Source organism: Arachis hypogaea, chromosome 3 (genome assembly GCF_003086295.3).
Source record: "Arachis hypogaea cultivar Tifrunner chromosome 3, arahy.Tifrunner.gnm2.J5K5, whole genome shotgun sequence".
Lineage (NCBI taxonomy): Eukaryota > Viridiplantae > Streptophyta > Magnoliopsida > Fabales > Fabaceae > Arachis > Arachis hypogaea.
This window is the reverse complement of record NC_092038.1, coordinates 80398419-80470507: the sequence shown is the minus strand read 5'-3', so window position 1 is coordinate 80470507 and position 72089 is coordinate 80398419. Positions and strand designations below refer to the sequence as shown.

General features: G+C 38.5%; 3 non-coding genes across 3 annotated transcripts; all 3 read left to right on the top strand.

The window, feature by feature from the left end:
- The first annotated feature begins 35749 nt into the window (after positions 1–35749).
- On the top strand, positions 35750–35853 carry LOC112793870 (small nucleolar RNA R71). Its single transcript, XR_003198559.1, has one exon. It is a non-coding gene; the product is annotated as a small nucleolar RNA R71 (small nucleolar RNA).
- Positions 35854–45238: 9385 nt separating this feature from the next.
- Positions 45239–45342, top strand: LOC112793881 (small nucleolar RNA R71). The gene has a single exon (XR_003198570.1). It is a non-coding gene; the product is annotated as a small nucleolar RNA R71 (small nucleolar RNA).
- Positions 45343–65875: 20533 nt separating this feature from the next.
- Positions 65876–65983, top strand: LOC112792845 (small nucleolar RNA R71). Its single transcript, XR_003197567.1, has one exon. It is a non-coding gene; the product is annotated as a small nucleolar RNA R71 (small nucleolar RNA).
- Positions 65984–72089: the final 6106 nt, after the last annotated feature.

The following is a 72089-nucleotide window of genomic DNA, read 5'->3' as shown; positions in this document are numbered from 1 at the left end:
ATCCACCAAGGCGGAGGTTCCTAAAAAGAAGAAAGTACCCAGGGGATGGAGAAACAAAAAAATTCCCACTGAAGACTTCTCCCCAGGAATGATGGTGGTGTTGACTAGCAATCCAGTGTTCACTTATACAGTAAACAGAATCCTCTCTTTGGGGCATATTGAACTACTTTATGAGGACACAAGGGAGAAGATTCACAGTGAGGGGAAAAGAGCTAAGTCCCTATGATCATCCTCCTTAGAGGAGCTGACCGTGAAGCTAGTGACGGTAAAGAAGCGCTTGTCGGGAGGCAACCCGATAATTTCGTATCCTTAGTTAATTTTCAATTGCGTTGATTTTATTATTTATTTGATTTTTATTGAGTTTTACGGTTTTTTTTTTTGTTTTATATATGCTTGATCATGCAGAATTTTTTTAGAATAGGAACCGGACACATAGAAATTTTTTTAACACTCTGGAGAAGGTTAAGTCTGCCAGTTCCACGCTGAACTTGGAATTTTTCTAGTTCAGCGTGGCATGTGCATGTAATTTGGAAGGGAGTCTCTGCCAAGTCTCCAAATTCAGCGTGGCATACGACGTAAAAGTGGGTGAAAGTGCTTGAAGACCGACGCTGAACTTGGAAAACTCCAAGTTCAGCGTGGAGAATGACACAATTAGCGTGCAAGAAGCCAGACCCACGTTAAACTTGGGCTACACCAAATTCAGCGTGGAGAGGGCATATCACATATGAACTTGAAGCACTAAACTTAAACTTTTCCACGTTCAGCGTGGTTTCAGTCCCTATAGCATATAATCCCTTCCAAACCCGTTAATCCCTCACCAACCCCTACCCCTCACCCGTGATCCCCCCTAATTGTATAACATATATAGTTCTATAACATATATATATATATATATATATATATATATATATATATATATACACACATTATCCCCCTCCCCCTTATATATATCCCCCTTATATATATATATATATATATATATATATATATATATATATATAAATAAATAACACAATACATACATATATATATATATATATCTTTTAATTATTTTTACCTCTCTTGTGATTTTTTCATTCTATTTTTTACACTAATATTTGTTTTTACTCCTACGTCTGTCTAAGTAGGATTAACTCTTTATAATCATCATGTGTTTGTGGTGAATGGCTACGATAGATAACCTTAGCTCTCAATTACATGCCAAGATGTTTTCTTGCATTTGAAGTTTCCTTTCCTTGCATTTAATTGCTTTGACCTTTATTGCTTTTCATTTAATTTCTTGCATGTTTACTTTTCACACTCTTGGTTGAGAAATTGGATGTTTGGGTGGAATTGAGTTGTAGATGTCCATTCCGCATTGTGTGGGAATAGTTAATTGATTTGGTTTCCATTGACGCTAGTCTTTCACTAAGTAACTAGTGAGTTAACTAGGACTTATGGATTGAGATCAATTACACTCTTTTGACTAATTCTCAAGGAGGATTGACTAGTTTGGATTGATTCCACACAATTTCCATGTTTGTGGTCCACAACTAGGATATGAATCCCTAAATTCTCCAATTCTTGCCAAGAGTCCTTTTTAGCATTTAATTTCCACTTTCATTGCTTTTACTTGCTTTTACTTTTGCTTTCTTGCATGCTAGTTACTTCATTACTATTTACATTTCTTGCTCTCTTGCTTGCATTCACAATTTCCCATGCTCTCTCTCTTTTAGCCAATGATAGACACTTAATTACAACTCCTAGGGAGAACAACCCGGGACTTAAAACTCCCGGGTATTTTGTATTGAATTTAATATTTGATTGATGTTCAATTGTTGGGTTTGGACTATACTTGCAACGAACAATCTCTAATTTTAGTTTGAAAATCCGAACCCGTGCAATTGGGCGTTGTTAAATTTGGCGCCGTTGTCGGGGAGTTGGAATGGTGTATAGTTTTGGCTATTGTAAATATGTTGATATGTAAATAGCTTATTTTTGGTTGATTGTACATATGTTGCCTACTTTTTTTAACTATTGTGAATATGTTAGTATGTGGAGAGTTTGGAAACCCAAGCATTGTTAGAGCTTCTCAATAAAGTCCAACTTAAGGACTCTAAATGAAAGTGCTAGGTGGAAGACACCCTACCACGGTAACACCTTTCTAACCCTATCTTTGTACATAGTTTCAATTTATTGCATTTTATTTCTTGTAAATAGCTTTGGTTTAGTTCAATTTCAAGCTTAATTTGATTAGATTTTAGTTTAGATAATGTATTTTTGATGAATAATATGTTTTGATGTTGAAAAGCTATTTTGGATTTCAAGTTTGGTGCCTTAGAGCACTAAAATTTTTTTTGGGAAAAACAGAGCATGTGCGTGCGCACACACCTGTGCGTACGCACCCAACCCCAATTTTTGCGTTCTGTGCGCGCGCATCCATCTGTGCGTGTGCACACCAGCTTGCACCCCTTCTGGTGGAAGCATTCGCACGCCTTATGCGTTCGCATCCTCTTCTTTTTGCCTCCTGTGCGTGCGCACGGACCTGTGTGCATACGCACAAACGGCGACATAGCTGGCGATTTTGACGTTTCATTTATCAGAAAAAAAAAACAAAAAAAGTGTTATGTGCGTGCGCACGCATACTTCTTGATCCCCTTTCTGTTCAGAGCACCCGCACACACTTGTGCATCCGCTCACCCTCCATTTCTTTACCCTCTGTGCGTGCGCACGCTTTTGTGCGTACATACACTTCTTGATTCCTCTTATGCCCGGAGTGCTTGCACATAGTGTGAACTCACACACCTTCCCCTTTTCCACATAGTGTGCGTATGCACACATACCTGTGCGTACGCACGCCCCTGTTTTTTCACCATTACACTACTTTTCTTCTGTTCTCTCTAATTTTTCTCTTCTTTCTTTCTCCCACCCCTCTCTTCTCTTGCTTTTGCCCTCTTCTTTACTTGCTCTACTTTGTTTTGTTTGCTTTTAATTTTTCTTTTTGATAATTATATTAGTTTTGCTTTAGTTGCTTATTAATTAAATAAATTGCAAGTGTTTGCTTGATATTTGTTGGGTTGCTTCTTACTTGAATTTTGATTTAATGAATATGTGCACTATGTATCAAGTCTTTGTTAATTGCTTAGATGAATTGTGAGTTTGATGCATGTGTTGTCGCGACCATATTTGTTAGACTATATCCTTGTTTGGTATCTTAATCATGAATTGTGCACTTTTACCTTAGTGAATTGAGTTGAACTACTTAATCATCATGGTTCTTAAAGTGAATATAATCACATAACAAGGTATTTGTTCCTTCTTAATGCTTGGCATTTTTTTGAGTCGACTTGACTTGATTCTTATCAAGACTTGACACTTTTTGTAGCAAGCACTTTATATATGTGATTATTTCATTACTCATAAGGATGAATAAGTAGTCTGTCTTCATCATTGGATTGATTATTGTTAATTGTGCCATTTTATATTAATTTTGAGATTTCACTTGCACAATTTCAATATCCAATCACTCAAACACTCAATTCACTCTAGTTGTGGTTACCTAGGTTGTTTGTATCTTGGTTGTTGCTTATTCATCACTTTCAACCTGATGTGTGAAAAATGATCCAACATAAAACTCACCGGCAAGTGTACCAGGTCACATCAAGTAGTAATTACTCACATGAGTGAGGTCAATCCCACAGGGATTGAAAGATTGAGCAATTTTAGTTAGGTGGTTAGTTTAGTCAAGCAAACAGTTGTTTATTTGAGTGAATTGTGACCAACAGAAGCTAAATTGCATGAAAGTATAGAGGAGAAAGAGAATTGACAGTAAATTAAAGAGTTGAAGAAATAAAAGAACTGAATATTAAAGTGCAAGTAATGTAAATGACTGAATATTAAATTGCAAGAAATGTAAATAGTTGAAGCTTAGATTGCAAGAAATGTAAATTGCATGAATAATAAAGGGGTGTGGGCTGCTGGGATTCAGAATTTAACAACAGAAAGTAAAAAGGATGAATTAAGTGCAGTAGATCTAAACAGAATTGGAAAATTGCAGTGAAGAGCAAAACAGAAAGTAAATTCAACTCAATTGCAATAGCTAGGAAAGAAATTCAAGAGCTCAGAGGCTCAATGAGACTAGAAAATAGGTCTAGATCTCAATTCCTTCCTTGATCCAATAGAGAATAATTTGTAGAAGAAAAGAAAATAAAAGCAGTAAAAGAAACTCAGATTCAATTCTTAGAACAATTGAGAAGAGAGGTAAAGATGATTCTCAAACTTTGAATCATGAAGCTCTTCAATCTCAATTCAAATTCCAAAATAGAAAGCAAAAGTAGCAGAAGAAATGAAAATAAAAATAGAAAGCTAAATCCAATTCCCAAATTTTAGAATTATGCAAAAGAAAACAAAGATTAATTGTAGATCAATGATTGAAACAGAATTCCTTCAATCTCAATCCAAAATTCATAAACAGAAAGTAAGAAATGCAAAAGTAAGAACAATGAGGAGAGAACTCAGCTCCCAATCCCAATTCAAAGCTAAAAATGTAAAAGTGAGCTAAAACTAAAAATCAAAATAAAGGAAGGTTCAAAAATGAAAGTGAAAAAGTAAAAAAGTCCTTTCTAAATCAAACTAAGTCCTATTTATACACTTTCTATTTTTGATCTTCAGAATTTGGAGTGGGCTTCTCAATTTGGTGAAGAATTGGATCTAAAGTGGCAATTGAATTAAAATTGAACCTATGGTAGACCTCTAGGGAACCGCTCGGTTAATTAAACCAACTGAGCGCTCAATTTCTTCTTGTTTTGGGCTCATGTCAAGCTCCAGGGAAGCGTTCAGTTAATTAATCTAACTGAGCGCCCCCTTTGCTTTTGTCCTTCAATTTTGTTGCGTGCCAAAGCCCTCCTTGTGCCAAGCATCAGTGTAGCGCTCAATGAATACACTTAACCCAGCGCTCCTTTGCTTGCAAATGAGGTTCCCAGCTTCGAGCCTTGGCCTTCCCATTTCATGCCCATTCCTTGAAGAGTGCAGCGTTCAGTTAACAAAGGAAACTGAGCGCCCTTTGTGCCTTGAGAGGGACTCCACCTTCGAGCCTTGAGGGAAGAAATTCAGCGCCCAATTTGTTGCACAAGGTGGTAATGTATAGCGCTCAGTGAATGGAGTGAACTGAGCACTCCTTTGTTAGGGAATGAGGCTCACCTTCGAGCCTTGGTGGAAGCATTTGGATGCCCATTTTCCTTTGAAGAGTGGCACTCAGTGAAGTAACATAACTGAGTACCCTTGCCTCCCTTCCTTGTAGCGCCTTTGCCTTGAGTGTGAGCTCCCTTGTTCGAATCCTTGCTGAGCTATTTGAGCTTATTTTCCTTGCCCAAGCCTTGTAGTAGCGCTTCTCTTGTCCCTCAAGTGCAAGGTTCGAAACTTGGTTGCCCCCCTTTCTTGTTATTGCGCCTTGTATTTCTTTGCTGAGCCCCACGATAAAGTTAACTAAGTTAACTGAGCGTTATGCTTTTTCCTTGCTTTCTTGGGTGCTCAGTTAACTAAGTCAACTTAGCGCTTTGCCTCTTGCCTCCTTGGTCATGCTTTCCTTGTTTCTTTCTTTTCTTCACCTACAAGTAATCAAAACAACCAATCAAAGTATCACCAAATTCACAAGGTTTAAAATTCATTCAAAAATCAATTAATTCTAGCTTAAACCTCATGATTTTGTGTCAAATAAAGGGTGGTTGATTGATTCAACAAAACCATGCAAATTCACTCCAAATTACTTACTTACAATGCAAGAAAGTGCATAAAACCTAATGAAACAAGTGAAAAATGCTTGAAAAGCTAGCATAAGATGACTTGTCATCACAACCTAGACCACTTAATTGAGGAACATCCTATTTCTTTTGCTTTTGTGGTTATTGTTTTACCCGATCAATGTGTTGTGTTCTAAATTGTGCGCATATTTAGAATACACGCATTGTCTTTTATCATACCACACAAATATAACTTCTCCTCAATTGTTGTTTATTTGTTTATACAGAGCAGCCGGAGCCCCCGGAGCCCACCCGCTGAAGGTGGAGCTCAAAGCCCTTCATTTGTCAGATTGTGTGCATGCATGAAGGACCGTGCATTATTTAAGAGTGGGGGAGGATCGCTAACTTCAAGGGGGGGTAAAATTTCTTTTCTCAGACACTTGCATTATTTGTTAAGTATTTCATTACATTTTGCTTCGCTTGTTTTGCTTGTATACATCTTAACTTGCCTAGAGTTTTATTTTAGTAAATGTTTGCATGTTGCTTAGTATAGTAAATAAGTTTTGGTGAAACAACAAAGAATTTTCAAGAAATCTCTTTTTGGGCATTCCATTGATTAGATTTTAAAATTATTCTTGAACTTGCTTGAAGTATCTTTTTATGGAACATAGAAAAGAGCTTGAATAAATACCAAGTGAGATTTGAGCTTTGATTGTGTGGTTGCACATTTTCAACCATAATTTTTGTTCTTGTGTGTTAAACTCCTTTTATGATTGTGATCTTAGATTTGCTTTAGTCTATATGTCCTATGTTTGATGTTTTGAATGCATTTAGTATGATTGAGGCCATTTTTGAATTGAACTCACTTAACCCATATGGCCAACCCTTACATCTACCATTGTAAACCACGTTTTTTAGCCTTTAATTCCCCTTTGTTCTAATTTTAAGCACATCATTCCCCTAAGTGCAAAACCATTATGTCCATGATTTGTATCTTTGATTAGCTAGGATTTGAGTGTATCTGTGTTAATCAAGTGTGGGGGAATTTGTGGGAAGACATTGGTAGTAAGTTTACTTTGGGTGTTCATTGAGAATATTTGGAAAATGGGTAAATACTCATGCATCTATTACTTGAAACATATGCATCTCTTCTTGTTGATTAAAGAAAAAAATTTTGGTGTATATACATTGTATAGAAAAAAAACAAGAAAAAGAAAAAAGAAAAAAGAAAAAAATAATAAGAATGTAATAAGAGATGCATATGTGGTTGAATTGAAAAGAAGCATGCATGGGTGAATGTGAGAAAGAGGATAAATGGGTAGTTAGGTTGTTTTGTTATGTGCATAGGTTGATATAGGATTAGGTGGGATACTTGAGCTAATCAAAGATCCAATCTATTAGCACACTTAACCATATTAATCCTACCCTTACCTAAGTCCCATTACAACCCACAAAAGTCCTCATGATATTTACATTCATTCATCAAATATTAGTTGATTGTTAGACGACTTGCAAATCTTTGAGAAACATGATTAAAGGAGGAATTGAGTGATTTACCCTTAACACTTTTGAGCAATTAGAGTGTAAACACAACCGGTGAGGGTTTTAATTGCTCAATACTATGTTTCCATTACTTATCTTGTATCCTCTTGCAAGTTGTTGAACTTAATTTTAAAAATTTCAAATCAAATCTTTGGATATTGATCATATTGCTATATTTGCTTTATTTGGCCCTAAGCTTCTACTTCGAATTGATTGAGATTCTTTTGTTTGTTTTTACGAAACTCAATAAGAATCATAGTGTAGATATATACAGATAGCATTTAGTATAGTTACATGCATGTAGGTAGTTGCATTAATAATTACCCCTTCATTCATCTCCTTTGGTTGGTTTAGCATGAGGACATGCTTGGTTTAAGTGTGGAGGAATTGATGAGTCCATATTTTACGATATATTATGGTTTGATTTGAGTGGATTTCATCACATAAACCCACATTTATTCACCTAAATAGCATGCTTTTGAGATTTCTTCCTAAATTGTGCTTGAAAGCGAAAACATGCTCTTTTGTGCTTAATTTAGTCAATTTTATTCACTTTAATCCCATTTGGTGCCTTGATGTATTTGTTAAGTGATTTCATGTTTCCAAGACAAGTATGGGTTGAAGAAGTGAGGAAAAGAGCATGCGAAAGGGAAGAATTCAAGAAATGAAGGATTTGGAAAGCTGCCAGCCCTGACCTCTCTGTACTAAATTGCTCATAACTTGAGCTACATAAGTCCAAATAAGGCAGTTACAGCGGCATTGGAAAGCTAACGTCCGGGGCTTCAAAATGATATGCAATTTGCTATAATGGATATAAGTTTAAGTGTGCGTACGCACAGGTACTTGTGCGTATGCACAAGTTAGGATTCAGCATGTGTGCGGACGCACACATCTGTGCGTCCGCACAGGTCCCTGCACGTGACCTCATTAATGTCAACTTGCTGGCAGCGATTTCTGGGCCCTCAAAACCCAATCCAACTCATTTTTTGAAGCTATTTAAGGCCAAAGTGAAGAAGAATGAAGGGGGCAATTAGGTTTAGCTTTTCTATGTTTTCCTCTTAGTTTCTAGAGAGAGAAGCTCCCCCCTCTCTCTAGAATTCGGGTTTTATTTGTTAATTTCCTTTTAATTTTAGCACTTTAGTTCCTATCTTAGTGTTGTTCATTTTTGTTTTCATGCTTTCTTGTCTTTATCTTTTTTATCTCTTTTGTTATTTTCTCTTTTATGTCAATTTTCATGTTATGAACATTTTTGTTATTTTAATTCCAATTAATGCAAATTTATGTTTCTATGTCATTTATTGCTTTCTTTAGTTGTTATTGCTATTTTCTTGCTTTAGGAGCTTTAGAATTTATTTTATTATAATTTAATATTATTTTATTTTCATGTACACTAAGTATTTGATAAAATGCTTGGCTTAGTTTTTACATAGTTTTTCTCCACTCTTGGCTTGAAATTGTTGACTTTGGTATCCCTTGAGTCGTTGATGTCCATTCTTGTTTGATGTATTAGAGTAGTTAGTTAATTTATTTTCCCTGGACTCTATGTGACCCCTTAGTATTGACATAGGACTTAGGGATTGAAGTCAACTATACCTACTTGACTTATCTTTGATGTAAGGTTGACTAAGTAGGATTAACTCTTCATAATCATCATGTGTTTCTGATCAATGGCTAGGATAGGTAACTTTATCTCTCAATTACATGCGTTCTTGCATTTGAAGTTTCCTTTCCTTACATTTAATTGCTTTGACCTTTATTGCTTTTTATTTAATTTCTTGCATGTTTACTTTTCACACTCTTGGTTGAGAAATTGAATGTTTGGGTAGAATTGAGTTGTGGATGTCCATTCTGCATTATGTGGGAATAGTTAATTGATTTGGTTTCGATTGACGCTAGTCTTTCACTAAGTAACTAGTGAGTTGACTAGGACTTATGGATTGAGATCAATTACACTCTTTTGACTAATTCTCAAGAAGGATTGACTACTTTGGATTGATTCCACACAATTGCCATGTTTGTGGTCCATAACTAGGATAGGAATCCCTAAATTCCCCAATTCTTGCCAAGAATCCTTTTTAGAATTTAATTTCCATTTTCATTGCTTTTACTTGCTTTGACTTTTGCTTACATGCTAAGTTACTTCATTGCTATTTACATTTCTTGCTCTCTTGCTTGCATTCACAATTCCCCATGCTCTCTTTCTCTCTAGTAGCCAATGATAGACACTTAATTGCAACTCCTAGGGAGAACGACCCGGGACTTAAAACTCCCGGTTATTTTGTATTGAATTTAATATTTGATTGATGTTACATTGTTGAGTTTAGACTATACTTGCAGGGAACTATCTCTAAATTTAGTTTGAAAATCCGAACCCGTGCAATTGGGCATTGTCAGGAGCACAACCTGAAGAATGAAACGGCCACTAGGATAACTGAGGTGGTTGAGTTTTTTCATTCTATATTCCTTCCCGTTCTTCTATATTAGGTTTCTGTTTTCTGCTTATTTTCTTATTGCATGATCAGTTTTTATTTCAATTCCTAGATTTTAGTTTAATTTACTATTTATTTTATTATTTGATTTTTAGTTTGAAGGGATGTCTCATGTATTACTCACTGATGAGACAGAAAATTGATGGTTTAGAATTTCACAATAAGATCTCATTGCAAGTATAGTTTATAAACCAACAAACAATCCTTTCATACAAAAAATTGTTTGTCACAAGTAAAAATCCCTAAAATTAATAACCGAAGTATTCAAACCTCGGGTCGTCTCTCAAAAGAATTACAGGAAAGTGTTCTTGCTATTGGTTTTGAGGTGTATATTTTGGGGTTTCAGATAAGGAACAAGAATAGTAAATGGCAAGAAAGTAAATGAACTCAAATGTAAAAGGCTCTTGGCAAGGTATAAGAACTAGAAATCCTATCCTCATTATCTTCCTTAATTGTGACAACAATTGTTCATTGCTCCCACTTAGTCAACCTCTAACTTTGAAGGAAAGTCAAGTGGATAAATCAATTTGATTCCTCAAGTCCTAGTCAACTCCTAAGGAAAGAATAGCTTTAATGGAATTCAAATCAACTAGCAACTTTCAATTATAATCAACAAAAGAGTTTGACAACTCAAGAGTCACTAATTATTCTACCAAAGCCAAGAGGAGAAAAATCTATACTAACATCTTTCCAAGCATTTTATCAAGCACTTGGAAGGCATAAAAGAAAAGTAAAATCAAATTGCATAAATGTGGGAAAAGTGGATAAAATCCACCCAAATTAAGCACAAAGTATACCGCGAAATAGTGGTGAATCAAATCTCTCCACACTTAAACCATAGCATGTCCTCATGCTTAACCAAGAAGAGAAACAAAGGGTACTATAATTTATTCAATGTAAACTAAAACTATATGCAACTATCTAAATGAATGTAATTACTTGGACAAAATAAATCAATTCCCAAGAAAACCAATATAAGCATTGATGCCAGGGCATTTTGGCCAGTTTCACTGACCTTTCTTTACTGTTTTTAGGGTAGTTTCATGCATTTTCTTAAGAAATAAGCTAGTTTTAGGTGGATATTCACTTACATCTTGATTCAAGCTTACATTGTGCACTTTACATGATTTCATGAGAATTTTGCATGAATTATATGACAAATTGGATGATGCATGACTCATGACTTGGACTAGAACTTTGATGCACTTTGTTGCTTGATTTCAGGACAAAGGAAGCAAAGAACAAACCACGTTAGCAGCCACGTTAGTCTAACTAACGTGACCTCTAACGTGGAATGGGAGCTAGCTTGCAATGTTAATGAGAAAGGTAATCGCCAATAACACCCTCGAAGCCATCATAACCCACATTGAGAGTCACGTTAACGTGAACTCTAACGTGGAAGAAGAAACAAGGCCAACGTTAGTGACACTCTCTTTTGTCACTAACATTGGACCAAGCTCATGAGTGACCACGTTAGTTGCCACGTTAACTCATTTAATGTAGACTCTAACGTTGGAAAGCAAAAGAGATGCCAACGTTAGTGACACTAACCTTTGTCACTAACATTGGCCGAGCCACAATGAGCCACGTTAACTCCCACGTTAACTTAGTTAACGTGGAAGCTAACGTGGAGACAGCAATTGATCGCCAACGTTAGTGACACTTACCTTTGTCACTAACGTTGGGGTGAACCACCAAGAGCCACCATGAGCAACGTTAACTCCCACGTTAACTTAGTTAACGTGGAAGCTAACGTGGATAAAGAGATAATGAGCCAACGTTAGTGACACTCACCTTTGTCACTAACGTTGGAGTTGGCTAGCATTACTACGTTAGAAGCCGCGTTAACCTAGTTAACGTGGACTCTAACGTGGGAAGTAGGGGCACATTGGAACGTTAGTGACAAAGGTAAGTGTCACTAACGTTCTCAAAGGATTGGCATTACTACGTTAGAAGCCACGTTAACCTAGTTAACGTAGACTCTAACGTAAGGAGAAGGGGTGACTCACCATGTTATTGGGAAATGTAAGTCCCAATAACGTATGCGAAGGACCAAGAGGCAACGTTAGTGGTCACATTAGTGCCACTAACGTTGAAGTCAACGTGATCATATTTGGGTTAGGAACGTTAGTGAAAAAGGTGATTGTCACTAACATTCTCGAACCCACACTTTCACTTAACGTTGACACCACTAACGTCCTAAGCCGAAGTCCCTGCCTACTTCACATTTTCGCTCTGCAAGCAAAGCTAAGCCCAATAAAGAGGATAACTTCTTCAAAGTCAAGATCCAGAGGCCCACACCCAAGATTTGAAGAGCCAATTAAAAGATCAGAAGAGTAGTATATATAAGAGTAGCTTTGAATTAGATGAGAGGCTGGAAACTTTAGGAGCCTTGGGCATAGAACTACTCTCTGTATTTTACTTTCTCGGCAACTTCTAGTTTTACTTTCATGATGTATTCTCCATCTTTGTTTTCATTTTCCAGAGCTATGAACAACTAAACCCCTTTCATTGGGTTAGGGAGCTCTGCTGCAATTTGATGGATCAATATTAATTTTCATTCTTCTTCTTCTATCTTTTCTATTGATTTTACTAGAAAGCTTTCAATCTTCATCCAATTGGGTAGTTATCTTGGAAAAAAAACTATTCATACTTGGATCTCTTCGGAACCTTGGAAGAGGAATGAAGAGATCATGCTAGAAATGCTTTCTCATGCTGGACCAAATTGGGTTTGGATGGATATGTGACTATAATCCTACCAATACTTGATTTGGGAATGCATGTGGTATAATCAGTGACCATACTTCATCTCTTCTCATGAGAAATTGACCAAGGAATTGGCTATTGATCAAGATTTGAGAGATTGGATTACCAAGGAATTGGAATTCGATCACTTAAGATTGCCAAGGAGATCAATGAATGCATTGATTGAGGAAGAGATGAAAATGAATTTGATCCGGAGAATGCAACATCTCCTAAGCCCAATGAACTCCCCATTTCTAATCTTACCCATTCTCTTTAATTTCTGCCATTTACTTTTATGAGCATTTCCCCCATTCCCATTTAAGATTCTGCAATATACTTTATGCCATTTACATTCAGTTCTTTATTTCTAGCATTTACTTTTTCTGCTTTTTACTTTTTCGCTATTTAATTTTCTGCAATTCTCAAATTAAATTCTGATTCGCTCAACTAGAACATTCCTCTAATTAAAGCTGCTTGATCAATCAATCTCTGTGGGATTCGACCTCACTCTATAGTGAGTTTTTACTTGACGACAATTCGGTACACTTGCCGAAGGAAATTTGTTACTAGACAAATTTTCCGTGCATCAAGCATAAGGGCCAGAGGTATTAACAACCAAGCCAAACCCAATTGAATTGAGTTATTAAAGATTTAAACAAACTTGCAAGAAAAGGGATGATCATGGTGAAAACATGTAATTGAGCAATCGAACCCTCACTAGATGTGTATTCGCTCTTGTCGCTCAAGTGTATAGGGTTTATTCACTCAATTCCCCCCAAATCATGCTTTCCAAGATTTGTTTTTCATCTAACAATCAACAATTATTTCTTGCATGCATACATATATCATGAGGTCTTTTCATAAGTTGTAATGGGGCTAGGGTCAAGGTAAGGTTATATATGGATAAGTGAGCTCACGATTTGAATCTTTGATTAACATAAGCTTCCCTCCTAACCTTTACGACAACCTATAACAATCTAAGACTAGCCTAACTACCCATTCTTCACATACTCATGCATTCTTTTTTTCTTTTAATCACAACTCATATGCATTGATTATTATTGAGCTTCACTTTGGGGCATTTGTCCCCTTTTTATTTCTTTTCTTTTTTTCCTTTTCTTTCTTTTTCTATATTTTTTTCATAATTATTTTTTTCATTCTTTTTATTTTCTCATTTCATTTTTTTCTTTTTTTTTGCAATAAAGTATAACAATGCATATGGTTCTACATTTAATTAACACATGAGTATGTACCCAATTCCCAATGTTTTCAACAAAAATACAACACACACCTTTTACTCAACCCATGTCCCAAGTTTCCCCACACTTGAATGCTAAATTAAAGAACAAAGTGGGTTAATCGTAGGCTAAAAGTTGGTTAACAATGGAAGATAAAAGGTAAAGATATTTGGGTAAGTGAGCTAATGAAATGATGGCCTCAATCATATAAATGCATGAATACACAAAATAATGGACATAAAGAATCAAACAAAAAGGAGCATGCACTTCATTCATTTTGCTGTGCTTGAGATACTTTTAACTTGTAGGTTAAAACAACCTAACAAGCAATAAAGAAGCATGAAAGCATTCAAGCAAGTATATAGCACGGATGCATATGATCATGAAACACAATGCATGGAGACAAATGCACAACATCCGTCAAGAATTGCCTATTCACAGAAAAGAGTTAAAATCACATGGTGGCCAAATCATGTAATTCAAAAGATCTAGAAAGCTTCAAGGCAATGTCACATGTACTTAGTATTCACAAGGTGAGGCATGAAGAACTCAAAACCAAGTAACAAAATATAACCTCAACAAGAGAATCCAACAATGAAAATTAACAATAATGATGTTAAACTAACATCCCATTGAGTACTAAGCAGCGATAAACAGTAAACAATATCAATACTCCAACACTTGTAATGAAAAACAAAAATTAACCAAAAATCAAACTAACTAGATGACTAGCTAATTAACTAACTGAAAGGAATGGTTATATATGGTGTTTGGAAGTGTTGGATGACGGGTAGGAGAAGAGAAGAAGAAATAAGAAGGAAAGAAATGGAAAGAAGATGAGAAAGGAAGTGTGTGAAGAAAGGCAATCCACGCGTACGCGTTTAGGAACGCACGCGTATGGTGAGGCAAAATGGACGCGACGCGTACGCGTACCTCCCACGTATGCGTGGTGTGTTATTCAGAGAGCGCCGACGCGAATGCATGGGTGACACGTACGCGTGCCTTCGGGCACAAAGTTGGCATGAAGTAGGCATAACTCTTGGATTGTTGGTTGGGAGGTGAAACTTCTCGATCCACACGTACGCGTGGAGACGCGTGGGTTGGTGCTCTATTTTTCAACATTTTTCAAGTTCTTGCACCAAACCAAGCATTCCAAACCTCTAAACAGCTACCCAAATACCATAAAACCTTATTCAACATACTAGACTACCAATTAAACTCAACAAACCAATCAAAACGTGAAATTAAACTAATTACCAATATTTACAAAAGAGAAAATGAAAAGATTTTACCATGGTGGGGTGTCTCCCACCTAGTACTTTTGTTTATTGTCCTTAAGTTGTACTTATGGGGAGCTCCTCCTCAAGGTGGCTTGTGCTTAAATTCATCTTGGAACATCCACCAATGCGTGGTTCTCCATTGTGCTCCAAGATTTCTCATGAGTTGCACCGAGCCTTGATGGAGTCCTTCACAAGCTTGGAGCTCCCAAAGTTGATCCTCATTATGCGATATGGGATTCCAAACTTTATTTTCACACCGATCTTCTAATTGATCATCATGATTCCACTTGGGTGGTACACAAGATAAATTCTCAATGAAGTGACCAAACATCCTTCTAGATCCACCTCATTGAGCACTAGTCCAACCCTTGTAATTAACCTTTAAAGTGTCAACCATAAGGAGCCTTGATTTGCAGCGCCAACCACGAAACATCCTTCTCTTACGCTTCATCCAGTAAAGTTCTCTAAGTTGATCATCCGTTTCAAGCAAGCCATATTCGAGTGGGATAACAAAGCTAATAGAGGTGAATTTTACCCATTCAAATGAAGGAGTAGATGACAACCTAGGTAAAGAAGCTTCCAAGGATCTTGACAAAGTGTGTTCCGTCCTCCTTTTTCTAAGGACCTCCACCTCCTCACAAGATTTCTTAAATTCTACCCTTTATTCATAAATTTTATTTTCTTCAACCAGAAGATTTGATGCTTGATCTTCAATTCCAAGGGAACTCAATTCTCGCTCTATCCCATCCAACTCTTCATAAGGGATATGCTTTAGAGGATGTGCACTTTCCTCCTCAACATCAACTTCAATCTTTTTGGAAGAATTTTCTATGTTACTAGGTTCCCAAGGAGATTCCGCATCTCCTAAATCTTCCACCACGTCTTCCTTTTCTTCAATAATCGTAGGTTCCTTCAATTGTTCTAACACAAAATCAAACTCATCATTCTCCACCGGATATTCCAATCTCTCCTTCATGCTATGCTCTTCATTAGATTCTCCACATGTAGCTATGGGGGTTCCTTGAGTGTTCAAGCATTGGAAGGCTAATAGGTTTACTACCTCAGTCAAGGTAGTTACATATTCTAGTGCACTCCTTTGCATATCTTGTTGCTCTTAAAGTAGCAAAATGAGAGACTCATCTATTGGGGCTTGGGGTGGATAGAAGGGTTCATTATCTTGGAGAAATAATTCATAATAGGAAGGTGGTTCTTCTTGGTTTGGGTATGGAGATTGTGTGTCTTGAGGTGCTTCCTGGGAGTATTGATATTGTGGTGGTTCCATGTGTGGTTCATATGGCTCAAAAGGTGGTTGGTATGGTGGATATGGATTAGGGTCATATGGAGGTGTTTGGTGAAAAGGTGCTTGTGAGTATGATTGATGGGTATGTTAAGGAGGGGATTCATAGGCATATGGTGGTGGTTCTTGATAGTCACAAGGAGATTCACCATAGCCATTTGATTGGTATGTGATGAGCGGATAATTTATACACTTTTTGGCATTATTTTTATATAGTTTTTAGTATGCTTTATTCACTTTTTAGTATATTTTTATTAGTTTTTATGAAAAATTCATATTTCTGGACTTTACTACGAGTTTGTGTGTTTTTCTGTGATTTCAGGTATTTTCTAGCTGAAATTGAGGGACCTGAGCAAAAATCTGATTCAGAGGCTGAAAAAGGACTGCTGATGCTGTTGGATTCTGGCCTCCCTGCACTCGAAATGGAGTTTTTGGAGCTGCAGAAACCCAAATGGCGCGCTCTCAATTGCGTTGGAAAGTATACATCCAGGGCTTTCCAGCAATATATAATAGTTCATACTTTGCCCGAGTTTAGACAATGCAAACTGGCGTTCAACGCCAGCTTTCTGCCCTATTCTGGGGTTAAACGCCAGAAACAAGTTGCAAGCTAGAGTCAAATGCCAGAAACAAGTTACAAACTGGCGTTTAACTCCAAGAAAGACCTCTACACGTGAAAGCTCCAATGCTCAGCCCAAGCACACACCAAGTGGGCCCGAAAGTGGATTTCTGCATCATTTACTTATTTCTGTAAACCCTAGTAACTAGTTTAGTATAAATAGAACTTTTTACTATTGTGTTCGAGATCTTTGAGCTTTTGGAACATCTTTGAACCATTGTTCATATTTTGGGAGGCTGGCCATTCGGCCATGCCTACCCTATTTTCACTTATGTATTTTCAACGGTGGAGTTTCTACACATCATAGATTAAGGTGTGGGGCTCTGCTATTCCTCGAGTATTAATGCAAAGTACTATTGTTCTTCTATTCAACTCATACTTATTCTTATTCTAAGATATTCATTCGCACACAAGAACATGATGAATGTGATGATTATGTGACACTCATCACTATTTTTACTTATGAACGCGTGATTGACAACCACTTCTGTTATACATGAAAACAAGCTTGAATGTATATCTCTTGGGTTTCTAATCAACGATTCACATCGACTCCCCTCTGAAAATGGGGTATCTGAATTTGAGATTAGAGTCTTCATGGTATAGGCTAGAATCCATTGGCAGCATTCTTGAGATCCGAAAAGTCTAAACCTTGTCTGTGGTATTCTGAGTATGATCCGGGATAGGATGTGACGCCAGGGCATCTAGGCCAGTTTCACTGACATTTTCTTTACTATTTTAATGTAGTTTCATGCATTTTTTTAGGAAATAAGCAAGTTTTGGATGAAATTTCATTTATACCTTGACTCAAGCAACTATTGTGAATTTTACATGATTTCATAAGGATTATGCAAGGATTGAATGACAAATTGATGATGCATAATCTCATGATTTGGGCTAGAGCTTTGATACACTTTATTTTCTTGATTTCAGGACAAAGGAAGCAAGAAGAAGCCACGTTAGCAGTCACGTTAACCTAATTAACGTAACTACTAACGTGGAATAGGGACAAGCTTGTAGCGTTAATGAAAAAGGTGACCACCAATAACGCCTGCGAAGCCATCATAAGCCCACATTAATTACCATGTTAACTAGGTTAACGTGGTAGTTAACGTGGAGAAAAAGGGAGCTCCAGCGTTAGTGGTAAAAGTGAATACCACTAACGCTACAAGTTGGCAATTAGCCACGTTAAGAGTCACGTTAACTTAGTTAACATGAACTCTAACGTGGAAGGGAAAGACAATGCCAACGTTAGTGACACTCACCTTTGTCACTAACGTTGGATCAAGCCACATTTCCCACGTTAGTGGTTACGTTAACACCACTAACGTGAAAGTTAACGTGGAGCTAAGCATGATGAGCCAACATTAGTGACACTCACCTTTATCACTAATGTTGGAGATGGCATTCACTACCACGTTAGTGGCCACATTAACCTAGTTAACGTGAACTCTAACGTGGAGAGGACGGGCGTTTGGAGCGTTAGAGACAAAGATAAGTGTCACTAACGCTCTCGAAACTTAGGCATACCCACGTTAAGAGCCACGTTAACCTAGTTAATGTGAACTCTAACGTGGGGAAAGGGGGCACAATGCAACGTTATTGGAAAAGGTGATTCCCAATAACATTTACGAAGGATCATGAGGCAACGTTAGTGGTCACGTTAGTGCCACTAACGTTGAAGTTAATGTGGACCATTTTGGGGTTGGAATGTTAGTGAGAAAGGTAATTGCCACTAACATTCTCGAACCCACATTTTCACTTAGCGTTAACTCCACTAACATCCTAACTCCCATGCCTAACCCACTGAAGATTGTACTTGCTTCATCTCAAGATCTAAGGCCCACATCCAAGACTTGAAGACCTCACTAGAAGATCAAGAAGAGTAGTATATATAGGAGTAGTTTTGAATTATAGAGGAGCTTGGCACTTTGGAGAACTACCCTCTGTATATTTACTTTTCTGCATTTTCTAGTTAAGCATGTATTCTTTTCTGCCATTTTTCATTCCCAGAGCTATGAACAACTAAACCCCTTTCATTGGGTTAGGGAGCTTTGTTGTAATTTGATGGATCAATTATAGTTTTCATTCTTCTTCCTCTTTCTTTTCTCTTGATTTGCTAGAAAAATTTCGATCTTAATTCAATTGGTTAGTTGTCTTGGAAAATAAACTCTCCATAATTGGATCTCCTCTGAGCCTTGGAAAAGGGATGAGGAGATCATGCTAGAAATGCTTTCTCATGTTGGACCTAATTGGGGTCTGGGCGGATATAGTGACATGTAATCCTCCCAACACTTTGATTTGGAAATACATGTGGTATAATCAGTGACCACACTTCATCTCTTCCTATGAGAAATTAAATCAAGGAATTGGGCAATTGTTCAAGCTTAGAGAGATTGGATTGCCAAGGAATTGGGATCCAATCACTTAAGATTGCCAAGGAGACCAATGAATGCATTGATTGAGGAAGGGATGAGAATGAACTTGATCTGGAGAATTCAACATCTCCTAAGCCCAATGAATTACCCATTTCTGATCTTACCCATTCTCTTTACTTTCTGCCATTTATTTTCATGTTCATCTCCCCCAATCTCCATTTAAGATTTGGCACTTTATTTTCTGCCATTTACTTTCTCGCCATTTAATTTCCTGCAATATCAACCACCTTCTGTTTAGCTCAACTAGCATACTCTTCCAACTAAAATTGCTTGACCAATCAATCCCTGTGGGATTCGACCTCACTCTATTGTGAGTTTTTACTTGATGACAATTCGGTATACTTGCCAAAGGGAAATTTGTTGAGAGACAAGTTTTCGTGCATCAAGTTTATGGCATCGTTGCCGGGGATTGATTTTGTATCAAGAATGATTAAGTTGGAAGTTCACTAGATTGAGCATTTTTTTTCTTTTGTTTGTTTATTTTATCTAGTCATTTACCTTCAGTTTATTTAGTTTCTTCCTCACCCCCTATCCCCTCGTTATTTTCTTTTTCTTTGAAATTACTTACAATTCTGCTCACTTACCCACTAACTGTTTGATAAATTGCACCACTCACACTAACAATCACTCTAACAAGAATAATCACTTCATTTTATCTCTTGCTGTGTGCTCTGTTAGTTGTATGACAGGAAGAAGAGGCAGAGCTTCAACTTCCTTTGATTCAGAACATGAGAGGACCCTCCATAGATCAAGGAGGGAAGCAAGAGGGAAAAGAGTTGTTGGTGCCGAGGAAGAGGAAGAGTACTTTGAAATAAACATGGAGGAGAACTTGGAAAACAACCATGAAGGAGAAGCTCACAACCATGCCAGAGAAGGCCTTGTAAATCATGCTGGGCAAGAGAGGAGAGTTCTAGGCTCTTACATCAATCCAAACCCAGGAAATTGTGGAAGTAGTATCCAAAAGCCCACCATACATGCCAACAACTTTGAATTAAAACCCCAGCTCATCACCCTTGTTCAGAACAATTGCTCATTTGGAGGAAGTGTCAAAGAAAACTCCAATCAACATCTAATCACTTTCTTGAGAATATGTGATACTGTGAAGTCTAGTGGAGTCCATCCGGATGTCTATAGGCTACTTTTGTTCCATTTTTCACTCAGGGACAAAGCATCTAAGTGGCTGGAATCCTTCCCAAATGAGAGCTTAACAAATTGGGAGGATGTGGTGAACAAATTTTTGGCAAGATTTTACCCTCCTCAAAGAATCAACAGGCTGAGGGCTGAGGTGCAAACTTTCAGGCAACAAGATGGCAAAACTCTCTATGAGGCATGGGAGAGGTTTAAGGACTTAACAAGAAGATGCCCACCGAACATGTTCAATGAGTGGGTTTAACTTCACATTTTCTATGAAGGTCTTTCTTATGAGTCAAAGAAGGCTGTAGACCATTCATCAGGAGGATCTCTAAACAAGAAGAAAACCATTGAAGAAGCCATAGATGTCATTGAAATGGTAGCTGAGAATGACTACTTCTATGCTTCTGAAAGAAGAAATACTCGAGGAGTAATGGAGCTGAACCACATGGATGCATTGCTGGCTCAAAATAAGATGATCACCAAGCAGCTAGCAGATCTCACCAAGAAGGTAGAAGAAAACCAAGTTGCGGCAGTCATCACTTCATCACCAGCTCAAGAAGGAGTGAATGTAGGAGAAGAAGGTGACTGGGAACAAGCCAACTATGTTGGAAACTCACCCAGATAGATCCATGATCCATACTCCAAAACTTAAAATTCTGGATGGAGAAATCACCCTAACTTTGGGTGGGGAAACCAATAAGACCAAGGCCAAGACCAGAGACGCCACAACCACAATCCCAACAACAATGCAACTCACCAGCATACCTCACAGAGATCCTATCAACACCCACCTAATCACCCTTCTCAACCACCTAATCTCAATCCGCCATCACCAATCGAGGATAGACTTTCAAAAATTGAGGCTCTACTTGAACACATATGCAAAGAGGTCCAAGACAACAGAGTGTTCAAGGATGAAGTGCGAGCCAATATCAAAAACCAAGGGGAAAACATCAAGAGGCTGGAGTCCCAAGTGGGATATCTTTCTCAACAGTTTCCTAAACCTATTGATAGTTTCCCGAGTGGTACAGAGAAGAACCCAAGAGGAGAAGCAAAGAAATTAAGGTAGAAAGAATGCAAGATGATCACCACAAGTGATGAGAGGAGTATGGAGGAAATAGACACACATAAAAAATATCTCCAAGACAGTCCAAAGGGAAATCATGAAGAAAGAAACTATACACCCCATCCCACACACAAGGAGGAGCTAAAGAAAAAAGGGGAGGGGACCCTGAACCTGTAACGACCCAAATTTCAGTACGCCTAGGACATACTAGAAACTGAATGCTACCAATTTGTCATCCTAATTATTATCTATTATTTATTATATGAGCCTGGTTCGTTGTTAAAAACGTAGTTAGTTAATGAGGTACTTTTTTTTTCCTGAAAACGTTTGAATTAATAAACAAAATCATTTATAATTAATTCACAAATAATAACAGATGAAACAGTTATAAGCAACCACACATAAATACATCATAAACAGCTAACAACATTTAGTGATCTAGCCTTTATTAGAGTATAGACTTTTAGTTAGAACACCCCTAGATATAGCTAAATAATATCTATATACATATACATACATATATATATATAGATATATATATATACAACATCCCAGGTCCTGACCTGTTCAAGAAGTCCCTAAGCTGGCACCCAGGCTAGTCTAGACTCTATACTCACCTATTCCCTCTAAACTACTAAAGCGAGGGAAAGTACGCTCTAAGTCTTCAAAACTCAAGTCAGGTGGAACGTCACCAAAATGTAGAACATCATCTGCTACTCCTCTGCACGATCATATGTCATCAAAGAGCGTCTCTCAAGTACTTCATCGAGTGGACAGATAACAGCAACATCGTACGGAGGACTTAGGCTAAAGTTTGTAGAAAAGCGGGGTGCAGACGTTGGCTGGCCTCATAGTATATACATATAAACAGGTAACGGAGTTCACTCTAGACCCAGAAGACTACCTAGAGCGGAATTCTCTTTACGAACGGTCATCAGCGAACTACGGAAGGGTACTCATGCTTCCATCTGGAGGGGGAAGGGAGAGAGAAGGGGTAAGAACTGGGGAGTTCTTAGTAGGGCCGGGGTTATTAGTTACGTTCATTAATTTTGTGTTGTTTAGCAGACTAATAGCAGAATATAGAGAAGTAGTAAACAGAAGACAGATAAATAGAAAAAATAGAGAAAACAGAAAAAGATCACAAACAGAAGAATACAAGAAAGTAAAACACAAACACAAACACAGAGAATAGAATACAAACAAAGAAAGCATACATTCATGCAACAATCATAATAGAGAAAATGCACAACCAAGTATGATGCATGTCTAGCCCTAGTACAGGTAATGAGCTCATTTGTCGGTTACATACCCGCTCCCGACGTTACCCAGCAACCTCTGTCTGGATAAGGCTTTCCTGTTGGCAATATCCACTGCAAGCAACCTTTGTCTTGCAGGGTATCCACTGCAAGCAACCTTTGTCTTGCAGGGCGAAACTTATTAGCCGATATACGCCCAACAGACTCACTGTAAGCAACCTCTGTCTTACAGGAGCAACAACATACTCACTGTAAGCAACCTGTGTCTTACAGGAGCAACAACACACTCACTGTAAGCAACCTCTGTCTTACAGGAGCATATTCATCTTGATACCTCTGTAAGCAACCTCTGTCTTACAGCAAAGCATTATAGCAAGGTATCCCAGGAAAGCGTTCTCAGTAGTCGTACCACCATCTATTTAACTGCCTCTCTGCAGCAGATTCTTACATAATCATTCTCATTATCATCATTCATTAACATTCTCATTATTCATCATCACTTTCACATTCTTATGCTGTACCTCTTTCTTTCTCTGTTCAATCATGCTATACAAACTCTACAGCTTTTACTTTTACGACATCTTAACTTAAACCATTTCCCTTTATCACATTACTCTTTTCTCTTTGTCTTTTTACTTTTCTCTGATTACTCTTTTCTCTGTATCCCTTTATTCTGCTCTGGTTACTCTGTTCTCTGTGTTTCTTTACTCTGATCTGATTTCTCTGCTTAACATATGTATTTAAAGCTTATGTAAATTTCGGTATGAATAGTTAGTCTGTCCCAAGTATAGGTTCATTAAGTCTATACTGAAACAGTTTAACTTTTCATATAATACTTAACCCTAGTCGCAACTCAAGGACTAACTATGTTGTCCTAGTTCGTTCACTAATTCTATCTGTTTTTCTGTCATTAAAACATTACAGACTTTTTCTTCGATTTTTATCTTTTCTTTAACTTTTTATCTTTTCTTTATCTTTGCCTCACTAACATGTTATTACCACTCCCTAAGTGTTTTATGAAGGTAATTATGAGATTCTGCACTTAAAGTTGTCTTTCTAAAACTTTTACAGAAAACTGCCTTTTCTGCATTATTTTATTATTTTTATTAAAATATTATTTTTAATTAAATATTATTATTTAATATTTTATTATTATTTATTATTTTATTAATATATTTTCGAAAATTAACTTTACTTTAACCTTTAACCTTTAAAATTCACTTTTTACCACCCGTAACTTTTAATATTTCTACTTTTACCACCCTAACTTTCAGAAATTACCAGACAACCCCTAAAACACCAAAAATTTTACTTCCTTGCCCTTTTTAAGATCTAAGGCCTGTTATTCATTGTTTTTCATCACACTCAAAGTGTTCTTCATGTTCTTCATAAATTCTTCAGATTCTTTCTCTGTTTTTACCCGTTTTTCAGTCTTTTCAGCAACCGATTTTTACTATAATTCATAATAAATTAGCAGCCGCTAAAACCCCATCTTTTCTACATGATTTCAACACAAATTGAACCTCAATTTAAGCTTAGGGTTTCGTTTTTCCCAGCTGCCCAAGAACATGAACTTTAAAGCTTGAATTTCATCAAATTTCATCAGAATTTCACCAAATTTTCACCAAGAATCAATCATATATGCAACCAATTTTTAGCACAACCAAATAATACAACATTCACACATCTCAAACACAGATAATCAAGATTAATTTCGTGACACCCTACCTGGTTTTGCTGCTCCTAATTCAATCAAACTTTCAGGTGGTCCTTAAGCACCTTTTCCTCCTAAATCACATCAAGAACAACTTTAAATCCAAAAACTCTCAACTGACCAAATCTCACTCAGTATGTTAGGAAGAGATATCTCACCTTAGACTTGCTGGAAATTCACGTTTCTTGGCCCTCAAGTCAAGTTAAGCATGATTCCTAAGGAAAAACATCAAGAAAACACATGTTTACATGGTTTTCCTTGAAAACCGAATTGATGAGGGAGGGAGACAGCCATCTCACCTTATTTCCAGCCTTGATAAGTTACATGGTTATGTAGAGGAAGAAGAGAGGATCATTTTGGTGAAATCGGAGTTTTGATTTGAGTTTTAGTTCAGAAGAAATCAACCTTTGAAGATTAAGTGTTCATGAAGGTTTCTCTCTTTTCTCTCTTGTTATTTTCGGCCAAAATGATGAAATGAGACAGCCTTGGAGGTCTTGGGGGTGTAAGGTGAGTTGTGATTGGTTGTCTTGAAGGTGGATTAAAATAATATTAAAATATCTCAGGTATATAACTACTAAAACTAGGTGTATCGGAATACTTGTAAAAACATCTCTAAAAATTATTTTCTGAGCTACTGGCATAAATGACACTAGTAACGTATTTATTATGAGAATAAAACATGTATGATGAGCCCTTAGTATTGCTAAAGTCATCAGAGAGTGCTGGTGCTAAGCTGCACCACTAAACCGTAAACCTGGTTAAACCGATTTCCTGTTTTTAACTAAAATAGACCAGGTAACCTTATAATATCTTTCAAGCAACTTCTAATACTAATATAATGATAATATTATACTATTATCTTTCTTCTCTCATGAATCGAGTCCGGTTCGTCAAACTGAGCCTATTTATGAAAACTAGAATCAAAATTCCTAACCGATACGGTTCAAAAACAAGGTTCTCCGTGGCCGCGTTGTCGAGCTTGCCTCAAAAGAGGTTTTGGCTTAAAGATGTCATAATGACAATGAGGATTGAGATGCTTGATGATACAGCAGAGGTGTTCCCTTTACTGATCTTCCGGAGAAGTTCGTGCCTGTAGAAAAGATCCGCGTACTCGAAAATCGGGGTTGTTACATAACCCATATGCACCCTTTCCCCAAAGGCTCAAAGGTGGTGTAGCAAGGAGAATGTATTCAAGATTCCTTGACATGTTTGCATCTCTTGATGTAAATATACCATTCATTAAAGCCCTCCAGCAAATGCCATCGTACATCAAATATATAAAGGAGCTGTTGGCCAAAAAGAGTTCATTGAAAGGTGGACAAACAATAAAGATGAACAGGGAGTGCAGTGCCCTCATTCAAACAGAGCCACCCACAAAGAAGAAGGATCCAGGGAGCTTCCACATTCCCTGTGTTATAGGAGAGACAATATTTGATAAGGGACTCTGTGACCTGGGAGCAAGTATCAACTTAATGCCTCTATCCCTCATGAAAAAGCTTCAAATCAATGAGCTAACACCCACAAACATAATCATCAAATCGGCTGACAAAACTAAAAAATAAGCAACAGGAGCGGTTGAGAACGTATTGGTGAAGGTTGGGAACTACTTCCTGCCACGGACTTCGTTATCTTGGAAATGGAAGATAATCCCATCCACCCCATCATCCTGGGGAGGCCATTTTTAGCCACAGCCAGGGCGCTTATAGATGTGGAGCGAGGAGAGCTAGTATTGAGGATACACGATGAACAGCTCACCTTCAACGTTTTCAAACCATCACAAGAAGCATATCATGATAACGAAGAGTCGAATGAAGAGCACAATAAAGAGCTGATGGAAGAGCCAGACAAAGGAGCACAAACACCACACCTAAGAACTCCTAGGGTTAACAAGCAATGTAGTAAGAAAGAACAACAGCCAAGTGTGACCGGAGATAAGCTAAACTCACCAGAGTCATATGGGACAAACAACAAAATCCCCCTAAAGGAAGGAACCATAAGGAGCAAGGTAACATCAAGGGAAACAAAGAAAAAGGCCCCAAGGGGATGGAGGAACACGAAAATTCCTACAGAAGACTTCTCTCTAGGAGATGAAGTGGTCTCTGCCTACTTTCCATCTATACCACCTCATCTCCCCACCATTCCATCTCAGCTGCCTCCAGTGTACACTATCAACAAAATCTTGTCCTTAGAACATGTGGAGCTTCTTAACAAAGCCAATGGAGATAAATCCACTGCAAGGGGGGAGGACTTGAAGCACTACCAACCACCCTGACAATGGCCAAACGTCAAGCTAATGACGTTAAAGAAGCGCTTCATGGGAGGCAACCCATGTTCTATACCCTTTCTTTTTAATCTCTAATACTAGTTAATAAGGCAAAGTTCATGGATTCTAAATCAACTTCGACAAACAATATAAGAATCCCTACATGCAGCATAGAGTACATGATAAGTTTGGTGTTCAAGGCACACCAAGAGGGCTTAAACACACTCAATGGTATGAGATTCTTTTCGAATCTTGTTGCACCATATGATCATAAACAAACGTTGCATGCATGGGAAATTGAGTGGTCGATTGATTTGCATTCATGAAAAGCATTTAGTTATTTTAAAAACAAAAGAAAAAGATTTTAACAGTAGCTATTTCACACTTTAATTTTTCCCACCAAAAAAATTCAATTAACTTTTTGCATTCCTTTTGTCTTGTATAGGAAATCAAAAAGGGGATTGGTGGTACTTGATAGGACAACCAAAGAAAGGAGGTTCGTCCACTATACCAAGGAAACCACACACTTGTCTTCAAGGGGAGTATCTTGGGAAGTGTTGCCATGCAACATTGGGTGTTGGATAGCCTTGGAGACCGAACCAAGACCCTCATAAAAGAGGTAATCCTTGTGCTCATCCAATGCCAAACCCCAACCGTCCATCATTAAGCAACACCATCAATCCACACCCTTCAAACACCCAGCATCCTTTTTATATATAACCCACACTCTACAACCTCTCCGTACGCACTTGTTATTTTCATTCATCTTCCTTCCTTCTCTCAAACACACACTCTCTATCCTCCACCAAAAGTTCCGAACACACTCTCCTAGCCACATCTTGTGAGCCGTAAACATATCAACCATCACTCATGGCATCATCAAGCTCCAAAAAATGAAAGGGAAGGAACCTATGAAGCAGCCTCCTTTTGATGAAAAGAAATTTAAAACCTTTTACCATGCATTGCAATTTAGGTGGATGGCTGAGAAAGAAGTCATATATGAGTTAGGCTTTCAAGTCACAAAAATTGAGTGCCCCAAAATCACAAAGAAGGTGGAAAAACGTCGATGGGAGCTCCTCGCTGATCTGATTACAAAGGTGAATGCAACTCTGGTAAGAGAGTTTTATATAAATGCGGTTAGATATGATAAGGCAAATGAATCCTATACAAGCTTCGTGAGAGGCGTAATAGTGGACTTTAGTCCCATGAGCATCATGAGAGTGTTAAAGCTGCGAACCATAACCTTTGCAGAAGACAGCTATCACTCGAGAATAGTTAACAACCCCCACCACGACCAGATTATGAAATACATATGTGTGCAGGGAGCAGATTGGGATAGAGACCCCATGGAAAACCCAAATTTAAAAAAAAGAGGAGACTTCCTTCCTGAGGCTAAGGGGTGGTTCAAAATTGTAAGGAGATACATCCTTCCAACCAGAAACAACTTAGAGGTGAACCTTAAGAGAGCAACAATGGTGCAATACATAATGAAGGGAGGAGAAATCAAAGTTCATGAACTCATAGCCCAAGGCATTCGGAAGCTTGCTGAAAAAAGTGATTCTGGAGGAAGGTTAGGCTACCCCAGCACTATCCTCCATCTTTGCAACAAAGCTGGGGTGGTGTTCGAAGATGGAAACCCCGAGTGGACAAAAGTCGGCCTTCCAATTACTTTTCGACGGATGCATGCTGCTGCACCTCCCCTACCTCAACGAAGACTAAGAAAGAGGCCGGCTAATCAAACTGAGGACGGACAAAACCCACATGAGCAAGCCCCAGCCACCTTAGACAAGCACCAATTACAAGAGGCTATCGATACCTTGTCTAGGCAATAAATGGAGAATCAAGGGGCACAGAAGGAGCTTCAAATGCAAATAATGGACCACCAAGAAGAATCACTCTCTAGATGGATGAATCAACAAGGGGAGTGGCAAAAACAATTAATGGAGCAGCAGTTGGAACAAGGGAGACAGTGGAATGAGTCCTTCCGTAACCTGAACCAAAAGCAAGATCAACAACAAGAAGCCATGCAAAAGCTAATCAACATCCAAGCACATCATGATGCACACATTCATGAGATGCATCGGAAACAAAGAAAACAGGTAGATCTCTTTGATGAGTACAGAGCTTTTTCGGAAGGGGTTTATATGAGTGAGACTGGATATCACGTAAATACTCAAGCTAGGCTCGGGTACTTAGTCGGACAACTACCTGTACTACACTCTGGGATCACAAGATATGAGGACGTAAAGGATGAATTGGCACGAGTGGAATGAGAAAGGGCCGAAAAAAGTCATGAATCAGTAAGGAAAGCACTAGAAGATAGGAAAATAGCCAGAATGAATCGGATGAAAGGAAGCACAAGTGGACACAAAGAAGACAAGGAAGCAAAAGAGCATGAACATCCCCAGGAGTAAAAGGTGGTGGAGTTCCTTCTTAGTTTTATCTCTTTCAAGCTTTAAATAAGGAAAATCATGTATAAGATAGAACATGCTTCCATAGTAGTTTAGGAACCTTCAATTATGGCTTTAAAATTTCATTGTTTAGGTCTATGTTTACTAGCCTAATGTCCATGTTTCATTCTCATCTTGCTTATTGTATGCTTGTCCTTTAAGTCAATTAAAAAGAAGATGTTATGAAAAGAACAAGAGTGGAGTTATCTTGTGAAGTAAATTCTGAATGTTTGTGGTAGGGTGATTAATTAGCTAAGTTAGTTTACCAACAAGGTAGGAAGACAACTATCTACCCTGAATCATATGCTTGAAACACACCCCAGGAGACTAGCTAATTGATAAGATCCTAATAAGAAAAGAGAAAGAGCAATAAAAGTCAAAAAAGAAAGAAAAACAATAAGAGATGATGCTAGGCACCAAGGGTTTGAAGATTGAGGCATATGTCTGTGGTGTTTATGTGCAAAGGATATGCTTGGATGAATAAGCTCTTAGGGGTGCCTTATCACTTGATAACTTGGGTTAACTAATCCGGGATTATCAGCTGAAAGTCCACTATCAAGAGTAACCTCTGCCACAAAACACTTAGCAACCCAAAGAGGTATTGGACACCAAGGTCTCAAGAAAGAAAAATAACAAACCATGTGCCTGTGGTGTGTATGTATGGGGGAAAGAGACTTGAGGGAGTAAGTCCTTAGGGGTGCCTTGACACCTAGCACCTTGAACCAACTGGTTCGGGAGTATTGGCTGAAAACTTATGATAAAGAGTCGCCCTCTTATAGAGCACTTAGCCTATAAAAAGAATGCAATAAAACCTGGAAAAGAAGGAAGGATCAACAATTAGGAAGTCTCAAAGGATGCAATCAAGAGAGTGTTCAAGGGCATGATAAAGGCCTGAAAACCAGTAAAGGAATGAACCTAAGTTGCTATGCATGAAACCTCATAAACCAGGAATTTTACTTTTATATTATGTATCTTGTTCTTTCATTCATTCTTCCTATGTTTCAGTACTTGCTTAGGGACAAGCAAGCTTTAAGTTTGGTGTTGTGATGCCAGGGCATCTAGGCCAGTTTCACTGACCTTTTCTTTACTATTTTAAGGTAGTTTCACGCATTTTCTTAGGAAATAAACAAGTTTTGGATGAAATTTCATTTATACCTTGACTCAAGCAACTATTGTGAATTTTACATGATTTCATAAGGATTATGCAAGGATTGAATGACAAATTAATGATGCATAATCTCATGACTTGGGCTAGAGCTTTGAAACACTTTATTTCCTAGATTTCAGGACAAAGGAAGCAAGAAGAAGCCACGTTAGCAGTCACGTTAACCTAATTAATGTAACCACTAACGTGGAATAGGGACAAGCTTGTAGCGTTAATAAAAAAGGTGACCACCAATAACGCCTGCAAATCCATCATAAGCCAACGTTAATTGCCACGTTAACTATGTTAACGTGGTAGTTAACGTGGAGAAAAATGGAGCTCCAGCGTTAGTGCTAAAAGTGAATACCACTAACGCTACAAGTTGGCAATTAGCCACGTTAAGAGACACGTTAACTTAGTTAACGTGAACTCTAACATGGAAGGGAAAGACAATGCCAACGTTAGTGAGACTCACCTTTGTCTAACGTTGGATCAAACCAACATTGTCCACGTTAGTGGTCACGTTAAGACCACGAACGTGAAAGTTAACATGGAGCTAAGCATGATGAGCCAACGTTAGTGACACTCACCTTTGTCACTAACGTTGGAGATGGCATTCACTACCACGTTAACCTAGTTAACGTGAACTCTAACGTGGAGATGAGGGGCGTTTGGAGCGTTAGTGACAAAGGTAAGTGTCACTAACGCTCTCGAAACTTAGGCATGCCCACGTTAAAAGCCACGTTAACCTAGTTAACGTGAACTCTAACGTGGGGAAAGAAGGCACAATGCAACGTTATTGGAAAAGGTGATTCCCAATAACGTTTGCGAAGGATCATGAGGCAACGTTAGTGGTCATGTTAGTGCCACTAACGTTGAAGTTAACGTGGACCATTTTGGGGTTGGAACGTTAATGAGAAAGGTGATTGCCACTAACGTTCTCGAACCCACATTTTCACTTAGCGTTAACTCAACTAACGTCCTAACTAACGCCCATGCCTAACTCACACTTTTCTTCAAGCTGAGCCCACTAAAGATTGTACTTGCTTCAACTCAAGATCTAAGGCCCACATCCAAGACTTGAAGACCTCACTAGAAGATCAAGAAGAGTAGTATATATAGGAGTAGTTTTGAAAATAGAGGAGGTTGGCACTTTGGAGGACTACCCTCTGTATATTTACTTTTTTGCATTTTCTAGTTAAGCATGTATTCTTTTCTGCCATTTTCCATTCCCAGAGCTATGAACAACTAAACCCCTTTCATTGGGTTAGGGAGTTGATGCATGAAAACTTGTCTCTCAACAAATTTTCCTTCGGCAAGTATACCGAATTATCGTCAAGTAAAAACTGACTATAGAGTGAGGTCAAATCCCACAAGGATTGATTGGTCAAGCAACTTTAGTTAGAAGAATCTGCTAGTTGAGCTAAACAGAATTTAGATTAAGACGCAAAAATTTAAATGACTAGAAAGTAAATAGCAGAAATTAAAATGCAGAATCTTAAATGGGGAATTGGGGTAATGCTCATAAAAGTAAATGACAGAAATTAAAGAGAATGGGTAAGATCAAAAATGTGGGAGTCATTGGGTTTAGGAGATGTTGTAATTCTCTGGATTAAGTTCATTCTCATCTCTTCCTCAATCAATGCATTCATTGATCTCCTTGGCAATCTTAAGTGATTGAATCCCAATTCCTTGGTAATTCAATCTCTCAAATCTTGATCAATAGCCAATTCCTTGGTCAATTGCTCATGAGAAGAGATGAAGTATGGTTACTGATTATACCACATACATTTCCCAATTCAAGTATTAAGGGGATTATAGTCACATATCCATCCCAACCCAAATTGGTCCAGCATGAGAAAGCAATTCTAGCATGATCTCTTCATTCCTCTTCCAAGGTTCCGAAGAGATCCAATTATGGAGAGTTTCTTTTCCAAGATAACTAACCACTTGAATTAAGATTGAAAGCTTTCTAGTAAAATCAAGAGAAAAAATAGAAGAAGAAGAATGAAAATTAATATTGATCCATCAAATTACAGCAGAGCTCCCTAACCCAATGAAAGGGGTTTAGTTGTTCATAGCTCTAGGAATAAAAAATGGCAGAAAAGAAGAATCTATGATAAAAGTACAGAAAAGTAAATATGCAGAGAGTAGTCCTCCCAATGCCAAAAAGATTCTAGCTAGTTCAAAACTACTCCTATATATACTACTCTTCATGATCTTCTAGTGAGTTCTTCAAGTCTTGGATGTGGGCTTTGGACTTTGAGTTGAAGCAATTCTCATCTTTAGTAGGCCCAGCTTGCAGAGAAATAAGAATTAGGCTTAGGCACTTAGTGAGATTAATCGTGGTATACATTTCTGGGTGCGAGAACGTTAGTGGCATTCACCTTTTCCACTAACGTTCCACCCTCATATGCCCACGTTATTCTCTACGTTAGAAGTCTTAACGTGACTTCTAACGTTCCATCTCAATTCTTGGCAAACGTTAATGGGACTCACTTTTCCCATTAACGTTGGCTTGTGCCCCTTTTCGCAAACGTTAATGGGAATCACTTTTCCCATTAACGTTGCTTGCCCTTTGCATCCCACGTTAGGTCTTACGTTAGCTTAGCTAACGTAGCTCTTAACGTGGGCACCTATCACCTTCGAGAGCGTTAGTGACACTCACCTTTGTCACTAACGCTCTATTTGCCTTAATCCCCTACGTTAGAGTCCATGTTAACTAAGTTAACGTGGCTCTTAATGTAGTAATGAAGCCATCTTCCAATGTTAGTGACAAAAGTGAGTGTCACTAACATTGGTTCCTTGAACCCCACTCCACGTTAACTTTCACGTTAAGAATCTTAACGTGAGAGTTAACGTAGGCAATGAAAATGATTCAACGTTAGTGACAAAAGTGAGTGTCACTAACGTTGGCATTGTTGATCCTTGTCCACGTTAGAGTTCACGTTAACTTAGTTAACGTGACTCTTAACGTGGGGCATTGCCTAGTTTCCCAACGTTAGTGGTGTTCACTTTTACCACTAACGTTGAGGAGAAACGTTATTGGAGTTCACGTTTCTCATTAATGTAGAGTCCTTCTTTCCTTCTATGTTAAGTACCACGTTAACTTAGTTAACGTGGCACTTAACGTAGGCTATGAAATGGCTTCGCAGGCGTTATTGGTGATCACTTTTCTCATTAACGTTGCAAGTTAATTGCCATCCCACGTTAGTAGTCACGTTAACTAAGTTAACGTGAATGCTAACGTGATTCTTCCATGCTTCATTTGTCCTAAAATCAAGCAATTAAAGTGCATCAAAGCTCTAGCCAAAATCATGAGATCATGCATCACTAAAATATCATGTAATTCTAGCAAAAATCTCATGAAATCATGCAAAATTCACAATAGTTGCTTGAATGAAGGTGTAAGTGTATTTTCACCTAAAACTTGCCTTGTTTACTAGGAAAAATGCATGAAACTACCCTAAAACAGTAAAGAAAAGGTCAGTGAAACTGGCCTAGATGCCCTAGCATCACAACACCAAACTTAAAGCTTGCTTGTCCCTAAGCAAGTACTGAAGCATAAGCAAAATGAAATAAAAGAACAAGAAGAAAAGATGGGAATAGCATTCATGGTTCATGGAGTTTCATGCATAGCAACTTAGGTTCTTTCCTTTTAGGTTTCAAGCCTTTATCAAATCCCTAGTCACTCTCTTGATTGCATCCCTTGAGGCTTCTTTCTTATTGATCCTTCTCTTTAAGCTTATTAAATTTTTCTTTTGGCTAAGTGCTCTGTAAGAGGGCAACTTTTTATGATAAGCTTTCAGCCAACACTCCCAAACCAGTTGGTTTTAAGGTGCTTGGTGTTAAGACACCCCTAAGGACTTACTCCCTCAAGTCCCTTTCCCTCATACATACACACCACAGGAACATGGTTTGTTATTCTTTCTTTCTTGAGACCTTGGTGTCCAGCACCTCTTTGGGTTACTAAGTGCTCTGTAACAAGGGTTACTCTTGATAGTGGACTTTCAGCTGATAATCCCGGATTAGTTAATCCAAGTTACCAAGTGATAAAGCACCCCTAAGAGCTTATTCATCCAAGTAGATCCCTTGTACATAAACACCACAGACACATGCCTCAGTTTCACAACCCTTGGTGCCTAGCATTGTTCCTTTTTGTGTTCCCTTTCTTATTTCCACTTGTACTACACTTTTTCTTTACTTGTTGGGATCTTATTATTTAGCTAGCTTCAAGGAATGTGTCTCAAATTTATGACTTAGGATGGATAGTTGCTTTCTTTCCTTTCTTGGTGAACCAACTTAGCTTACTAATCATCCTACCACAAACACTTAGAATGCACTTCACAAAATGACTCCGTTCTTGTTCTTTCCATAACATTTTCTTTTTGATTAACTTAAAGAGACAAGCATACAAGTAGGCAAGATGACAGTGAGCATTCAAGACATTATGCTCAATAACATAGACTTAAGCAATGAAGAATTAAAGACAGAATTGAAAATCCTAAGCTACCATGGAAGCATGTTCTATTTCATACATGATTTTCCTTATTTAAAGCTTTGAAAAGGAAGGTAACTAAGAAGGAACTTCACCACCTTTCACTTGTTGGTCTGCTCATTCTCTTCTGCTCCCTTGGGATTCTCCTTGTCCACTTGAATCTCCATTCCCTTTACGCTTCCCCATCAGCTTTTTCCAGAATCCGGCATCCTCCATCTTCTTCTTTAATGCTTCCTTTTGCTGTTTCACCTTCCCTTCTTCTTGTTCAGTTAAGTTCTTGCGAAATGCCTCATAATTTGGGATGTCCGGGTGTAGGTGATGCATATGCTCAACCACATAGTTTAGCTTTGCCTGAGTGTTGATGCTAAATTCTTCTCGGTGTAGTTGCCTTCCTTCATTTTGTGGTTGGGTTTGCTGGTTTCCCCACCCAAAGCTTGGTTGGTTTTTCTAGCCTGGGTTGTAAGTGTTGGAATGTGGATCATATGGTTGCCTTTGTTGATTTCCCACATGGTTGGCCTCTTCCCAATCACCTCCTTCAGTGCTTACTTCCTCTTGATCTTGTGTGTGTATTGCAGCCACTTGATTTGTTTCTAATTTCCTGGTGAGCTCTGCTAGTTGCTTGGCAAACACCTTGTTTTGGGCTAGAATTGTATCAACATGGTTCAGCTCCATGACTCCCTTAGTGTTGTGTCTCTCTGAAGCATAGTAGTACTCATTCTCAGCCACTGTCTCAATCACTTCAATGGCTTCTTCCACAGTCTTTTTCCTGTTCAATGAACCTCCTGATGAATGGTCTACAGCCTTCCTTGATTCATAAGAAAGTCCATCATAGAAAATATGCAATTGCACCCAGTCATGGAACATGTCTGGTGGGCATTTCCTTGTCAAATCCTTGAACCTCTCCCATGCCTCGTAGAGAGTTTCACCATCTTGTTGTCTAAAAGTCTGAACCTCAGATCGAAGCCTATTGACCTTTTGTGGGGGGTAGAAACGTGCCAGAAACTTGCTTTCCACCTCATCCCAGGTTGTTAGGCTCCCCCTTGGGAATGATTCCAGCTACTTAGCTGCCTTGTCCCTAAGTGAAAATGGGAACAAGAGCAGTTTATAGGCATCTTCCTGGACTCCATTGGACTTCACAGTGTCGCAAATTCTCAGGAATTTTGTGAGATGTTGGTTTGGATCTTCATTAGCACTCCCACCAAATGAACAATGATTCTCCACCAATGATATTAGCTGTGGTTTGAGTTCAAAATTGTTGGCTTGAATGGGTGGTTTCTGAATGCTGCTACCACAATTCCCAGAGGTTGGGTTTATGTATGAACCAAGAACCCTCCTCTCGGGAATGGCATTGTTTCCATCAGCTCTCTCATGGTTGTGAACTTCTCTATCCATGTTGAGATCTAGAGCTTCTTCAAAATTGTCCTCAAATTCTCCTTCAGATTTTTCTTCTCCCAGTACTCTCTTCCCCCTTGCTTCCCTTCTAAGTTTATGAAGGGTCCTCTCTGGTTTGGTATATGGAGGAGTTGATGTCTCTCCTCTCCTACCTGTCATACAAGAACACAGCACAGGCAACAAACAAGTGAAATACTCTTGGTTAATGGAAGAGTATGGTTAGAGCAGTTGAGGAATTAATTCAAATAGTTAGTGAGTCAGTGAGTTAGTTGCTTGAATTTAAAGGCATAAAGAAAGAAAGCAAGTAACAGAGTGCAGAAATTAAAATTCAACAAGTAACTTGAACTGAATTAACAAAACAAGAAAAATGCTCAATCTAGTTAACTTCCAATTTGAGAATTGTCAATCGAAAACCAATCCCCGGCAACGGCGCCATAAACTTGATGCTACGATTTTAGGAAATTGCACGATCGGCAAAAATTCCTTCCGGCAAGTGCACCGGTTATCGTCAAGTAAAAACTCACAATAGAGTGAGGTCGAATCCCACAAGGATTGGTTGAGTGAGCAATTCGGATCAGAAGTGTGTTCTAGTTGAGCGGAATCAAGATTTAGATGAGAATTGCGGAATGTAAAATTGGCGGGAAACGTAAATGGCAAGAAATTGAAATTGCGGAATCTTAAATTGCATGAATTAAAGAGCGAGAAGCTAAATTGCTGAAATTAAAAAGGGATCAGGGTGATTGCATGAATTTAATTGTAGAATGTAAGAGAAAGTGGTAGATCAGAAATGGGGAATTCATTGGGTTTCAGGAGATATTGAGATCTCCGAATCAAAACATTTTTATCCCTTCCTCAACCAATGCGTTCATTGAATTTTGCTTGGCAATCTTATATGATTGGATCCCAATCCCTTGGCTCACCAATTCTCTCTAAAAACAAACAAATTCCCAATCCCTTGGTTTAAATGTTCATAAGAAGAGATGACGCTCGATCACTGATTATACCACACAGTTTCATGAACCACAATTTGGTAGGATTACATGTCACAATATCCATCCAAACCCCAATCCAATTCACTGTGAGAAAGCTTTTCTAGCATGAATCCTCCATTCCTTTCCCAAGGTTCCGAAGGATTCCAATTATGGATAGTTTCTTTCCCAAGACAACTAACCAATGGAATTAGATCGAGAAGCTTTCTAACAAAAATTCAAGAGAAAAGATTGAAGAAGAAGATAAAAACTATTATTGATTCATTGAATTACAATAGAGCTCCCTAACCCAATGAAATGGGGTTTAGTGAGTCATAGCTCTGAATTCAATTACAAAAAGTATGAAAACTAGAAAAATGATCAAAAGTCCTCAACTAACTTAAATTCTATCCTATTTATACACTTTCTAAATTGAGCTTCTGTTGTGTTTCTTGGGCTTTGAGGCCTTTCCCTGATTTCCTTTTGCTTTGGGTTTATGATCCATAATCCTGATGAGGCTGCTGATCCAATTCTGTAACATTCATTGAGCCAACTTAGTGATAATCAAGTAATGACACATGACTCAACAAATTGAAATTCCAGACTCATCAATTCTTTAGGCCCAATCCCATAAACCATGATATTCAATTGGGTTTCATACCAGAGTACGTTTAAGTTAATGTTTGTGCTCAAATGCTAACTTAAAACTGCAATATCTTTGGCCCAGAAACCTTTTCAAATAGTGGCGTTTAAGTTGCAGTTTAAGCTTAAACTGCAACTTAAACGCCAGACACTTCCAGTGATGCCTTTTGTGGAAGCACGTTTAAGTTCCAGTTTAACCTTAAACTGGAACTTAAACGTTGGACACTCCTGGAGGTGGTATAACTTAAGCACGTTTAAGCTTCAGTTTAAGGTTAAACTGAAGCTTAAACGTGGAAATGGAAGAAAGCAACCCTGGAGGGTAAAGTAGTCGAACACGTTTAAGCTTCAGTTTAAGCTTAAACTGGAGCTTAAACGTGGAAATGAAGAAAGCAACCCTGGAGGAGAATTTTGGTCAAACACGTTTAAGCTCCAGTTTAAGGTTAAACTGGAGCTTAAACGTGGAAATGGCTCCCTGGTGTATTTCTCATTTCTGGCGTTTAACTTCCAGTTTAAGGTTAAACTGGAGGTTAAACGCCACTTTCAGCCTTTCCTCAGCTTTCATGATTTTGGCGTTTAAGCTCCAGTTTAAGCTTAAACTGGAGCTTAAACGCCACTGATAGTTCCCAGCATTATATGGCTTGGCAGTTTAAGTTCCAGTTTAAGCTTAAACTGGAACTTAAACTCCACATGTGATATTCAAGCTTCCTTTATTGATTTTGTTGCTTCCTTGCCTAGCCTCTTCTTCCCTGAAGTCATCCAAACAACTGCATCAAAGTCTTGCAAAATTTCATGAGAAATCTTCCATTCATAGCATTCAAGTAATATAACTAAAAACTCATGGAATTTGCATCAAAATCATACTGTTTGGATGGTTCATTGCTTTGTTATTCATTTAACCATTCTTGGTTACTTTAAGCTCAAGAAAATGCATAAAACAACTAAAACTAACAGAAAAATGCTAGTGAAACTAGCCTAAGATGCCTTGGCATCACACAACACCAAACTTAATACTTGCTTGTCCCTAAGCAAGTTCTGAGTTATTTGAGAAGAAAGTATGAAACAGAAAGCAATTACATTGGCTATATTAGCAAGCATTTGAAGTTCATCAGAAGGGTTTTATGCAGAAAGTTGCAGCATCACTTTTTCATTCTTATCAGGCAAGATTATCACTTTTTCACTGCATCCATTAAACACTGCTATGGCCTCTTGTTATTCTTATGTCCTTGGCACTTTTCTCTTCTTTGTTTTTCTTTTTCTTAGAGCTCCTTTGCTCCTTGTTTGCTCAGTGTCATGTGTTGCACAAGCCTTTGGCATTTTCTTTTTCTTATCAGTGCACTACACATATCTACTACAGGCATTTTAGTTCACATTTCTTCTTGAGACATTGGTGCCCAGCACCTCTTTGTGTGACTAAATGTTTTGTATTTAGGTTGCTCTTGATAATGGACTTTTGGTTGATAATCCCGGGTTAGTTAACCCAAGTTACCAAGTGTTGAAACACTCCTCAAAACCTATTCATCCAAGCATATCCTTAATACATAAACACCACAGGCATTTGTCTCAGAAGTTCAAACCATTGGTGCCTAGCTTATTTTCTCAAATTTTTTTTTGCTTTTTGGTTGCCTTTTTCAGTGGCTTTTTCTTCTTCTTTTTCTTTCTTTTTTTATGGCCAAAGACATTTATTCATCAAGATCCATAGACAGTATTCAACTTCTACACAAAAATGATAATTCTACACTCAATTTTCAGTGAGCTGACTAAACAATCAAGCATGCATACCACCACTTAATTCTACTTGATTTGTCACTAAATGAGCCAAGTTACTTTTGTTCAAACTTTTCTTTTATTTTTGGAAACAGAACAAGCATGGAAAGCATTTGTTTAAGAAGGTGAAGTTATATCCAAACATCTAGGCATTCACTTTATTCAAAGCAGTAAACCAACACTCATACTAAAAACTTCACATTCCAGAAAGATTCAACAATTACAGTTTAAACCAGAACAAGCATGCTTTTGTTTGCCTTTTAAAGAATGGTCAAGGAACAACACCACCTTGTGAAATTTCTTGTTTTCTCTTTGTTGCCAGGAAACAATTTGATTTCTCCTTCTTCTCCTAGTTGTTGCTTCATGTTCTTTCTAAGATCCTTGTTTCCTTTCCTGCAAAGAGTGATGAAGTTGCTTGCTTCTCAAGCACTTGAGTGGTTAGCTCAACTATGTATGGGCAAGTGTCTGAGTCTTAAGTTGGTGTGTGAACACCAAACTTAGTCTCCTACTTACTCCTCTGCTCTTTGAATCCTTGAATTCTCCTTGGAATGAAGTTGCTACTAAGGATTTTAAGCATTTCTGTGATTGCTTAGAATGGTTGTTCCTTTCATATAATTCAAAGGTTGTTGTGTTCAGTTGATCTGTATGGTGGAACACCAAACTTAGAGTCACACATTCCCCTTTGAATTATTGATCCATGAATTCATTGTTTGGTGTGAAACACCAAACTTAATTCTTTGCAATGCACAGAAACTACTTCACCTTTTTATTGAAACAAATAAAAGAAACAGCAAAAGAGTATTACCTCAGGTTGGGTTGCCTCCCAACAAGCGCTTCTTTAACGTCATTAGCTTGACGGTCAGCTTCCTCAGTTGAGGTGATATTTAACCTTGTCCTTCTCCTCCATATCTCCCAAGTAATGTTTGAGTCTTTGACCATTCACAGTGAAGGTTCGTTGTGACTTTTCTTCCATGATTTCTACTTGTCCATATTGGGAGACCTTGGTGACAAGGAATGGTCCAGACCACCTTGATTTTAGCTTCCCTGGAAATAGCTTCAGCCTAGAATTGTAGAGCAATACTTTTTGTCCCTCTTCAAATTTCCTTGGGGCTATGTTGCTGTCATGCTTCTTCTTTGCTCTTTCTTTGTAATTTTTGGCATTCTCATAAGCTTTAACTCTGAATTCTTCCAACTCTTGAATTTGCAACATCCTTCTTTCTCCAGCAGCTTTGCTGTCCAAGTTCAAGAGTTTCAAGGCCCAGAATGCCTTGTGCTCCAACTCCAGTGGCAAATGGCAAGCTTTTCCATATACTAGTTGGTAAGGAGACATTCCAATTGGTGTTTTGAAAGCTGTCCTATATGCCCAAAGAGCATCATCTAGCTTAATCGACCAGTCCTTCCTTGAAGTTCCCACAGTCTTTTCCAGGATTCTTTTGAGTTCCCTATTAGATATTTCGGCTTGCCCACTTGTCTGTGGATGGTATGGTGTGGCTACCTTGTGTTTGACTCCATATTTTAGAAGCAATGTCTCTAATGGTTTGTTGCAGAAGTGGCTTCCTCCATCACTGATGATTGCTCTTGGAACCCCAAAACGGCAAAAAATGTGTTTTCTGAGGAAGTTCATGACTACCTTATTATCATTGGTTGGAGTTGCTATTGCTTCAACCCATTTGGAGACATAGTCTACTGCCACAAGAATGTAATTATTTGAGTATGAGGTGGGAAAGGGTCCCATGAAATCTATCCCCCATACATCAAACAATTCAAGTTCCAGAATGAATTGTTGTGGCATTTCATTTCTTCTTGGCAGGTTCCCCGCTTTCTGGCATTCATGGCAGTGCTTCACTAGTTCCTTTGCATCTTTGAAGATAGTGGGCCAATAAAAACCACACTGCAACACCTTAGCTGCTGTTCTTTCTCCTGCAAAATGTCCTCCATAAGTGGAGCCATGGCAGTCCCATAAGACTTCCCTTCCTTCTTCCTCTGATATGCATCTTCTGAGTATGCCATCCGAACATTTTTTGAACAAGTATGGTTCATCCCAGATGAAGTATTTGGCATCATTTACCAATTTCTTCCTTTGATGCTTGTTAAATTCCAACGGCAAACTCCCAGTGGCCTTGAAGTTTGCTATGTCTGCAAACCAGGATGCTTTCTGAATTACCATGAGTTGTTCATCAGGAAAGCACTCATTTATATGTGTGCTTTGTGTGCTTCCTTCTTCACATGGTATCCTTGATAAATGGTCTGCCACCTTGTTCTCTACACCCTTCTTGTCTTTGATTTCAATGTCAAATTCCTGCAACAAAAGAACCCATCTAATAAGTCTTGGTTTGAATTCTTGTTTAGCAAGTAAGTATTTTAAAGCTGAATGATCAGTGAAGACAATGACTTTAGATCCAATGAGATAGGATCTAAATTTGTCAAATGCAAATACTATTGCCAAGAGTTCTTTTTCAGTGGTTGTGTAATTCCTTTGGTTATCATTCAAGACTTTACTGGCATAATAAATCACATGTACCAAATTGTCTTTCCTTTGTCCTAACACTGCCCCAACAGCAAGGTCTGATGCATCACACATCAGTTCAAAAGGTAAGTTCCAATCAGGTGGGGCAATGATAGGTGCAGAGGAAAGTTTTTGCTTCAAAAGTTCATAGGCTAGCATGCAATTTTTATCAAATACAAAGGGTGTATCAGAGACAAGCAAGTTACTCAAAGGTTTGGCTATTTTAGAAAAGTCTCTAATAAACCTTCTGTAAAAGCTAGCGTGTCCCAAAAAACTCCTAACTGCCTTGACATTACTTGGTGGAGGTAGTTTTTCAATGAGTTCCACCTTAGCTCTGTCCACCTCAATGCCTCCATTAGAGATTTTGTGGCCAAGGACTATTCCTTCTGTGACCATGAAATGACACTTTTCCCAGTTTAATACTAGGTTGGTCTCTTGGCATCTCTTAAGCACCAAGGCAAGGTGGTGTAGGCAGCTAGGAAAAGAATCTCCAAACACAGAAAAATCATCCATGAAAACCTCAATAAATTTTTCAATCATGTCCGAAAAGATGGACAGCATGCATCTTTGGAAAGTGGCAGGTGCATTGCACAATCCAAAGGGCATGCGTCTATAAGCAAAAACTCCATATGGACAAACAAATGATGTTTTCTCTTGATCTCTTGGATCAACTACTATCTGATTATAGCCTGAGTATCCATCCAGAAAGCAATAGTAAGCATGTCCTGCAAGCCTTTCAAGCATCTGATCCATGAATGGGAGTGGGAAATGATCTTTTCTGGTGGCTTCATTGAGCTTCCTGTAGTCTATGCATATCCTCCACCCAGTGACAGTTCTTGTGGGTATGAGTTCGTTCCTCTCATTTGGCACCACAGTTATGCCACCTTTCTTGGGAACTACATGGATGGGACTAACCCATGGGCTATCAGAAATGGGGTAGATTACCCCTGCTTGCCATAACTTCATGACCTCCTTTTGTACCACTTCTTTCATGACGGGATTCAATCTTCTCTGAGCTTGAATGGAGGGTCTAGCATCCTCTTCTAACAAGATTTTATGCATGCATATGGATGAACTTATCCCCTTCAAATCAGCTAGGGTCCATCCAATGGCATCTTGATGAGTTTGTAGCACCTTGATCAATTCTTCTTCCTGTTCTTGGCTCAGGGCAGAGCTAATGATAACAGGATGGCTCTCATCACTACCCAAGTATGCATACTTGAGATTAGGGGGCAATGCTTTGAGCTCAGGTTTTGGTGCTTCCTTCTCTTCTTTCACTCTCTCTGGCATGCTTGGCATGGTTGTTTCAGCAGCCTTGATGTCACTAACTTCAATATCCTTGGTGAACTCCTCCTCTGCCACTTCCTTTGTTGTTTCCTCAAAGGTTTCTTGTACTGCAATGTCCACTACATCCACCCTCATGCATTCCTTTAGTGATTCTGATGGATAGCTCATTGCCTTGAATACGTTAAACACCAATTGCTCATCATGTAGTCTAAGAGTGAGTTCACCCTTTTGGACATCTATGATGGCTCCAGCAGTAGCCAGGAAGGGTCTTCCCAGGATTATCGAAGCTTTGGCTTCTTCCTCCATATCTAACACCACAAAATCGGCAGGAAATATAAAATCTCCCACTTTCACCAACAAATCCTCAACTATCCCATGAGGGAATTTAAAAGTTTGATCTGCCAATTGGAGGGCCATTCTTGTTGGTTTGGCTTCCTCGATCTTCATTCTTCTCATCATTGTTAGAGACATCAAATTGATACTGGCCCCTAAGTCACACAAGGCCTTCTCCACCATGACTTCTCCTATGATGCAGAGGATTTGGAAACTGCCTGGATCCTTCAATTTCTGAGGCAATTTGTGTTGAATGATGGCACTGCATTCTCCAGTCAACAACACAGTTTCATCATTTCTCCAGCTTCTCTTCTTGGTCATTAATTCCTTTAAGAATTTTGCATAGAGTGGCATTTGCTCTATTGCCTCAGCAAACGGAATGTTGATTTGAAGCTTCTTGAAAATCTCCAAGAACCTGGAGAATTGGCCATCCTTTTCACTTTTCATCAAACGTTGAGGATATGGTGCTTTGGGTGTATAAGGCTTCAGGACCTCTTTTTCTTTTTCTTTTGTTGCAGACGGTGTAAAAGATTATCCCTGTTCCTTGTCTCTCACATTTTCCTTTGCTTCATCCTCTGTGGTTTCCTTTGAGATCTCCTTTAGCTTCTTTCCACTTCTGAGGGTTATGGCCTTACATTCTTCCCTTGCAATAGCCTTGGCAGCATGAGAAACGCTTGGCCCAGGGGTTTGCTTAGACAAATACCCAATTTGATTTTCTAGCTTCTGGATGGCAGCTCCTTGGTTTTGCAAGTTAGAATTTACTTCTTCCTTAAAGGCTTTCAATTCGGTTATGTCTTGACCCATGGTTGCAAGCATTCCTTCTATCCTGTTTAATTGATCTTGAAATTGTTGGTTCGGATTAGGTTGGGCAGGTTGATTATTTTGGCCATGATATGGTGGTTGGGAGTAAGTGTTTTGTGTGGCTTGGTATGATCTTTGGTTGGAGTTTTGGTATGTGGAATTGTTATGTTGGTTGGGGTTGTAAGGTTTGTGGTTTTGTGGTTGGGTTTGCTGGTTTCCCCACCCAAAGTTTGGTTGGTTTTTCCAGCCTGGGTTGTAAGTGTTGGAATGTGGATCATATGGTTGCCTTTGTTGATTTCCCACATGGTTGGCCTCTTCCCAATCACCTCCTTCAGTGCTTACTTCCTCTTGATCTTGTGTGTGTATTGCAGCCACTTGATTTGTTTCTAATTTCCTGGTGAGCTCTGCTAGTTGCTTGGCAAACACCTTGTTTTGGGCTAGAATTGTATCAACATGGTTCAGCTCCATGACTCCCTTAGTGTTGTGTCTCTCTGAAGCATAGTAGTACTCATTCTCAGCCACTGTCTCAATCACTTCAATGGCTTCTTCCACAGTCTTTTTCCTGTTCAATGAACCTCCTGATGAATGGTCTACAGCCTTCCTTGATTCATAAGAAAGTCCATCGTAGAAAATATGCAATTGCACCCAGTCATGGAACATGTCTGGTGGGCATTTCCTTGTCAAATCCTTGAACCTCTCCCATGCCTCGTAGAGAGTTTCACCATCTTGTTGTCTAAAAGTCTGAACCTCAGATCGAAGCCTATTGACCTTTTGTGGGGGGTAGAAACGTGCCAGAAACTTGCTTTCCACCTCATCCCAGGTTGTTAGGCTCCCCCTTGGGAATGATTCCAGCCACTTAGCTGCCTTGTCCCTAAGTGAAAATGGGAACAAGAGCAGTTTATAGGCATCTTCCTGGACTCCATTGGACTTCACAGTGTCGCAAATTCTCAGGAATTTTGTGAGATGTTGGTTTGGATCTTCATTAGCACTCCCACCAAATGAACAATGATTCTCCACCAGTGATATTAGTTGTGGTTTGAGTTCAAAATTGTTGGCTTGAATGGGTGGTTTCTGAATGCTGCTACCACAATTCCCAGAGGTTGGGTTTATGTATGAACCAAGAACCCTCCTCTCGGGAATGGCATTGTTTCCATCAGCTCTCTCATGGTTGTGAACTTCTCTATCCATGTTGAAATCTAGAGCTTCTTCAAAATTGTCCTCAGATTCTCCTTCAGATTTTTCTTCTCCCAGTACTCTCTTCCCTCTTGCTTCCCTTCTAAGTTTATGAAGGGTCCTCTCTGGTTCGGTATATGGAGGAGTTGATGTCTCTCCTCTCCTACCTGTCATACAAGAACACAGCACAGGCAACAAACAAGTGAAATACTCTTGGTTAATGGAAGAGTATGGTTAGAGCAGTTGAGGAATTAATTCAAATAGTTAGTGAATTAGTGAGTTAGTTGCTTGAATTTAAAGGCATAAAGAAAGAAAGCAAGTAACAGAGTGCAAAAATTAAAATTCAACAAGTAACTTGAACTGAATTAACAAAACAAGAAAAATGCTCAATCTAGTTAACTTCCAATTTGAGAATTGTCAATCGAAAACCAATCCCCGGCAACGGCGCCATAAACTTGATGCTACGATTTTAGGAAATTGCACGATCGGCAAAAATTCCTTCCGGCAAGTGCACCGGTTATCGTCAAGTAAAAACTCACAATAGAGTGAGGTCGAATCCCACAAGGATTGGTTGAGTGAGCAATTCGGATTAGAAGTGTATTCTAGTTGAGCGGAATCAAGATTTAGATGAGAATTGCGGAATGTAAAATTGGCGGGAAACGTAAATGGCAAGAAATTGAAATTGCGGAATCTTAAATTGCATGAATTAAAGAGCGAGAAGCTAAATTGCTGAAATTAAAAAGGGATCAGGGTGATTGCATGAATTTAATTGCAGAATGTAAGAGAAAGTGGTAGATCAGAAATGGGGAATTCATTGGGTTTCAGGAGATATTGAGATCTCCAAATCAAAACATTTTTATCCCTTCCTCAACCAATGCGTTCATTGAATTTTGCTTGGCAATCTTATATGATTGGATCCCAATCCCTTGGCTCACCAATTCTCTCTAAAAACAAACAAATTTCCAATCCCTTGGTTTAAATGTTCATAAGAAGAGATGACGCTCGATCACTGATTATACCATACAGTTTCATGAACCACAATTTGGTAGGATTACATGTCACAATATCCATCCAAACCCCAATCCAATTCACTGTGAGAAAGCTTTTCTAGCATGAATCCTCCATTCCTTTCCCAAGGTTCCGAAGGATTCCAATTATGGATAGTTTCTTTCCCAAGACAACTAACCAATGGAATTAGATCGAGAAGCTTTCTAACAAAAATTCAAGAGAAAAGATTGAAGAAGAAGATAAAAACTATTATTGATTCATTGAATTACAATAGAGCTCCCTAACCCAATGAAAGGGGGTTTAGTGAGTCATAGCTCTGAATTCAATTACAAAAAGTATGAAAACTAGAAAAATGATCAAAAGTCCTCAACTAACTTAAATTCTATCCTATTTATACACTTTCTAAATTGAGCTTCTGTTGTGTTTCTTGGGCTTTGAGGCCTTTCCCTGATTTCCTTTTGCTTTGGGTTTATGATCCATAATCCTGATGAGGCTGCTGATCCAATTCTGTAACATTCATTGAGCCAACTTAGTGATAATCAAGTAATGACACATGACTCAACAAATTGAAATTCCAGACTCATCAATTCTTTAGGCCCAATCCCATAAACCATGATATTCAATTGGGTTTCATACCAGAGTATGTTTAAGTTAACGTTTGTGCTCAAATGCTAACTTAAAACTGCAATATCTTTGGCCCAGAAACCTTTTCAAATAGTGGCGTTTAAGTTGCAGTTTAAGCTTAAACTGTAACTTAAACGCCAGACACTTCCAGTGATGCCTTTTGTGGAAGCACGTTTAAGTTCCAGTTTAAGCTTAAACTGGAACTTAAATGTTGGACACTCCTGGAGGTGGTATAACTTAAGCACGTTTAAGCTTCAGTTTAAGGTTAAACTGAAGCTTAAACGTGAAAATGGAAGAAAGCAACCCTGGAGGGTAAAGTAGTCGAACACGTTTAAGCTTCAGTTTAAGCTTAAACTGGAGCTTAAACGTGGAAATGAAGAAAGCAACCCTGGAGGAGAATTTTGGTCGAACACGTTTAAGCTCCAGTTTAAGGTTAAACTGGAGCTTAAACGTGGAAATAGCTCCCTGGTGCATTTCTCATTTCTGGCGTTTAACTTCCAGTTTAAGGTTAAACTGGAGGTTAAACGCCACTTTCAGCCTTTCCTCAGCTTTCATGATTTTGGCGTTTAAGCTCCAGTTTAAGCTTAAACTGGAGCTTAAACGCCACTGATAGTTCCCAGCATTATATGGCTTGGCAGTTTAAGTTCCAGTTTAAGCTTAAACTGGAACTTAAACTCCACATGTGATATTCAAGCTTCCTTTATTGATTTTGTTGCTTCCTTGCCTAGCCTCTTCTTCCCTGAAGTCATCCAAACAACTGCATCAAAGTCTTGCAAAATTTCATGAGAAATCTTCCATTCATAGCATTCAAGTAATATAACTAAAAACTCATGGAATTTGCATCAAAATCATACTGTTTGGATGGTTCATTGCTTTGTTATTCATTTAACCATTCTTGGTTACTTTAAGCTCAAGAAAATGCATAAAACAACTAAAACTAACAGAAAAATGCTAGTGAAACTAGCCTAAGATGCCTTGGCATCACGAAGCCATCATTGATGTCCAAAAGGGTGAACTTGTCCTTAGACTACATGAATAGAAAATGATATTCAATGTGTTCAAGGCCATGAGTTACCTACAAGACTCATTGGAAGAATATATGAGGTTAGACTCGGTGGATGCTGTAGTGCAAGAGACTCTTGAAGAAGAAGAACTTAGGGGGTTACCAGAAGAAGAGGAATCACCATCAAGCGAAGAGGTTGCAACGGCTGAAACTCATGTTCAGGGAACGCTAGAGGGGAAGGATGAAAGAAAAGAAGCATCCAAACTTGAACTAAAGGCACTGCCGCTGATAAACCCCAATTTTATGGTTTATCTTGTGCTTAATTTGGGGGTTTTTGTCAATATTTCTCGCACTTATTCACAAGAAATGCATGGTTTTGTGTTCACTTCCTAATATTGCTCCATAATAGAAAACATGCTTATTTTGCCTTAGAATTGCTATATTTTGATCCTCTTTATTGCCATTCGATGCCGTGACTATTTGTTGAGTGATTTCAGAATTAATAAGGTAAGAATGGCCTAGAAGAGAGAAGGAAAGCATGCACAAGAGGAAGGAACATGAAGATTTGGATTTTGGGAACTGCAGCATCGACGCGCACGCGCACATCACGCGCACGCGTAGATAACGATAGCTGGAAGCGGCGGGCAAGGATGGACGCATCTGCACAAGCTAGAGAATTCCAACCGATGCGCACGTGCACTTGGCGCGCATGCATGGATCACAAAAGCAATCGGCGCGTGCGCCCGCATGGCGCGCACGCACGGGAAGCTACAAGTGACCTCATTAAAGGAAATCGTGCCTGGCGATTTCTGAGGCTCATGAGGCCCAATTTCAAGCTATTTCTGCATGAAAAAAGACCCAAGGATGCTAGGGAGAAGGGGGGATCAATTATTTTACACTAAGACACATTTTTCTATTTTTTTTGGGTTCTTTGTTCTTCTAGAGAGAGAAACCCTTGTTCTTCTCTAGATCTAGCTTTAATTTGATCTTCCCTTTTTGAATCTGAATTGGATTTTGTTATTTACTAGTTTTGATCATTTAATTTGAATCCCTTAGTATACTTTTGCTTACATCTTGTGTTAGTTTATGGATTCTTGTCAATTGTCACTTTATACCCATTGCATGAATGTTGTGAATCTTGACTTGTTGATGTTACATTGATGATTTCTATGCTTAGTTATATTGTTTGAGTGATTGTAAGTTGATATTTGTTAGTGGGTATTTGTTAATTTCAATCCATTTGCAATTTGAACATGTCTCTTGTTAATGCTTACCAAGTGTTTGATGAATTGTTTACCTTGATTATGGAGTAGTTCTTTTTACTCTTGGGCTAGACCAAGGGAATTGGGTAAACTTGAGTCATTGGGTCTAGTGGATTTGATGATTTGGGAACCCTTAGTGGTCAATTTGATACCCGTTGACACTAGCCTACTAGTAGGTTAATTAGTAGTGAGGTTGGGCCTTATGGGTAGATGTTGACCAAACCATTTAACTTACTTCAAGTATAGAAGTAGACTTAATGAGTTTGGCTCCTCATAATTGTCAAGATATGGTTATTAGACAAGGATAGTGACCCCAATTCCCATGCCTAGCCAAGAGTTGCTTTTATTATTCATATTTGAAAACCCAAATTCTTAATTGTCTTGCTTTAGTTGTAGCTATTATCTAGTTGAGAGTAGAATTAAATTGAATGTTGTCTTCTTAGTTTGAAATTGCTTACATCTTGTTTGGTTATTTGAATTAGTTCTTTGCACTTTAGATTACTTGCTTGTTAAGATTTCTAGTTTATTTTCTCACTTATGACTTACACCCCCAGATTTCTAACCAATGTTGAAGCACATGTTTGCCCATTCCTTGTGAGACGACCCGAGGTTTGAATACTTCGGTTATTTTATTGGGGTTGAACTTGTGACAACCAATTCCCTTCTAAATTTGATCCTCGAAGGTTGTTGTTGGTAGAGCTATACTTGCAACGTAACTTCATTGAGAAACTCTCTTCCAACAATCCTCCCGTATCAAATTTTTGGGGCCATTGCTGGGGAATGGTTGCAACATATGCCTTGATATTGGTTATGTGAATATGTGAATATTGTAGATAGTTTGTTTGCTTTCAATATTTAGCTATAGTTTATCTTTTTTTTATTTTTGTGCTATGACTCTCAAGTTTGATGACTCGGTCTCAACCGAATTCTAGCTTAGCCAATTTTGATCCCGAGATTGAAAGAACTTTGTTACACACTCGGCAAGCTAGACGGCGGTTGGACTATACGGCTAGTACTTCGGCCTCTTTTGAGGAACATACCGAATCACTAGATGGTACCGAGAGTGACTTGGAGTCCGCTACTTCCTATTATTCTGTTGACACTACTAATACATCTTTGCATCCTACAGGTGAACCATACATGGCGGAGCCACGCCGGATCACTTTACATGAGCAAGGAGCTCCGGATATTCTACTTCAACCATTACAAGCAACGTATCCTAACCTTGATCCAAACTTTGAATTGAAGAATAGCTTGATAAATCTACTGCCTAAGTATCATGGGTTGCCGGGTCAAGACCCCTGACGTTAGGATTTTTGCCAGTAAAGAATGTCATAAAAACAGTTGCGTTGTAGATATAGTCTCTAAATCGACAAAAATCCCTTCGTACAAACGTTTTGGTTGTCACAAGTAACAAACCCCTTTAAAATTGATAACCGAGTATTAAACCTCGAGTCGTCTTCTCAAGGAATTGCAGGGAGGTATGTTCTTATTATTGGCTATGGAGATTGTAAATTGGGGGTTTTTAAAGTATGAGATAAAAAGCAACAATAGTAAATAGCAGAGGAAATAAAATAATAGCAATAAAAATAAACTCTTGGCAAGGTATTAAGATCTGGAGGTCCTATCCTAGTTATCCTTATCAATTGTGATGAGAATTGGATTCTTCCCCCACCTTATTAACCTCTAACTATGGAGGTAAGTTAAGTGGCAAATTAATTCCAATTTTCAATCAACAATGAGTTTGATAACTCAAGAGTTACCAATGTCTCAACCAAAGCCAAAAAGAAAATAGTAAATTTACTGAATAAAAATTGTCTTCAGATGGGAAGCAGTAATCATGTAAATAAAAGAAAGCAATCATGAATGGAAATACCTCAAATAATATTAATTAAGAAAATTATATGTAACATGGAACATTGAAAATAAATAAAAATAAAGAACCTGGGATTGAGAGTCACTCCTAAAACTAAGAGAAGTCCTAATCCTAAGAGAGAGAGAGGAGATAACCTCTCTCTAAAACTACATCTAAAACATAAAAGTGAATTATGAGTGCTTTTTTATGAATACATGCATTTTCCCACTTTATAGCCTTTAATCTGTGTTCTCTGGGCCAAAAAATGGGTTAGAAATAGCCCAGAAATCACTTCCAGCGCTTTCTGGTCCGTACAGGTCGCGGAAAAGTGACGCGGCCGCGTCATCCACGCGACCGCGCGGATTGGTTGTTGGCTAGGTCACGCGTCCGCGTGACCCACGCATTCGCATCGCCTGGCGTCGAGGCAACTATGGCGAATTATATATCAAATCAAAGCCCCGGACGTTAGCTTTCCAACGCAACTAGAACCGCGTCGTTTGGACCTCTGTAGCTAAAGTTATAGCCGTTTGAGTGCGAAGAGGACAGGCTAGATAGCTTAGCAGTTTTTCCAACTTCTTGCATTCCTTCCACTTTGCATGCTTCCTTTCCATCCTCCAAGCCATTCTTGCCCTGTAATATCTGAAATCACTTAACACACATATCAAGACATCTAATGATGATAAGAGAGGATTAATAATAAGCAAATATAAGTCCAAAGAAACATGTTTTCAATCAAAGCACATAATTAGGAAGGAAAATGTAAAACATGCAAATAGTATGAATAAGTGGGTAAAGAGTTGATAAAATCCACTCAATTGAGTACAAGATAAGCCGTAAAATATGGGTTTATCAACCTCCCCACACTTAAACAATAGCATGTCCTCATGCTAAGCTCAAGAGAAACTATAAAGAGATGAAGAGGAATGATAGAATGTATGAGATGCAACCTATGAATGCAACTAAATGCAAAATGCTTCTACCTACTTGGTTAAAAGTAAACAATTCTTTTAAGAACATACATGAACTGGATTTCACTAATTCAAATCATAAAAATAAAGCACAAATAGACTTGTAAGAAGAAAATAGCTTATGAAAGCGGGGAACAAGGAATTGAGCATCGAACCCTTACTGGTAGTGTATACACTCTAATCACTCAGGTGTTTAAGGTTCGATCTCTCAATTCTCTACTAACCTTGCTTTCTAAGGCTTGCTCTTCATCTAACAATCAACATAAATTTAATGCACCAATACACAAATCAATAGGTCTTTTAAGGGTTGTAATGGGGTTAGGGTCACAGTAGGATTGTATTTGGCCAAGTGGACTAAAATTTGAATCCTTAATTAACATAAACTTTCCACCTAACTTAAGACAATCCATTTAATTAAAATACAAAATCTATCTTCCCATTACTGTGCTTCTCACATGTTTATGCATTCCAAGTTTTGAGTACAGCTCATATGCATTGATTTCACTATTTATTTTGGGGCATTTTGTCCCCTTTTATTAATTGCTCTTTTCTTTTTTTCTTTATATTTTTTTCTTTTTATTTTTATTTTTAAATTTTTTTTCAATGCATATGATTAAAGTATTGAATGCAATAACATGTGCTCAACCATTATTTTGCACATTTTCACTAAAATATACAACAACCAATTATTCAAACCAAATGTTTCGAAACCCACTTTTCCACACTTAAATCATAAGCATTCTCATTACTCTAAGCTAACCAAGGATTCAAATTAAGGACATTATTGTTTTTCTCTTAGAGTTAATGATATGCTAAAATAAAGAACAAAGGGGTAAAATAGGCTCAAATTGGTTTGCAAGGGATAATGGAGGGTTAAGGCTATATGGGTATGTAAGCTCAGTGAAACAAGGCCTCAATCATATAAGTGCATGCATACATTAAACAATGGAAATATAGAATTAAGCAAGACAAAGATCACAATTTTAGAGAGAAAAATACACACTAAAACAAAATTTTGGTTGATAAAATGCAACCAACTCAAATAGGTTCAAAATCTCACAGGTTTTGTGTGTTCGAACTCTAATCCATGTTCCAAAATAATATTTCTTCAAACAAGTGTAACATTAAATTTTATTCAAATTAGTGAAATGCTCTAAAATATTTCTTGGAAAAGAAAATATTACTTTAACCAAGTGGTAAAATATGCAAATATCAAACAAATATGCAAATGCAACAACTAATCTACAAAGAAAATTTAAACATTGGTGTTTGAGACAAGAAAGTACTAACCCATGGAGATCGGTATCGACCTCCCCACACTTAAAGATTGCACCGTCCTCGGTGCATGCTGAGATGTGCAGGTGGACGGGTCTTCTCCAACTGATGCTTTTCTCCAAGGATTTTGCTGATGGACTTGTTTGTCTTCCCATTAAGAAGCTTTTCCTTTTCCTTCGTGGTGGCCATCCTGAAAGAAGAGGAAAAAGAAAAAGTAACCCAAAAAGATAGAAAATAAATAAAATATAATTGGGTTAATGCCAAATGATAAGCGTCTCATTTACATGGTAGTTACAACATGTAAGAAAATAATAGAAGCCATGGCATACCAGTGGTGCAGAATATGCAACAATGGGGGAGAGAGTGGGGAAGGAAAGATAATATAAATTAAAAATCAATACAAAAGTAATACATGTATAAAAGATTGGCATTGATTTAAATAATATTACCTAACCAGAATAAAACAAGTCATAAAGCACCAAGAAAATACCAGAAAAGATGTAACAGTTGAATAAGAATATTTGAACACCAATAATAACTTTTAGAAAAATAAAATATGCCATGAATGAAAGTATGCAAATAAATTAAATAAAATAAAATGAAAGTGAAAAAAATGAGAAGTAGAAAAAGAAAGTGAGAAAGGAGAGAGAAGGAAGAAATTAGGATTAGAAAAGAGAGGATAAGAAAATTGGCACTAATTTGGATAGGTTGTGCGACGCTGGCGACGCGGTCGCGTGGGTGACACGGTCGCGTGGTGCGCGATAAGGTTGGGCGACGTGGACGCGTGGGGCACGCGATCGCGTGACTCGATTTGTGCTAGTAGCGCAAGTGCAGCCTCGCGGTCGCACAACTCTCTGTTCGAAACTTGGTATTGCCAAAATCCAGGGTGACGCGGTCGCGTGGTCAACGCGATCGCGCGGATGGCCTTATTTTCAATATGACGCGGACGCGTGGGTGACGCGTTCGCGTGGCAGGGATTGTGCTGCTAGCACGGGTCCAGCCCAATTCCAGCTCAACTTTCGGCCACACACCCTTTTTACGCCGATTTCAGGTCACGCGGCCGCGTGGGTGACGCGGTCGCGTGGGAGGCTATTTTTCCAAATGACACGGACGCGTGGGTGACACGTTCGCGTGGTGTCAATTTGTGCTAATAGCGAGCCTCCAGCCCTGCTCCTGCGAAACTCTCTGTTCATTTTAATATTGTCTCCCATCTTCTTGCGACGCGGACGCGTCGCTGATGCGGTCGCATCGCGTGCTCGTTTTTTTTTTGATGCAATAAGCAGATGCAAATGCAATGCTTAATGTGAATGTTATGCATGATTCCAGGTTCAATAAAATAAAATAAAACTCAAAAGCAAATAAAACTAAATAAAAATGAAAAATGAACGATCATACCATGGTGGGTTGTCTCCCACCTAGCACTTTTAGTTATAGTCCTTAAGTTGGACAATTGATGAGCTTCCTGCTATGGTGGCTTGTGCTTGTATTGATCCAGGAATCCCCACCAATGTTTGTACTTCCAATAGCCTCCGGGGTCCCAGACTAAGCTCGTAAAGCCCTTACGAAGCTTCAAATAGATTCTTAGGCTCCCGGGGTGACAAATGTCAGAACAGATTCCAGGATCCCAAACTTTACCTTTACACCCGTTTTTGTCTTGATCTGCATTTTTCCAGCTGGGTGAAAGGTGATCTGAATTCTCACTACAGTGACCAAACAGCTTCCTAGACCCATTCAGTTGAGCTTTATACCAACCTTTGCGTTTAAACTTAAAGCTTCCAACCATAATGAACCTTGCAGGACAATTCTTACCACTGGCCATCTTCCGCTTACTCTTAATGTCACAAAGAGCTCTAAGTTGACCATCCGTCTCCAGTAGCCTATATTCAAGTGGGATTAGAAAGCTATGGGATATGAATTTTACCCACTTGAATGTTGTGAAGGATGATGGCAACTTAGGGGGAGGTATTTTTAATGAAATTGCAAGCTCTACTCCCTTATGCTCTTTTCGGATAACTACCACCTCTTTGCAAACTTCTTCAATTTCAACCTCTTCCTCTTGGTAGCTCTTTTTCAATTCAATCTCCTTTTCATTGCTTTCCAAGGGCATGGGAGGTTGTGCTTCTTCTTCTTGAATCTCCATCACTTGATCAACTTCTTCCAAGTCTTCGACTGTGATATGCATTGGAAGTTGTACACCCTCCTCAGCATCAATTTCAACCGTCTTGGAAGGAGGCTCGATGTCTTGACTTTCCCATGGAGGTTCTGCATCTCCTAAGTCTTCAACCACTTATTCTTCTTCTTGAACAATGACAGCTTCTTCTACTTGTTCTAGTACAAATTCATTCTCTGTCTTGTTTACTGGGGTTTCTGGTATCTCCTTCATGCTACGCTCTTCACTAGACTGTCCACATGGGGCTGTGGCTGATCCTTGTGTATTTAAGCGTCTAGAAGCCCATTGAATTAATACTTGCCCCAGTTGTTGAGTGGTTGCCTGAAATCGATCCATTGTTTCCTTGAGACGATCCTTTGCCTCTTGATGCACTCGGTTTTCATAAATAGGATCATAATGCTCTTGGATTGATGGATATGGAGATGGTGAATATTGAAGTGGTGGTTCTTGTGAGTAATTGGGTTGGAATTGGGGTGGTTCTATATATAGTTCATATGGCTCATAAGGTGGTTGGTATGGTGGTTGAGGGTTAGGGTCATATGGAGGTGAATGGCGGAAAGGGGCTTGTGAGTATGGTGGTCTAAAGTCATGTTGAGGAGGGAGTTCATAGGCATATGGTGGTGGTTGTTGATAATCAAAAGAGTGCTCACCATAGCCATTGCCTTGATATGCATCACAAAATGGTTGTTGATAGTCCATTGGAGGTGGTTGTTGCCATGAGGGTTGATCAAATCCTTGTGGCTCCTCCCATCTTTGATTGTTCCAACCTTGATGCCTGTTCTCATTATAGTTTCCTCTTTCTGCAACATAATTGTAACCAGACTCATAGCCAAAGGGGTGAGAATTCATAGTAGTTAGAGAAAATAAAAACAAAAATTAATAAAAAGAAAATATTTTGAAAAAGATATAATTTTTGAAAAAGATAGGAAGAAATTTTAAATTTTTTTTAGAAAAATATTTACAATAACCAATAATAAGGCACACGTTTGCAATTCCCCGGCAACGGCGCCATTTTAACGTTAGGATTTTTGCCAGTAAAGAATGTCATAAAAACAGTCGCGTTGTAGATATAGTCTCTAAACCGACAAAAATCCCTTCGTACAAATGTTTTGGTTGTCACAAGTAACAAACCCCTTTAAAATTGATAACCGAGTATTAAACCTCGGGTCGTCTTCTCAAGGAATTGCAGGGAGGTATGTTCTTATTATTGGCTATGGAGATTGTAAATTGGGGGTTTTTAAAGTATGAGATAAAAAGCAACAATAGTAAATAGCAGAGGAAATAAAATAATAGCAATAAAAATAAACTCTTGGCAAGGTATTAAGAACTAGAGGTCCTATCCTAGTTATCCTTATCAATTGTGATGAGAATTGGATTCTTCCCCCACCTTATTAACCTCTAACTATGGAGGTAAGTTAAGTGGCAAATTAATTCCAATTTTCAATCAACAATGAGTTTGATAACTCAAGAGTTACCAATGTCTCAACCAAAGCCAAAAAGAAAATAGTAAATTTATTGAATAAAAATTGTCTTCAGATGGGAAGCAGTAATCATGTAAATAAAAGAAAGCAATCATGAATGGAAATACCTCAAATAACATTAATTAAGAAAAATATATGTAACATGGAACATTGAAAATAAATAAAAATAAAGAACCTGGGATTGAGAGTCACTACTAAAACTAAGAGAAGTCCTAATCCTAAGAGAGAGAGAGGAGAGAACCTCTCTCTCTAAAACTACATATAAAACATAAAAGTGAATTATGAGTGCTTTTTTATGAATACATGCATTTTCCCACTTTATAGCCTCTAATCTGTGTTCTCTAGGCCAAAAACTGGGTCAGAAATAGCCCAGAAATAACTTCTAGCGCTTTCTGGTCCGTACAAGTCGCGGAAAAGTGACGCGGTCGCGTGGCGGATTGGTTGTTGGCTAGGTCACGCGTCCGCGTGACCCACGCATTCGCGTCGCCTGGAATCGAGGCAACTATGGCAAATTATGTATCAAATCGAAGCCCCGGACGTTAGCTTTCCAACGCAACTAGAACCGCGTCATTTGGACCTCTGTAGCTAAAGTTATAGCCGTTTGAGTGCGAAGAGGTCAGGCTGGACAGCTTAGCAGTTTTTCCAACTTCTTGCATTCCTTCCACTTTGCATGCTTCCTTTCCATCCTCCAAGCCATTCTTGCCCTGTAATCTCTGAAATCACTTAACACACATATCAAGGCATCTAATGGTGATAAGAGAGGATTAATAATAAGCAAATATAAGTCCAAAGAAACATGTTTTCAATCAAAGCACATAATTAGGAAGGGAAATGTAAAACATGCAAATAGTATGAATAAGTGGGTAAAGAGTTGATAAAATCCACTCAATTGAGTACAAGAAAACCGTAAAATATGGGTTTATCAACCCCATCCGACATCTAAAAGATTTTCAAGTTGCTTGTTCTACAGCTCGAAGGCATGGAGCCGATGAGGTGGCTATCATGGTTTTTGCCTTCCCTTTCTCTCTTGAAGTGCAAGCAAAGACATGGTTTTATTCGCTACCGGATGAGATTGCTACCAATTGGCATTTCTTGAGAAGAGAGTTTCTAGATAAATTCTTCCCACCGGAGAAGACCGACTACATCTGGAAAGAGATTTTGGGTATAATGCAAAGAGACCAAGAGAGTTTGTACGAGTATTGGTCTTGGTTCAAGAGGCTATTAGAATCTTTTTCATACCATGGAATGAACACTCACTTGCTCATTAGCTACTTCACCGGAGGTCTTTGTGTGGAAGATAGAAGATTGCTCACCGCTTCTAGCAGTGGTTCCCTTTCGAAAAATAAGACGGAGGGAGAAGCTTAGAGTTTGATAAAGGATGTTGCCGAAGCTACACAACATACAAGGGTGAGAATTAATCCCCTCAAGGTTGTGGTAGAACCGTCTCCTTCCGAATCAAGCCTAACCAAAGCACTTGGGGACATGACCACCATCCTCACGCAAATGCAAAAGGATAAAAAAGAATTCTACTCCATCCAAGCCATCCAAGCCCCACCTCCAGTTGCTCAACTTGAAGGTCCTCCTAGGATTTGTGGTTTGTGCTCTAGCACCACACATTACACCAATCAATGCCATCAAATTCAAGAGGAACATGCCCTTATAGTTGCCAATGTAAATTACAACAATCGTCCACCCTATCCCTCTCAAGGCCAAAATCACTACCTTCATGGTGGTAATCAACATCAAGGGTGGAGGGATAATACACAAGGGAGCAATCAAATCCAAAGATTGAACAACTCTTCTTCTCATCACAACAACAACCAATCTTCATCTTAATACCACAACAACAACAACAACTACCAAGCCAACCAAAATCACCACAACCAAAACCAAAACAACTACACCAAGTACCAAGCACCACTGGTAGGCAAAATTGTGATTTCTGATAATGGCATTCATGTTCGTTCTCTCCCTGGTAATGGCGCCAAACACTTGGTGCATGATACCATGGACCAAACATAACTTTACAACTTCGCACAACTAACCAGCAAGTGCACTAGGTCATCCAAGTAATAAACCTTACGTGAGTAAGGGTCGATCCCACGGAGATTGTTGGTATGAAGCAAGCTATGGTCATCTTGTAAATCTCAGTTAGGCAGATAATAAATGATTATGGAGTTTTCAAGTAATAATAATAAATAAACAGAAAATAAAGATAGAAATACTTATGTAAATCATTAGTGGGAATTTTGCTCCGTTTGAATCTCTGCTTTCCTACTGCCTTCATCCAATCCCTTTTACTCCTTTCCATGGTAAGCTGTATGTAGGGCATCACCATTGTCAATGGCACGGCTAATCATCTGTCGGTTCTCGATCATGTCGGAATAGAATCCATTGATTCTTTTGCGTTTGTCATCACGCCCAACAATTGCGAGTTTGAAGCTCGTAACAGTCATTCAATCCGTGAATCCTACTCGAAATACCACAGAAAAGGTTTAGACTTTTCGGATTCTCATGAATGCCGCCATCAATTCTAGCTTATACCACGAAGATTCTGATTGAGAAATCCAAGAGATATGCGCTCGGTCTAAGGTAGAACGGAGGTGGTTGTCAGTCACGCGTTCATAGGTGAGAATGATGATGAGTGTCACGAATCATCACATTCGTCATGGTGAAGTGCAACAAATAACTTAGAACAGGAATAAACTGAATTGAATAGAAAATAGTAGTAATTGCATTAAAACCCGAGGTACAGCAGAGCTCCACACCCTTAATCTATGGTGTGTAGAAACTCCACCATTGAAAATATATAAGTGATGAAGGTCCAGGCATGGCCAAATGGGCCGCCCCCAAAACGTGATCACAGGATCAAAAATACAATCCAGGATTTCTAACAATAATAAAATGTCTTATTTATACTAGACTAACTACTAGGGTTTACAGAAGCAAGTAATTGATGCAGAAAACTACTTCCGGGGCCCACTTGGTGTGTGCTTGGGCTGAGCTTGAGCTTTACACATGCAGAGGCTTCTTTTGTAGTTAAACGCCAAGTTGTAACGTGTTTTTGGTGTTCAACTCTGGTTCGTGACGTGTTTCTAGCGTTTGACTCCAGAATGCAGCATGGAACTGGTGTTGGCGCCAGTTTACGTCATCTAATCTCAAATAAAGTATAGACTATTATATATTTCTGGAAAGCTCTGAATGTCTACTTTTTAACGCCGTTGAGAGCGCGCCATTTGTAGTTCTGTAGCTCCAGAAAATCCATTTCTAGTGCAGGGGGGTCAGAATACAATAGCATCAGCAGTCCTTTGTCAGCCTTCTATCAGAGTTTTTCTCAGGTCCCTCAATTTCAGCCAGAAAATACTTGAAATCATAGAAAAATACACAAACTCATAGTAAAGTCCAGAAATGTGAATTTTACATAAAAACTAATGAAAGCATCCCTAAAAGTAGCTAGATCCTACTAAAAACTACTAAAAACAATGCCAAAAAGCGTATAAATTATCCGCTCATCACAACACCAAACATAAATTGTTGCTTGTCCCCAAGAAATTGAAAATCAAATAGGATAAAAAGAAGAGAATATACTATAAATCCCAAAATATCAATGAATATTAGTTCTAATTAGATGAGCGGGATTTGTAGCTTTTTGCTTCTGAACAGTTTTGGCATCTCACTTTTTCCTTTGATGTTTAGAATGATTCGCATCTCTAGAAACTTAAAATTTCAGATAGTGTTATTGATTCTCCTAGTTAATTATGTTGATTCTTGAACACAGCTAATTTTATAAGTCTTGGCCGTGGCCCTAAGCACTTTGTTTTCCAGTATTACCACTGGATACATAAATGCCACAGACACATGACTGGGTGAACCTTTTCAGATTGTGACTCAGCTTTGCTAAAGTCCCCAGTTAGAGGTGTTCAGAGCTCTTAAGCACACTCTTTTTGCTTTGGATCACGACTTTAACCACTCAATCTCAAGCTTTTCACTTGGATCTGCATGTCACAAGCACATGATTAGGGACAACTTGATTTAGCTGCTTAGGCCTGGATTTTATTTCCTTGGGCCCTCCTATCCATTGATGCTCAAAGCCTTGGATCCTTTTTACCCTTGCCTTTTGGTTTTAAGGGCTATTGGCTTTTTCTGCTTGCTTTTTTTTCTTTTTCTTTCTATTTTTTCACCAAATTTTATTTTTTGCAAGCTTTTGCTTTTTTACTGCTTTTTCTTGCTTCAAGAATCAATTTCATGATTTTTCAGATTATCAATAGCATTTCTCTTTGTTCATCATTCTTTCAAGAGCCAACAATTTTAACATTCATAAACAACAAGATAAAAAATATGCACTGTTCAAGCATTCATTCAGAAAACAAAAAGTATTGTCACCACATCAATATAATTAAACTAAATTCAAGGATAAATTCAAAACTTATGTAGTTCTTGTTCTTTTGTATTGAAACATTTTTCATATAAGAGAGTGAAGGATTCATGGAATTATTTATAGCCTTAAGACATAGTTACTATATACTAATGATCATGAAGTAGAGACACAAAACATAAACAAACATATAGCATAAAAACCGAAAAGCAGAGAATTAAGAATAAGGAATGAGTCCACCTTAGTGATGGTGGCGCTTTCTTCTTGAAGAACCAACAATGTCCTTGAGCTCTTCTATGTCTCTTCTTTGCCTTTGTTGCTCCTTTCTCATTGCTCTTTGATCTTTTCTAATTTCATGGAGAATGATGGAGTGCTCTTGATGTTCCACCCTTAATTGATCCATATTGTAACTCAAGTCTTCTAGAGAAGTGTTGAGTTGTTCCCAATAATTATTGGGAGGAAAGTGCATCCCTTGAGGCATCTCCGGGATTTCTTGGTAATGAGCTTCCTCATGCGTCACTTGGGATCCATGAGTGGGCTCTCTTGTTTGCTCCATCCTCTTCTTAGTGATGGGCTTATCCTCCTCAATGGGGATGTCTCCTTATATGATAACTCCAGCTGAGTAACATAGATGGCAAATAAGATGAGGAAAAGCTAGCCTTGCCATGGTGGATGACTTTTCGGCTATTTTGTAGAATTCAAGGGAGATGACTTCATGAACTTCTACTTCCTCTCCATTCATGATGCTATGAATCATGATGGCCCGATCCACAGTAACTTCAGATTGGTTGCTAGTGGGGATGATGGAGCGTTGGACAAACTCCAACCATCCTCTAGCCACAGGCTTGAGGTCCAGTCTTCTTAATTGAACCGGCTTGCCTTTGGAGTCTCTTTTCCATTGAGCTCCTTCCACACATATATCCATAAGGACTTGGTCCAACCTTTGATCAAAGTTGACCCTTCTAGTGTAGGGGCGTGCATCTCCTTGCATCATGGGCAAGTTGAATGCCAACCTTACATTTTCTGGACTAAAATCTAAGTATTTCCCCCGAACCATTGTAAGATAATTCTTTGGATTCGGATTCACACTTTGATCATGGTTCCTAGTGATCTATGCATTGGCATAGAACTCTTGAACCATTAAGATTCCGACTTGTTGAATGGGGTTGGTCAGAACTTCCCAACCTCTTCTTTGGATCTCATGTCGGATCTCCGGATACTCATTTTTCTTGAGTTTGAAAGAGACCTTAGGGATCACCTTCTTCTTGGCCACAACATCATAGAAGTGGTCTTGATGGGCTTTGGAGATGAATCTCTCCATCTCCCATGACTCGGAGGTGGAAGCTTTTGTCTTCCCTTTCCCTTTTCTAGAGGTTTCTCTGGCCTTAGGTGCCATCAATGGTTATAGAAAAACAAAAAAGATATGCTTTTACCACACCAAACTTAGAATATTGCTCACCCTCAAGCAAGAGGAGAAAGAAGAAGAAGAAGAAAAAGAAAATATGGAGGAAAGGGAGAAGTGTGTGGTTTCGGCCAAGGTGAAGAAGAGAGGGTTGTGGTGTGCGAAAATGAAGAAGGATAGATGGCTTTATATAGTGAAAGGAGAGGGATTAGGTTCGGCTATTTAGGGTGGGTTTGGGTGGGAAAGAGATTTTGAATTTTGAAGGTAGGTGGGGTTTATAGGGAAGAGTGGATGAATGTGAGTGGTGAAGAGGCGATAGGGAAGAGAGATTGAGGTGATTGGTGAAGGGTTTTTGGGAAGAGTGTTATTGGATTGTGTGAAGAGGAGAGAATGTGAGTTGAGGTAGGTGGGGATCTTGTGGGATCCACAGATCCTGAGATGATCCTGTGGGTCCACAGATCCTGAGGTGTCAAGGATTTACATCCCTGCACCAATAAGGCGTGTAAAATGCCCTCTGCATGCAATCCTGGCGTTCAACACCAGATTGATGCTTGTTTCTGGTGTTGAATGCCAGATCCATGCTTGTTTTGGGCGTTCAACGCCCATTTGCAGCATGTTTCTAGCGTTGAACGCCAGTTCCATGCTTGTTTCTAGCGTTCAGTGCCAGGTTTCCTCAGGGTGTATTCCTGGCGTTTAAACGCTAGGATGCTACTTGTTTCTGGCATTCAACTCCAGATCCATGCTCTGTTCTGGCGTTGAACGCCAGCCAGATGCTCCGTACTGGCGTTTAAATGCCAGTAAGCTCTTCCTCCATGGTGTGCTTTTTCTTCTGCTGTTTTAGATTCTATTTTTAATTTTAGTATTTATGTTGTGACTCCACATGATCATGAACCTAATAAAACATAAAAGAACAATAAAAGAAAAATAAAATTAGATAAATAAAAATTGGGTTGCCTCCCAATGAGCGCCCCTTTAATGTCACTAGCTTGACAGTGGGATCTCATGGAGCCTCACAGGTGATCAGGTCAATGTTGTAGACTCCCAACACTAAACTTAGAGTTTAGATGTGGAGATTTAACACCAAACTTAGAGTTTGGCTGTGGCCTCCCAACACCAAACTTAGAGTTTGATTGTGGGGATTGACTCTGTACTGAGAGAAGCTTTTCATGCTTCCTCTCCATTGTTAAAGAAGAACACCCTTGGGTCTTAAACACAAGGTAGTCCCCATTCAATTGAAGGACTAATTCTCCTCTATTAACATCTATCACAGCTCCTGCTGTGGATAGGAAAGGTCTTCCAAGGATGATGCATTCATCCTCCTCCTTCATAGTGTCTAAGATTATAAAATCAGTAGGTATGTAAAGGCCTTCAACCTTTACCAACACGTCCTCTACCAATCCATAAGCTTGTCTTACTGACTTGTCTGCCATTTGTAATGAGAATATGGCAGGCTGTACCTCAATGATCCCCAGCTTCTCCATTACAGAGAGTGGCATAAGATTTATGCCTGACCCTAGGTCACACAGAGCCTTCTCAAAGGTCATGGTGCCTATGTACAGGGTATTAAGAATTTGCCAGGATCTTGTCTCCTTTGAGGTAAAGTTTACTGAACCCATGTATCTAGTTCATTAATGAGCAAGGGAGGTTCACCTTCCCAAGTCTCATTACCAAACAATTTGGCATTCAGCTTCATGATGGCCCCTAGATATTGAGCAACTTGCTCTCCAGTTACATCTTCATCCTCTTCAGAGGAAGAATAGTTTTTAGAGCTCATGAATGGCAGAAAGAGGTTTAATGGAATCTCTATGGTGTCTATATGAGCCACAGATTCCTTTAGGTCCTCAATAGGGAACTCCTTCTTGCTTGAGAGACGTCCCATGAGGTCTTCCTCATTGGGATTCACGTTCTCTCCTTCCTCCCTAGGTTCAGCCATGTTGATATTGTCAATGGCCTTGCACTCTCTTTTTGGATTCTCTTCAGTGTTGCTTGGGAGAGTACTAGGAGGAGCTTCAGTGATTTTCTTACTCAGCTGGCCCACTTGTGCCTCCAAATTTCTTATGGAGGACCTTGTTTCACTCATGAAACTTACAGATGGCCTTAGACAGATCAGAGACTAATTTTGCTAAATTAGAGGTGCTCTGCTCAGAATTCTCTGTCTGTTGTTGAGAAGATGATGGAAAAGGCTTGCTATTGCTGAGCCTATTTCTTCCACCATTATTAAAGGCTTGTTGAGTCTTTTGTTGATCCTTCCATGAGAAATTTGGATGATTTTTCCATGAAGAATTATAGGTGTTTCCATAAGGTTCACCCATGTAATTTACCTCTGCCATTGCAGGGTTCTCAGGATCATCAACTTCTTCTTCAGAAGAGGCCTCTTTATTACTGTTGGATGCATTTGGCCATCCATTCAGACTTTGAGAAATGATGTTGACTTGCTGAGTCAATATTTTATTCTGAGCCAATATGGCATTTTTCAGAGTATCAATTTCAAGAACTCCCTTCCTCTGAGGCGTCCCATTATTCATGGAATTCCTCTCAGAAGTGTACATGAACTGGTTATTTGCAACCATGTCAATAAGTTCTTGAGCTTCTGCAGGCGTTTTCTTTAGGTAAATGGATCCACCTGCAGAATGGTCTAATGACATCTTAGAGAACTCAGATAGACCATAATAGAATATATCCAGAATGGTCCACTCTGAAAGCATGTCAGAAGGACACCTTTTGGTCATCTGTTTGTATCTTTCCCAAGCTTCATAGAGGGATTCACCATCTTTTTGTTTGAAAGTCTGAACATCCACTCTAAGCTTGCTCAGCTTTTGAGGAGGAAAGAACTTAGCCAAGAAGGCCGCGACCAGCTTATCCCAAGAATCCAGGCTGTCTTTAGGTTGTGAGTCCAACCATGTTCTAGCTCTGTCTCTTACAGCAAAAAGGAAAAGTATGAGCCTGTAGACTTCAGGATCTACTCCATTAGTCTTAACAGTCTCACAGATCTGCAAGAACTCAGTTAAAAATTGGTAGGGATCTTCTGATGGAAGTCCATGGAACTTGCAGTTCTGTTGCAGTAGAGCAACTAGTTGAGGTGTCAGCTCAAAATTGTTTGCTCCAATGGCAGGGATTGAGATGCTTTTTCCATCAAACTTGAAAGTAGGTGTAGTATAATCACTAAGCATCCTTCTTGCATTATTATTTTTGGCTGCCATCTCCTCTTCCTTTTCGAAAATTTCTGTAAGGTTGTCTCTGGATTGTTGTAATTTAGCTTCTCTTAGTTTCCTCTTCAAAGTCCTTTTAGGTTCAGGATCTACTTCAACAAGAATGTTCTTGTCCTTGCTCCTGCTCATATGGAAAAGAAGGGAACAGAAAATAATAATAGGGATCCTCTTTACCACAGTAGTGAGATTCCTTTATGTTAGTAGACGAAAAAGGGAATGTAAGAAGGAAAAGGTAAGAATCCAAACACAAGGGTGAAGATAGGTTCAGATTCTTGAGATGAAGAGAAATGTTAGTAAATAAATAAATAAGTAGAATAGGATGAGAGAAGGAGAAATTCGAAAATAAATTTTGAAAAAGAGATAGTGATTTTCGAAAATTAAGAGAAGAAATAAAATTAAAATTAAAATTTGAAATAATTAATTAATTAAAACGAATTTTAAAAAAGGAGGGAGAAATTTTCGAAAATTAGAGAAAGAAAAGTAGTTAGGTGGTTTTGAAAAAGATAAGAAACAAACAAAAAGTCAATTAGTTAGTTGAAAAAGATTTGAAAATTAATTTTGAGAAGATATAAGAAGTTAGAAAAGATATTTTGAAAAAAAAAATTTTGAAAAGATATTATTTGAAAAGATATGATTAAAAAGATATAGTTGAAAAAGAATTAAAATTTAAAATTTAAAATTAATTACTTGACTAACAAGAAACTAAAAAATATGATTCTAGAATTTAAAGATTGAATATTTCTTAACAAGAAAGTAACAAACTTCAAATTTTTTAATCAATCACATTAATTGTTAGTAAAGTTTCGAAAATTATGAGATAAAATTAAGAAAAAGATTTTGAAAATTAATTTTTAAAATTTTCGAAAAAATAGTAAAAAAATGAAAAATATTTGATTTTTGAAAAAGTTTTAAAAAGATAAGATTTTTAAAATTGAAATTTTGACCTGACTAACAAGAAAGATTTTTAAAATTGAAAAGATAAGATTTTTAAAATTGAAAAAAGTTTTGAAAAGATAAGATTTTTCAACCCAAAATTTCGAAGATTATGAGTAAAACAAGGAAAAGATATTTTTTTATTTTTGAATTTTTAATGATGAGAGAGAAAAACATAAAAAATGACTCACAACATGAAAATTATGAACCAAAACACATGATGCATGCAAGAACACTATGAATGTCAAGATGAACACCAAAAACACTTTGAAGATCAAAATGAACATCAAGACTTATTTTTGAAAAATTTTCAAGAAAAGAAAAACATGCAAGACACCAAACTTAGATATTTTCAATGCTTAGACACTACTATGAATGCAAAAATGCACATGAAAAACAACAAAAGACATAAAACAAGAAAATATTAAGATCAAACTAGAAGACTTGTCAAGAACAACTTGAAGATCATGAAGAACACATGTATGAATTTTCGAAAAATGCAAAAAATTTTTAAAACATGCAATTGACACCAAACTTAAAAATTGACCCAAGACTCAAACAAGAAACACAAAATATTTTTGATTTTATGATTTTCTAATTTTTTTTGGATTTTTCGAAAATTAATCTTTAGAAAAATGAAAATAAAGAAAAAAATTTTTTTTAGAGATTTTTGAAAAATTTTTGAAAAGAAAATTATCTAATCTGAGCAACAAGATGAACCGTCAGTTGTCCAAACCCGAACAATCCCCGGCAACGGCGCCAAAAACTTGGTAGGCAAAATTGTAATTTTTGATAATGGCATTCATGTTCGTTCTCTCCCTGGTAATGGCACCAAACACTTGGTGCATGATACCATGAAGATTCTGATTGAGGAATCCAAGAGATATGCGCTTGGTCTAAGGTAGAACGGAGGTGGTTGTCAGTCACGCATTCATAGGTGAGAATGATGATGAGTGTCACGGATCATCACATTCGTCATGGTGAAGTGCAACGAATATCTTAGAACAGGAATAAACTGAATTGAATAGAAAATAGTAGTAATTGCATTAAAACTCGAGGTATAGCAGAGCTCCATACCCTTAATCTATGGTGTGTAGAAACTCCACCATTGAAAATACATAAGTGATGAAGGTCTAGGCATGGCCGAATAGCCAGCCCTCAAAACGTGATCACAGGATCAAAAATACAATCCAGGATTTCTAATAATAATAAAATGTCTTATTTATACTAGACTAGCTACTAGGGTTCACAAAAGTAAGTAATTGATGCAGAAATCTACTTTCGGGGCCCACTTGGTGTGTGCTTGGGCTGAGCTTGAGCTTTACATGTGCAGAGGCTTCTTTTGGAGTTGAACGCCAAGTTGTAACGTGTTTTTGGCGTTTAACTCTAGTTCGTGACGTGTTTCTGGCATTTGACTCCAGAATGCAGCATGGAACTGGCGTTGAGTGCCAGTTTACATCATCTAATCTCGAATAAAGTATGGACTATTATATATTTCTGCAAAAGCTCTAGATGTCTACTTTCCAAAGTTGTTGAGAGAGCGCCTTTTGGAGTTCTGTAGCTCCAGAAAATCCATTTCGAGTGCAGGGAGGTCAGAATCCAATAGCATCAGCAGTCCTTTGTCAGCCTTCTATCAGAGTTTTGCTCAGGTCCCTCAATTTCGGCCAGAAAATACCTGAAATCACAGAAAAACACACAAACTCATAGTAAAGTCCAGAAATGTGAATTTTACATAAAAACTAATGAAAATATCCCTAAAAGTAGCTAGATCCTACTAAAAACTACCTAAAAACAATGCCAAAAAGTGTATTAATTATCCGCTCATCAACCACACCATAGACAACAATCTAACCAAACCTCTCCACCTCCCACCAATCAAGTTGACGAGCTTAGAGTCATTGTGGATAAACGGGATGAGGGCTATAAGGCTCAATTCGAGGCCATGAGTGCTTAATTGGCCAATCTTGCCGACATGATTTCGAAGATGTCCATGTCCTCCTCTAAAAACACCAACCAACCCTCAAGTTCTTCCAACCTTCCATCCCAACCCCAACCAAACCCAAAGGGCGGTCTCAACACCATCACTCTACGGTCGGGAACTACATTGGAAGAGATACCTCCAAGGGTCTTGGAGGACATTCATGAGGAAGAAGTGAATGTTGAAGCTCCACATGAAAAGGGGAGGGTAGACAAGAGGCACGAGGAAGAAGGAGTAAACCTCAAGGAACCCAAGAGGAAAGCTCTAGTGGATGAGTCCATCCCTATTCCATTCCCTTCCATGGTGAAGAAAGCAAAGAAGACACCGAAATTTGATTTGATCATGCTTCAAGTGTTCAAGATGGTTGAGGTAACCATACCCCTTCTTGATGCTATTCAACAAAGTATGCAAAATTCTTGAAAGACTTGTGTACACACAAGGATAGGATAGGAGAATTGGAGATATTATCTTTGGGTAGTTCAATTTTTTCCTTGATGGAACCTATTCCAAAGAAATGTTGTGACCCTGGGCCTTGTTTGGTGTCTTGTTGTATTGGTGGACACACTTTTCATGATTGTATGTGTGATCTTGGAGCTTGTGTAAGCATCATGCCGCTTTCTACCTTTGTGCGGTTGAATTTAGCTTCATTAAGGAAGTCAGCAGCGAGGTTTGTCTTGGCCGATAAAAGTGTGATCACGGTAACAGGAATACCCGAAGATGTACTTGTGGCGATCAAGGATTTGATCTTTTCGGTTGACTTTTACATCCTTGAAATGCCTCCAACAGAAAATAGAAGCTCATCTTCCGTTCTACTTGGTAAACCCTTCCTCAAGACCTCTAAATTCAAGTTAGATGCCTTCACCGGTACATATTCCTTTGAGGTTGGAGACAAGACTATCAAGTTTAATTTAGAAGAAGCCATGAAGCATCCTCCTGAAGAGCATTCCATTCTCTGATGGGAAGTAATTGATGAAGTGGTAGTGGAAGTGTAAGAAGAAGACCATAACAAGTTGTGCTACCACATTGTTGAAGAGACGGATGACCAAGAGGGTGAACAAGAGAAAGTTGTTGAGAATGAACTCCGTGAGCTTGAAGAAAAGGAACCTCAGCTTGAGGCAAAGAGTGAATTGAAGCCTCTCCCATCTCATTTGAAGTATGCTTTTTTAGAGGACAACCAAAAATTTTCGGTCATTATTGCTAGTGAGCTTTCTAGTGAAGAAGAAGAAAAACTCCTAGATGTTCTCAAAAAGTACAAGAAGGCAATTGGTTGGAGCCTAGCCAATATTGTGGGAATTGAACCTCGCAAGTGCATGCATCGTATATTTCTCCAAGAGAGAGTTAGACCAGTTAGGCAACCGTAAAAGAGGCTCAATCTAACTATCCTCGATGTGGTAAAGAAAGAGGTCACTAGGCTACTTGATGCGGGTATCATATACCCAATTTTCGATAGTGAGTGGGTGAGCCCGGTCTAGGTTGTTCCTAAGAAATCAAGCATCACTGTGGTTACAAAGGATGATGGTGAAGTGGTCACCAAGAGAGTACAAAATACATGGCGAGTGTGCATCGACTATAGAAGGTTGAATGCCGCTACAAGGAAGGACCGCTACCCTTTGCCCTTTATCAACCAGATGTTGGACCGTTTAGCGGGTAAATCCCATTACTGTTTTCTTTATGGATTCACTGGTTACTTCCAGATTCACATTGCTCCTGAAGATCAGGAAGAGACCACATTCACTTGCCCTTTTGGCACCTTTGCTTACAAAAGGATGCCATTTGGACTATGTAATGCACCCGCTACTTTTCAGCGGTGCATGACCAGTGTCTTTTCTGATCTAATGGAGAATTGTCTGGAAGTCTTTATGGATGACTTCAGTATTAATGGAACTTTAATTTGATTGTTGCTTAGAGAACTTGGTTAAGGTCTTAGCTAGATGTGTTGACACCAACCTTGTCTTAAATTTTGAAAAATGTCATTTTATGGTAAGACAAGGTATAGTGTTAGGACATGTAGTATCTCATGAAGGAATTTCTGTAGACCCGGCCAAGGTCAATGTTATCACCACTTTATCTCACCCCTCATCTGTGAAGGAGGTCCACTCGTTTTTAGGACATGCAGGATTCTATAGCCTCTTTATCAAAGATTTCAGCAAGATTGCTTTACCATTGTCGCGCCTACTCCAAAAAGATGTGGACTTTGAGTTTGATAGTAAATGTGTGAAAGCTTTTGAAGAGTTAAGGAGATCTCTTACCACGGCACTGATTGTGCGAGGCCCTAACTGGACGTTGCCATTTGAGATAATGTGCGATGCGTCAAACCAAGCTATAGGTGCCGCACTTACACAGCGCGATGGTAAACTCCCTTATGTCATTGCATACTCTTCTAAAACACTTGATGCAGCACAATCCAACTATACCACTACCGAAAAGGAACTCCTAGCTACTGTTCATGCTTTAGATAAATTCTGATCTTATTAGCTAGGATAAAAAATAGTGGTATATACGGATCATGCGGCTTTGAAATACTTATTATCAAAGAATGAGTCAAACCCTAGACTCATATGTTGGATCTTGCTTTTGCAAGAATTCAACATTGAGATTAGGGACCGGAGTGGATCTCAAAACTTGGTTGCGGATCATTTAAGACGCCTTTAGAATTTAAAATCTGATCCATTTTCGATCAATGACTCATTCCCATTGGATAGCTTGCATGCTGTGTCGGATAGCTTTTATTGGTTTGCCCCAATGGCGAACTACTTGGTTGCGAAACTCTTCCATCCCAACTTTTCTAAACAC